The sequence below is a fragment of the Eublepharis macularius genome, chromosome 12 (assembly GCF_028583425.1).
Source record: "Eublepharis macularius isolate TG4126 chromosome 12, MPM_Emac_v1.0, whole genome shotgun sequence".
Classification (NCBI taxonomy): domain Eukaryota; kingdom Metazoa; phylum Chordata; class Lepidosauria; order Squamata; family Eublepharidae; genus Eublepharis; species Eublepharis macularius.
Genome location: NC_072801.1, coordinates 51647464 through 51719339, shown reverse-complemented (window position 1 = coordinate 51719339; position 71876 = coordinate 51647464). Strand labels below are relative to the sequence as shown.

At 45.4% G+C, this 71876-nt stretch overlaps 5 protein-coding genes and 1 pseudogene across 5 annotated transcripts in view; 3 read left to right on the top strand and 3 right to left on the bottom strand.

The window, feature by feature from the left end:
* The window catches only part of LOC129339278 (olfactory receptor 6F1-like), a 4788-nt gene extending 3723 nt beyond the window's left edge, over nt 1-1065 (top strand). The window contains exon 3 of the mRNA XM_054993868.1: nt 967-1065. Within this exon, the coding sequence (XP_054849843.1) occupies nt 967-1065 (99 nt within the window). The remainder of the gene's footprint in view (nt 1-966) is intronic.
* A 30-nt stretch (nt 1066-1095) lies between these two features.
* LOC129339277 (olfactory receptor 11L1-like) lies at nt 1096-2390 on the top strand (annotated as a pseudogene).
* A 26644-nt stretch (nt 2391-29034) lies between these two features.
* On the bottom strand, nt 29035-29976 carry LOC129339276 (olfactory receptor 6F1-like). Its single transcript, XM_054993867.1, has one exon. It carries the CDS (start codon nt 29974-29976, stop codon nt 29035-29037), a length of 942 nt encoding a protein of 313 aa, XP_054849842.1.
* Nucleotides 29977-38719: 8743 nt separating this feature from the next.
* On the bottom strand, nt 38720-39781 carry LOC129339275 (olfactory receptor 6F1-like). The gene has a single exon (XM_054993866.1). The coding sequence runs from the start codon at nt 39779-39781 to the stop codon at nt 38720-38722; it is 1062 nt and encodes a 353-aa protein (XP_054849841.1).
* Nucleotides 39782-54074: 14293 nt separating this feature from the next.
* Nucleotides 54075-55025, bottom strand: LOC129339274 (olfactory receptor 6F1-like). Its single transcript, XM_054993865.1, has one exon. It carries the CDS (start codon nt 55023-55025, stop codon nt 54075-54077), a length of 951 nt encoding a protein of 316 aa, XP_054849840.1.
* Nucleotides 55026-60695: 5670 nt separating this feature from the next.
* LOC129339273 (putative olfactory receptor 14L1) lies at nt 60696-61706 on the top strand. Its single transcript, XM_054993863.1, has one exon. It carries the CDS (start codon nt 60696-60698, stop codon nt 61704-61706), a length of 1011 nt encoding a protein of 336 aa, XP_054849838.1.
* Nucleotides 61707-71876: the final 10170 nt, after the last annotated feature.

Genomic DNA, 71876 nt, shown 5'->3' with positions numbered 1-71876 from the left:
TTTTGGAAGACTGCCTGCTTGCTTTTAAAATCGGGTGGGGAGGATTCTATCCCTGTTTTTTTTTTAAAAGCTGGCTGAAACTTGTTGACTGGTCTCTCTCTCTCTATTTGAAGGCAGGGACGGGTTAAAAACTTTCCCCCCTCTGCTCTAAGTGTGTGCGTGTGTGTGTGTGTGTGAGAAAACATCCCCTCCCTGAGGGGAGGCGGCTCGTCGCCGGGTTAAAAACTGCCCCCCTCTGCTCTAAGTGTGTGTGTGTGTGGAAACGTCCCCTCCTTGAGGGGAGGCGGCTCATCGCTGAGTTAAAAACTTTCCCTCCCCCTCTGCTCTAAGTGTGTGTGGGGAGGCACCCCTCTGCTTTGGCCTCCCCGATTCCAGATGGGAAATGGGACTTAATCAGAGTGAATCGGAGATCTGGGGTCATCACCAGTGCAGATCCACGATTAGCTTGATCGGTATTTTTTTTTTGGATCGTGCCCATGTCTAGCCAGTACCTTTCTAAAGCTTCCTATCCTCCTGCCAGAGGAGTTCTGAGTAATTCTGTCTGACTCAGGCAAACTTAGTATAACTGGTATTAACTTAAAAACAACTGTAATGGCTTGTTACAAAAGGTATATTGATTTCTCTTCACAGTTAAATCTGATCTTCAGACTACTGAGATCAATTGCCCTGGAACTAATGGTGGGTGGACTCTGGCATTATTCCCCACTGAATTCCCTTCACAATCTCTAAGTATTTTTATATAGAATTTGGGGCAATTCCTAGAGCATTATGCAAACTAGTGACATCACTTCTAGACTCTCCTCCCCATGTTCTACCAACCTCTATTGCTTTGCCAGATAGTTGCCAATCTATTGACCTTGCTGCAGGATTATAGAAATTTTATAGAAGTATATTATTGTTTGTTATCCAAATTTCAAATGTGTTTAATCTGTCTCTATTTGACTTTTAAATTCATTCGCATTCCAGTTGATCATTATAGCAGACAATGATCAAATCACCATCTCAGAATTTATTCTCCTGGGTTTTGGGAATCTCCATAGTCTGGCAGTATCCTCATCTCGATAGCTTATCAGTGAACAGAAGCCTTTGTCCCCTATGTATTTCTTCCTGGGAAATTTCTCTTCCTTGAAGATCTGGTACACAACTTCCATTGCACCTATGAACTTTCTTACCAAGCATGAAGCCATCCCCTTCTCTAGATGCATTGCCCACATCCATTTTTATTTCTTTGGCTCCAAGGCAGTCATTGAGTGCAACCTCTTAGCTATGATGTTCTATGTGTCAGATACGCCTTCAGAATTTCTGTCATGTGCTATGGATTCCTTGCTGCAGTGTGAAGTATACCTGTGAGAACATGCAGAGGGAACCTGTTTTGCTGACTGGTTGCTAGCTGCTTATCTTGACGTGTTTTTGGTACAATTTCCTGGCAGGCCTGAGAATGTGACCTTGAAGTTCCAGCAGAGACTGCACCAACCTCCTAAGAGACTGAGCAGAGCTCATCCTTTCTCTCCTCTCCTCTTCCCTGACTCCCTAGCTCAGCATGCCAAAATCCTAACAGACTTTTTCCCACTGGGGGGCATGGACTTTGTCCTATAATTAACCTTGCTTTGCTACCATGAGTCACTTCAGCCAATCCTGTCTGACCATCTTGATTCTGGTATTCTTCTTTAATAAAGTGACTTTAACTCATACACCTAAGTGATACAGTGAAGTGCTTGGGGCGGGGGAGAGGAGAATACCTGGCAAGACCTGACACTATGGCCGATATATAGTCATCTGCAATCTACTTCACTACACAGCCATCATGAATATCAAAGTCTGCCTTCAAATGACAGTTGGTACCTGGATCAGTGGATATCTGACTCCTATAGCCACTATGGTGCTGACATCAGGTTACCATTCTGTGCCACAAATGAAATTGACCATTTTTTCTGTCTTAAGCCCTATAGTAAAGTTCACCTGTGGTGACTCCCATGTGGCAGAGATTACCACATTCACATTGACATCCTTAGTGACAATGGCACTATTTCTACTCACTCTGGCTTCATATGCCAATATCCTTTCTACAATTCTTAGAATCCCATCAGCTATGCAGAAGCAGAAAGTTTTCTCCACATGTTCCTCTCACCTAATTGTTCTCACTTTTCTATGGCACTCTTGATAGTGTTTATGCAGTTCCCTCAGTGAAATAGTCTCCAGTTCTTAATAAACTCTTCTAGTTGCTGTACATTGTAATCACCCCCATAGTCAACCCTATCACCTATAGTGTGAAAAACAAAGAGTTCAAAGAGGCCCAAAGGAAACTCCTCTGTAGAAAGCATTGTTGCCTCTGCATGTCCACAGCTGGAGACAGGAAAAAACATTTAAGGAAACCTCAAGAGAAGTCCTAGCTCTCCCCAGTGTACCTCCGCTGGTGGCTGTTGGGCCTGGTGTCCTGGCCATGTTGGGGCTGGAGGGCTCTGTTGCCCTAGGAGTTGCTCTTGCTGCACCGAGGTAGGGAGCTCTATCATCCCAGCCCTCACTCTGGAGGGCTCTATTGACCCAGTCATGAGTCTGGCCGTGCCGGGCCTCCACATGGGTGTTGTCTAGGTCTACAGGGGTGGGCTGCGGGGAGTCCAAGGTGAGTGGAAGGGCCAGTCCTGGACATTAGTGTACTGTTTTTATGTCTTCAGTTTTTACCACTGATTTGGAGCAACTTTCAATGATAATATCTCTTATTTTATAGGTGATAGTGGAGGGAAAGTTATTTGAGGTAGGTAGGTAGATTGGTTGGTTGATTGGTTGGTTGATTGGTTGGTTGGCAGGTATCTGCCATCAAGTCACAACTAACTTATGACAACCCCAGCAAGGCGCTTTCAAAGCAAGTGAAAAAAAGAGATGATTTGCCATTGTCTTCCTCTTCAGTGTCTTCCTTGGTGGTCCCCCATCCAAGTAGCAACCCAGCTTAGATTCCAAGATTTATTGTTGGCTGTGTTAAATATGAGATGTGGAATGATATAAATTATCTAGATGTTGCCAAAAAGTCTGCTACAAGGACATTTTAAAGTTGATACAAGACAGAGAAATGAATTAGTAATAGAATATTTGGCATCATACTATAGAGAGCAGAGACTAAGGACAAAAAGGGGACTAAGGGGTGCCCATGGGACCAGATAAGACATGTGATTTGTTTCCATGGGGTGTGAGCAGTATGAAGAAACCAAGGGAATCTTTATTTGGGAACTTGTAGTGGCTCTTGGCAGCCTTGTTTGGCCTCACAGAGTTTGGACTTGGATGCAATAAAGTGATATGAAATGTTTCCTACAGTTCCAGTACAGTACATAAGGAAGAAATGGGGTTGACGTCTTTTCCTTTATGTCATCGTGTTGACTAGCTCAGTGTTTCCAGACTTGTGGGTTGTAACCCAAAAGTGGGTTGCAAATTCTCTGAAAGTGAGTTGCAGTCCAACCAGACCTTTACACCCTTCTCTTTCTCTCCTCTTCTTCCTTGTCAGGTTCTCCCATTCTTGGCTCTCCCTCCCCCTTTGCAATAATAATCAGGAGGGAGAAGCTCTCTGGCAACTAGTAACTGGAATAGTAACTGGAAGAAGGGTGGAACCTGGAGAGTAGGTGGGAGCTGTTCAGCTCATGTAAAGATGAGAGGAGGAGAGAGTTTGTGAGCATAGGCTGTTCTGTCATATTATAAAATTACTAGAACAAAGCCCATTGTGGGAAAAAAATACAATGGGCTCAAGAAAGGGGAGAGTAGGCAGGTGGGCATTCCTTCCTCCTCCATCACTGATCCTGGCTGGATAAAGACAGGGGTGGGTATTGCCACCTGCTCCACTCCTGATCATGGCCAGGTGACTGGGCAGGCCTTGCTGCATGCAGCATGCTCTGCATCTGATCTCAGCTAGGTGAAGAAGGGATGGGTGTTGCCTCTTAATTTGTGCTTAATTCCAGCTGGGTGAAGGGGGGGGGGCATTACTGTCTGCTCCGTGTCTGATTCTGGCAGGTTGAACGGGGGGTGGGCATTGCCTCCTGCTCCACGCCTGATCCCAGCTGGGTGAATGCAGGGCATGGATGTTGCCACCTGTTCCCCTTCTGATCCCAGCCAGGTGAAGGGCAGGTGGGCATTGCCACCTACTCTGCTCCTGATCCTAGCTGGGTGATGGCGGGGGGTGAGTGGACATTGCCACCTACTCCACTCCTGATTAGAGATGGGCACAATCCACATTACAATCGAAAAAACCCCACGATAATGGCGACCGCGCCCCGGCGGATTGTGCTTGGGCATGGCCAATGATCCAGTGGTCAGGGGGCGGGGCTGGATCAGGGCTTGATCGGGGCGATCGTGCTCGGATCGGGAAGCCAGACACTCAGGCGCCAGCAATCTATTCCCCTGGCAATGGAGCCAGGGGAATGCCTGAGCTGTGTTTACCCTCCTTCTGTCGCCCTGGAAACCCGAATGGAAGCCTAGCTTGCCTTGATCAGCAGGGCTTCCTTCTAACCATGGAGCAGCAAAGCAGTCACCAGCTGGGAGAAAACACCCAAGGAAGGGAGGGGGGAGGGGTGTTCTGTAGCCATGGGCACTCCAATTTCATCCCTGCAAACCCTGATAGGCAGCTCTGACAGCCAAACACAGACAGCCAAACACAAACACAGATGCCGCTGGCATCAGCCACCGTTCCTGTATCGCTGGGAACAGCGGGGTGCCCCTTCACTTTTGCCTCCACGATCTACGATCCACGATCCATGGATCAGAAATGGGAGATGACCAGCATGGATCGTTAATTCGAGATCTTCGCCGGCGTTGATCCACGATCAGCCTGATCGGTATTTTTTTTTGGATCATGCCCACCTCTACTCCTGATCCCAGCTGGGTGAAGGCAAAGGGTACATATTGCCCCCTGATCCACCCTTAATCCCAGCTGGGTCAAGGGTGGGTGAGCATTGCCACCAGCTCTGCACCTGATCCCAGCTGGGTGAAGGCAGCGGGCTGGCAATTGTCACCTACTCTGCTCCTGATCCCAGCTGGGTGAATGGGGGGGGGGCATTGCTGCCTGCTGTGCACCTGATTTTGGCCTGTGTATGTTTAAGCAGTTCTGAGAGAAATATTGAGTCAGGGCAAGAGAGGTGACCTGAGTGCAGCCTAAATGTCATATATGTCTGTCTACATATCTGCCATGAGTGCTCTCTATGCTCTGTATTATGTGCTAAACCTCTGAGAGTATTTTGGGGCCTGTCAGGCTGAGGGCTGCTTATCTGACAGGTCCCTGCTGCGATGTCTACTTTCGTTTTCACAGCCTCTTGAGAATGTCCTCTTGAGAATGGTTCTTGCTGGGAACCAAAAATAACTTAATCTCTCCTACAGTTCTTCTTGCTTCCTGTCTCAACCCCCTTCCCCATTTCTGGCTCCTTCACACCAGAAACCTAACTGTCCATATTAGTGTTCTGGCAACACCAAGGAGGGATGCGGAGAACCCACCCAGAGGGAGCCCTGAGAGAGAAAAGGCTTCTGAAAACACGGTCCCTGGAGACGGAGAAGGCCATCTGTATGAGAAGGGGGCTTTTGTCTTCAATATGGGGGAACCAGCCACTTTGCCACCAACTGCCCCAGGGGAAGAGAGAACCCCTGGAGAAACCTACAGCCATGCAGAAGGCTGGAGCATCAACGAGCAAGGCCTCCCGTAAAACCTCTAAAAGACAGGGCGAAGAAATGGATGGTGCTGAAAAACTATAAGCTTTTGGCTTTAGAAGGATATAACAAGCTTTTTGGATGGCATGCTTATTTATGGTATGATGTGAAAGCAGATGCCATGTTTTTTCATCATTTTGTAAGATGAAATTTATTTATGGTATGGACAAAATATAAGAAATACCTGGAAGAGAAAACACCAGTGTGGATTATACCTGCAGAAGCTGTAAATCCAAAGACAGAATATGCTGGGGAGGAGTGGTTGATGTATAAAGAAATTTTAGAATTTAATCAGAATGTATATACTCTTAAAAATAATGAAGAATTGCCATTTCAGTATGGTTGGTTTCAGTATAGACAAATAAAAGATTTGTATGATGTAGATCGTAGAAAAGTAGGTTTTAGGATGGTAAATTCGGAATTAGAAGAATGTTTACTCCAAGGGGGGGGGATGATATCTAAAGTATATAAGATTTTGTTGAAATGGTTTACAGAAGAGGAAGTTGTTAAAGTTCAAATGGTAAAATGGGCAATAAACTGTAACAAAGATATACCAATGGAAGCTTGGGAGAAGTTCAAGTCAAGTTAGCCTTTATTGGCATATAGCAGCAATTCAAGTTATCCACTTACAAAAGGAAAGAACAAAGTTAAAAGATTGCTGTATTACAAATACAAAAATACATTTAGAGCTTAACTCCGTGATATCCTTTGACGCAACTTCAAGGCAGAAGTCGCATTGTATCTATTTTCAATATAATGCGACTTGGTCCACCCACCGCAAGTCTGCAGCGAAGACAGCTGACATTAGTACTTCAGCTATAGCACGTTTTTTTTTCACCAGAGGTAATCAATTTGTACCAGCTGCTTCCAAAATTTTTAAGTCCAAAGTGATTCCACAACTATTGTATGGCATTCCGATTTGGATTAGGGCCTTTGACCGGGTCATTGAACGTGTCCAATCTAAATTTCTGAGAAAAATCCTGGGCCTACCGAAGTGTGTTCCATATGCAGTCATTTGCTTGGAAACTGGCTTAATTTTAGTGGAAACGAGGGCATGGCTTATGACATTTAAATACTGGCTACAGTTACATTATAATTCTGACCCTGGGAGCTTTACATATCAAATGCTTTCAGAGTCCAATGTGTCAAACTGGTCAGCGTATATCATGGAAAAAATGGAAGGCGTGGGTATATCTGTGGACTCACTGCCTATGTTAACATCAAATGCGGCATTTCATCAAATTAAGAGTAGGTTGCTAGATATCGAGCGCCAGAAGTTATATAGCTTGGCTACTAAAACCTGCTCTCCCCTGAGCTTTGAAGTTCCCCTCACTGTAGGGAGGATGGCTCCATATTTATCCTCCCTGCAGGTGCCCCAACTTCGTAGAGCTTGGGAGAAGTTGTGGAAAAATACAATTAAAATTTCAGCATGTACCACTGTAAGGCCGTTTCCACACACGTTGAATAATGCACTTTCATTGTCCTTTAGTTATCCTTTAGAAGTGGATTTTTTGTTCCACACATGGAAAATCAGTTACAAATGTGCACTAAAGCGTATTGAAAGTGGATTATTCAACGTGTGTGGAAACGGCCTAAGACAGAATGTCTATAAAATGATGCATAGATGGCATTTAACACCAAAGAAGCTAGCCAACGGTAATAGTCAAATGTCAGATAAATGTTGGAAATGTAAGAAACATGAAGGTTCATTTTACCATATGTGGTGGACATGTGAGAAAGCTAAACAGTTCTGGGGAGAAATAATAGAAGTTATGTCAGATATTTTACAAAAAATTGTGAATAAATCCCCAGAATTGATGCTATTGTGTATGAACCTAGAAGAATTTGATAAAATGGACAGAATAATGGTGTTTTATATGATTACTGCGGCTAGAATGTGTTATGCACAACTATGGAAGACTCAAGAAATACCATCAGTGGAAGACTGGGTTTTGAAAGTAATGAATATGGCAGAAACGGACAAGTTAACAAGGAAGTTAAAAGAACAAGATACTTTGGACTATGCTATGAATTGGGAGAAATTTAGGAATTATGTGGGGAAAAAAGTGGGACATAAGTGACATGAAAGGAAAAATGTGATCTTTGGATAATTGTTAGAAGGGGAGAATAGATCTTTACTGGTTTGCAATTAGTGATGGAAATAGGATAGTACATGTTAAGAAGAATATAGTAATATTGAAATAAGTATTAGAAATATATTTGGAATATGATAGAGATGAGTATATTATGGTTATATTATATTAGAGGTTAGGTTAGGTTATATTATATAGTATATATTATAATGTAGAAATACTTAAGTTTATATTGTAGGAGATAGTGATTTAGTATAAATGAAGGGAATGGAAAACTGTTGGAAGTCAACTGAAAAGGGGGGGGAATGGGTGGGAATAATATAATGTGATGGTTGTTAAAAAGTATGTATGGTGATTTATATATATTGACCCATCCAATAAAAATTCTTAAAAAAAAAAAAAGACAGGACGAAGCAGCAACTGCCCTGGACGTGGGAGGAAATTTGGAACCCTCAAGTGGAGAGCCTTCTGAGGAGGAAGAAACCCCCCTGCACTGGTGGGAAATGCCACCAACTATTGTGAGGAGGCCCTGCCAGCAGGTCGCAGAGGAACCAGCACCCACTGAGGTGAGGCCAAAAGGGGCTTTGCTTTACATGTAAATGACTCTAGTTAATCCCCAGAGAGGGACTCACATTCAAACGCACACTCTGACTCTGGGTGCACTCAAGACTTGATTGCCCCTGCACTAGTTACATGGTTGGAGCTAAATGTTTGTAACTTAGCCCACCCCTTAATTTTCAAACAAATAGATGGGTCACGAATGAAAGGGGTGTCCCCCAGCTATGAGACTGAATTAAACCCTATGGGAATGAGGAGTCATTGGGAAGCCAGGAACTTTATAGTTAGCGAAACCACCGAATTTCCCATGGTGCTGGGGATACGATGGCTATGGGACCATGACCCATACATAAGGTGGAAGACGAGTGAACTGTTTTTTGCGGGAAGGGGCTGCTAAGACCATGTGTGTAATAAAAAGTATGGGCTGGCTGCCCCTGATCTCCCAGAGGTGGCGTTGTTAAGTCGGGAGGAGCAAGGGCAAATCCCTCCAGAAGACCGAGATTTGAGGCAAGCGTTCGATGAAAAAGAGGTGGATGAACTTCCCCCTCATAGGGCTACGGACTGTGCCATTGAACTCATCCTGGGGCAAAAACTGCCCAAAGAGAAACTGTAGTCTATGAGCTCTATCAAGCGGGAGGAGCTACGGAAGTTCATTGACAAGAATTTAGCTAGAGGCTTTATCCGTCCCACTAGTTCCCTGCATGCCACCTCTGTACTATTCCGAAAGAAAGAGGATGGGGGGTTGAGACTTTATACCAATTATAGGGGGATCAATGCAGTGTTGATGTCCAATGCCTACCCCCTTCCCCTCATCAAGGATCTTCTGAGTGTGGTTGCTCAAAGGAGGATCTTCGCTAAATTGGACTTAAGGGATGCCTATTTTCGAGTAAGAATCAAAGAGGAGGATGAATGGAAAACTGCCTTCAATACCCTGTTGGAACAGTTCAAATACCAGGTCATGCCTTTCAGAATACAAGGGGCACTGGGTTTTTTAATGAATTTAATTAACGAGGTTTTGCATAAATACCTGTACAAAGGTGTGGTGGTGGTTTATCTTGATGATGTGTTGATCTATTCACAAGATTATGAATCCCATGTCAGAATGGTGTGAAAGGTACTGAAAGCCCTATTGGATAATAATTTACCTGCAAAGCTATCCAAATGTGAATTTCACAAAGAGGAACTGGATTTCATGGGGTATAGAACATCATGGCAGGGGCTGAAAATGGACCCCACTAAAATACAAATGGTAGTGGGATGGGAACCCCCCAAAACAAGAAGACAACTACAATAGTTCTTGGGCTTTGCTAACTTTTACTGACCATTTATAAGAAACTTCGCCCAGGTTTTTCTGCCCCTGACAGGCTTGCTGAAAACTAACGGGAACTGGACGCTGCTAAGCTGAACTGGACACAAGGCTGTCAGGATGCATTTGAGCACCTGAAAACCTTATTTACGTCTGATCCTGCCCTACAGCGCCCCGATGAAAATCATAAGTTCATTGTGCAAGTAGACGCTAGGGATGTAGCCACGGAGAGGGGTCTTATTACAAGAAGATGATGAAGGCAAATTACACCCCTGTGCTTATGTCTCAAAAAATTCTCAGAGCCTGAACACCACTGGGCCGTGTGGGATAAAGAGGCCTCAGCTGTTAAATAAGCCCTAAGTACCTGGAGACACTGGGTGGAAGCAGCTAAGGAGTCGTTTGAAGTATGGACAGATCATAAAAATTTAGAAGCGCTGCGGACACCGCGTAGACTGAATGCCAAACAGTTGCGCTGGGCAGAGTTCTTCTCCAATTTCAATTTTGTGTTAAAGCACCTCCCTGGAAAATGTAATTTTCTAGCAGATGCCCTTTCTCACATGCCCTAACATGATGGCATGAGGGAGGAAAGAGTGGACACCATGTTCTCACCAGTACAGTTGGAGGGAGCGGTGACTACTCGGAGCCAGGAAAAATCCACAAAACGTAATACTGATTAGAAGGGTTGGGAGGAAAAGGTAAAAAGAGAAACAGAAAAAGAGGGGGAAGAACTGACAAAAAATGAACTGGAAAAAGGTGAAAATGGCAGCTGGTACAGACATGGTAAAATGTACATCCCAGCTAGACTTAGGGGGAAGTTTTGAAGAACTGTCATGACTCCAAGCTAGCTGGACATTTTGGGTATGTGAAAACATTGCACTTAGTACAGAGTAGGGGTGTGCAAGGAAAAAACTTTCGGCTTTCTTGTTTCGGGATTACCCGAAACAAGATTCTCTACCGGCATTAGCCGAAAGCCGAAACAAGAATCTCTTTCGGGATTCGGGATTCGGCATTATTTCGGCATTCTTTCGGGATTCTTTCGGGTTTTTTTGCTGGGAAAATGCCTCCGTCTTTCAGGACGCCTGGAGGAGGCATTTTCCCACCAAATAAGCCCAAAATTGGTGGGGACCTTCCTCTAACCCTTCTCTAACACCCACCCAAGTTTCAGACAGATTGGACTTTGGGGGGCCATGTTATGGCCCCCCAAAGCAGGTCCCCCCATCCTCCCATAAAGGAGCATCTTCTTCATTATTTCCTATGGGGAAAAAATGAAGAAGCAGGCTTCCTTTGCCAGGGGTGGCATTTTGCATGCAAAATGCCCCCCAGCCCTCAGGGGCCCTTCTCCCACCCCTCCTCCCACCCCCCACCAAGGCTCAGCCTGCTCCCACTTGGGGGGGCCATTTCATGGCCTCCCCAAGTAGGTGCTCTCAGCCCCTAAAGTCCACCCTTCACAGCCCCACACAAACCCAATTCCCCCCCAGCTGCCACACACAGACCCAAATCCCCCCAGTAGCCCCTCACAGACCCAAATCAACCCCCACCTGCCCCACACCCACCATAACCCCAGGAACAGGCTGGCCTGCCCTCCCCTTTTGGGAACCCCTAAACTCTCTTTCCCAGGGCAGTTCTGCACAGACAAGGGGTGCCACAATGGTGGCAGTGCCAAATCGTCCCTGGGAAAGAGCACCTGCCCTGGCACACAGACAACCACCCCCCTGACCCCCCCACCACCCGCAGAGAAGGCTGGCCAGCCTGCCCCATTGTTCCCTATGCTGGGAACCAACCTCCCATCAAAGAAGGGAACACAGACACACAATCATTAAGTTTAAAAAACCTTTATTTTCTCATTTTCAAATTACAAGTGGTCAACAAATCACAACATATTACACTTATTGTCCCTCATAGCACAACACAACACAATTAACTACACATCAGAGAATCTTAAACACAATTTTTTTTTTGAAATGGACAAACAGTAAAGTTTTGAACATTACAACAGGTCACATAGTGAGCGGGCACAACAGGGCATGGAAACAGAAGATGATCATAATAACTACCAGCCTAATACAACTCTCCCTCCATAACATGACTTAATGGGGGGGAACCACTGCAACAAAATCCCCCCCCAACCCTCTGGGGCCCTTCTCCCACCCTTCCTCCCATCCCCCCACCAAGGCTCAGCCTGCTCCCACTTGGGGGGGCCATTTCATGGCCTCCCCAAGTGGGTGCTCTGCTCTCATCTCTACCACTGACAGCTGGGAGAGGCTTGTCTTGCCAGGGGTGGCATTTTGCATGCCAAATGCCACCCTCACCCTCAGGGGCCCTTCTCCCACCCTTCCCCCCACCCCCCACCACATGCATTCCTTGACAATCAAGAAATCTGGAGTTAAATATAATGTGCATGTAAGTCCCTCAAAGACAGAAGCAATATGACCCATTTGATTTCCACAACCTCAGACACAATTAGGGATCCGTTTCCCCTTGGTGGGGGATCCCCCACTCTCACCTATCACCCCGAAGGGGGAAAGTCAGTGAATGAGCCTTCAAGGTACGCTCCAGGGGCTGCTGCCGTGATGTCACTGATGTCATCTGGCTGCCCTGAGAGTATGCCTGTGCTTTGCAGTGGGCTGATTTGGGCCCTGCAGGCCAAAGCAGGATCCCTTGTGGCCCAAATCTGCCTGCTGTGAATTGTGCGTGCTCCCCAGCCTTGTGTGATGATCACATCACTTCCTAGAACAGACATCATCATGCCAGAGCATTGCCATTAAATGATCATGCGTGTGTGAACAGACCCTAAGTATCCTGTAGGCTTCAGTGATGGTATAGTAATGTTTTCACTCACATTATAGAGAGAGAGAGAGAGAGAGAGAAGGGGGGGAGGCACTGAAGCTAGATTATTTCTTCTATTTTACTGTCCCCTTCCAAAGCCAGGGTGGCATTGGCACAATGCCCCCCTCCCCCCGGCCAGAGCCTTAGTACCAGTATGCATTGACAGGCCCATGCATCATAGTCCTTTTTGAGACCCAGCCAAGTTGTGTGCCTTTTGGAGAAAAATGTTCAAGTTGCTGGTGGGGGTATGAACAATTTTTAGATATCCACTGTAGTGCAATGGCTAGAGAGTTGGTCTAGAATCTGGCAGACTCTGATTCTGTGCCTTGTAGGCTTGATGGATGTTCTTGGCTCAGCCTAAGTAAACAATTGTGTTGTGTTTTCCAGAGGCAGTCTAGGTGATTTTGGGGCCCTGGACAAATGTTCTTGACGGGGCCCCAGAACCAGTGCCGCCCCACCACTGGCTCCTTGCCAAGGCCAAGCAATTTGGTAACCTAGGCCCCAGATAGAGTGGGCAGGAGTGCGTTGTTTCCTTCCTCCCCCCCCCCTCCACCCCCTCATACAACTAAGAAGGCCATCGGTGGAGTCACTCCAATGTGAGGCATGGAGCAGCTGTCTATTGTTAGCCTGGTTGTGATGAGGGTGAAACAAATCAAGGGAGAACAGCAATGTGTAAACCACTCTAGGTTCCCATGGGGGAGAAAACCGGGGCATAAGATAAACCTTTAATTTGGTGGGGAGGGGGTATATACATTTTATGTGTATGTGTCTGTATGTTTTATGCATTCAAATCACTTGTGGTGTACTTTAGAATTATATTGAGCTCCACAGTATCCCAAAAACCTTGTCCATGTATTGCAAACCGAAGTCAATCTACCACATCTAGGGTATTCTTCTTTTCCCTACTGCCTTCAATTTTTCTTAGCATTATTGTCTTTTCTAGTGAACCTTGTCTTCTCATGATGTGACATAAGCACTATCATCAATTGATATCTTCAAGGGAGAAAGCAGGCCTGATTTGGTCTGGACATGTCTTTTTCGGAGTCCATGGTACATGTAAATTGAAACTTTCTTCCCACTTCACAGTGTGAATGCTTTTTCCTCCTATGAGCTTTGTCTAAATTTTACTGTACTGATACTGCTCATTTGGCCAAAAGGCCTGCCCTTGATCAATGCCACATTAAATACTTCATAATAAAAATATGTTTTTAGAACCATTTAAAAGTGTCCTTAAGTGCCATACGCCGATTTAAAAAACCATAAGCTAAATGTTTGGGAACACAACCAGATATGTGAATGACTGAAATGCAGCCCAATCCCACTGCTACTTAAAATCCATTTTTGATGGAGGTCTGGATTGTCTTACATTGGTGTCATTGGGCTTGGAATCAGGAACCTGGAAGCGTTCCATGGGGGCTACAACTTTCATGCCAAGGCTAAGAGGGTGGGAACGGGATCTCTCTGGGGTGGCAAACTCTGGCCTTGGAAGTTACTGGCAATTTGGGGGTGGGACTTGTGCAAAGGAAAATCTGAGTAGGGATCTCCCCCAGAATCCATGGTCCGCATTTGCCCTCTAAAGAGATTGCCCTTGGAAGCAGCCAGTTTATCTGTAGGGAACTACTCTCTCTAACCTGAACTCAAGCCCAACCAGGAGTTTGGCAGCCCTAGGAAAATTTCTGAAAAAGATGGCAAAGGAGGGCCAGCAACTGATAGAGGCATGGAAGCCCACACCAGGACAGTAGCAGGGGCCTACTTGGGCAAAAGGGACGACCAGTGCTCTCATCCCCCATAGTCCACTCCTTACAGCCCCACACAAACCCAGTTCCCCCACCCCAGCTGCCACACACAGACCCAAATCCTCCACTCAGCCCCTCTCAGAACCAAAACCACCCTCAGCTGCCCCACACCGAGTACCCCAGGAACAGGCTGGCCAGCCTGCCCCATTGTTCCCTATGCTGGGAACCAACCTCCCATCAAAGAAGGGAACACAGACACACAATCATTAAGTTTAAAAAACCTTTATTTTCTCATTTTCAAATTACAAGTGGTCAACAAATCACAACATATTACACTTATTGTCCCTCATAGCACAACACAACACAATTAACTACACATCAGAGAATCTTAAACACAATTTTTTTTTTGAAATGGACAAACAGTAAAGTTTTGAACATTACAACAGGTTACATAGTGAGCGGGCACAACAGGGCATGGAAACAGAAGATGATCATAATAACTACCAGCCTAATACAACTCTCCCTCCATAAAACGACTTAATGGGGGGGAACCACTGCAACAGGGTCCAGCAGAACCTATGTCATTTCCTGTGGCTGTGCTTTCAGTTCAGACACACAAAGCTGAACTGGGCACTTCCAAGGCACTGGACAATGGTATTTCTGGAGCAGTTCTGCAGAGGTCTCCCCCCACCCCCACACCAGCCTCAGAATTTACCTGGGAACATCTGTGAGAGATCATCATTGGCCGGTGCCCATCCACCACTCTTCCCGCATCCCCCAACCATGCAAACCCAACATTAACATCAAATTTTTTTTTTTAAACATGAACATTCAATCAACTTTTAAAAAACATAATCACAACATTTTTTTTTGGGTTTTTTTCCTTTTTTTTACATGAACAGAACATCAACTTTTAAAAAACATAATCACAACATTTTTTTGGGTTTTTTTTCCTTTTTTTTACATGAACAGAACATCAACTTTTAAAAAACATAATCACAACATTTTTTTTTGGTTTTTTTTCCTTTTTTTTACATGAACAGAACATCAACTTTCAAAAAACAGTACAACAATTCTTCTACAATTTTTTTTACAATGATTTCATCTGATAAAAACACCTAAGCAATCCCTATCTAACCTGTTTCTCCCTCCAGTAGCAATCCATGTTTCTGGGGCATTATTTTTCATAATAAATTTGGTCCCACAGGGTATGTCTCAGTGATGGGAGATGTTTTGAATACCCTGGGGGGGGGGGCTTTCAAATTGCTGGGTGTTTTCCCTTTGCCACTGGTTCCTAACCACCCTCCCTCTACTGGCCGGTTTTAACTGTATATACAGGGTTTTATACAGGGGAGAGCGCGATTCCAAAGGATTGGACTCATAGAGGATGCAGGCCACAAGTTGGGCTCACCTCAGTCACTCTGGAAGTCCAGTCCTGAGAAATCGAAGAGGCGAGAGTTGACCTTCAGGAAGGTCAACTGCTCGACTCTCCATGGGAGAAGGCGAGTGCGATGTGGGCCGACAATGTCGCCCGCATGTGAAAAGACGCGCTCGCTCTCCACGCTCGTCGGAGGGCATGAGAGCAGCCGCTGCGCCTCGAGGGAGAGGTCCGGCCAGACCGACTCCTTCCTGGCCCAGTAGCTGAGCGGATCGGTGGAGAGCGACTCGCAGGGCTCCGCGAGGTAGTCCCTGACCATCGCCTCCGCCGGATCCTCTCTCACGGTCCTCACGACCCCAGAGGGGACGAGGGCCCACCGGAGCATCTCCATCTCCATCGGCACTCCGGTGGTGGCCTCGGGGGGGGCCTGCGCAGAGGGGGCGTCAGAGGGACCCGCACGGCAGGGCCCCTCTTGCGTCCCCCCTGTCGACAGGCGTCCCCTCTTGGCCTGCCTGCGCCTCACCCAAGAGCAGAGCCCGTCTCTGGCTTGGGTGAGGTTCCCGTCCCGCTCGGCGAAAGTGCCCTTTATGCGCGGGTCACACATGGTCGCCAACATGTATGACTCTTCCTTAGTGAGAGGAGTTAGCCTGGCAGCTATGCCCTGCTGCAGCCTTCTCACTAATGCGCGCACCGCTGGAACAAGGTCAGCACGGGGCGCGACCCGGTCTGCAAGGGTGGCCAGATTCCTCTGGAGCGTGTGCACCAGGGGAATGACCAGACCGAGGGTCGCCGTGTCTGACGAGACCGCCACAGTGAAGTCCTTGAAGGGCTTCAGGACCTCCACTGTCTGGGTGATGGTGAGCCAATCCTCCCGGTTGAACTCACCCACCTGACTCGCACCGCGGTGCTCGGAGAGCCACGCGTGGAGTGCGGCCTGCTGCTCCACCAAGCGCTCAAGCATGGCGCAGGTGGAGTTCCAGCGAGTGCTGACGTCAGTGATCAGAGCGTGCTCTGGCACACCTGTCCTGACCTGTGTCTGGCGCAGTTCGTGCGTGGCCTTCACGCTGCGCGAGAAGTGACCCGTGAGCCTCCGACATTTCTGGACAAGTAACTGGAGTTCACGGGTCCGGGTATCCACGGGTTCCTTCGAGGAGCCCAACCCCAGCGCATCTCTCACCACTAGGTGAAGCTTGTGAGCGGCACAGTAGACGCTCTCTCGGCTCACTAGATGCGCCGCTGCCCTCATGTTCTTGCCACCGTCCGTCACCATGCATCCCACGGTGGCGGGTCCCTGGCCTATCCACTCGTCCAACTGTCTCCTTAAGGTGGCAGCGATGTTCTCCGCCGTGTGGGACACGTCGAGCACCTCGGCGTGAAGCAAGGCCTTGCAGTAGCCGGCCTGGCGGTCTCGCATCCTTCCCTGTCTAGCTGTGCTAGGCACCTCCCCCCGGCCCCCACCCAGAACCGACTCGGGTTCCCACCAGTGAGCAGTAAGCGAGAGGTACGCTTGCTGCACACTTGGGCAGGTCCAGATGTCCGATGTGAAGTGCACAGTTCTCCCGGCAACCCGGGACAGCTGTGCCTTCACATGATCCCTGGCAGCCCTGTAAAACGAGGGCACCACCGATCTGCTCAACGACGTGCGAGCAGGGACGGCGTACCAGGGAAAGCAATCTTGGAGCAGCCCTGAGAAGCCGAAGTCTTCAACTACGGAATACGGTTGCCCATCCACTGCTATCATGTTGACGATGTGGCGCGTGATGCGCCTGCTCGCCCTCCGGATCCCCTCTCTGGGCACACTAGCGCCCTGCATACCAAGCATCTCCGGGAGAGAGGCTTGGCGTCCCTTTCCTGCAGGTACCCTTGGGGGGAGAGCACCAGAGGAGCCTGCCTCCTTCTGGCTAGCTGGCGGCCGTGCGGCGCCACTCGAACCCTCCTCCCGAAGAAGCACCGCCTGGTGGTGCCTCTTCATATGGTACCTCATCCCAGACGTGGAGAGATGCCACACATCTTTGCCACGGCTGACGCGCTGCCTACAATGCAGGCACAGGGCTGCTCGGGGATCCTCCGTTGTCTGGAAGTGCTTCCAGATTTCGGAGGAAAAGGGCATCCCACGCTTCCCAGGAGAAGCGCGTTCGGGACCACCCTGCGGCACCTCCTGTGAGGTGCTCTGGCCGGACACACCGTGTCCCACTCTCGGCCGGGCAGGTGGGGATGGACGAGGCTGAAGGGGCAGAGATGTGGGCTCTTCCACCACAGTCTCTGCCTCTTCCTCCCGCGTCCTCTCCTCCTGCACAGCCGCGAGAGGCCTGCTGCTGGCCTCAGAGGAAACTGGGGTGGACCGCCCCAGGGGGGGTCTCACGGGCAGTTCCTCCAACATCCTCCGGGTTCCTGGGGTGAGCGGGAGCGCAGGGAAAGTCATGTGCTCCGCGCCCATCCCAGGAGACACCACATGCTGCCCCTCCTCCAGCAGCTGGCTCGCAACCACTGGAGGAGGAGGAGCCTCAGCAGCAGGCCCCTGCCCAGTGCCAGCCCCTGCCTCACGCACCCGGGTTGGGGGTGGCCCTCCAGCAGCTGCCTCAGGAAAGAGAGTCTTGCGAACCCTCTTCCTGTCACCAGAAGCCAGGCTGGTGAACGGCAGCAGCGCAGGGGAGGGCCTCCTCCGCTCAGATGGAGGGGCTGCCGCAGCAGTCCCCCTCCCCCTCCCCTCCTCCCCTCTAGATTTCTCCCTAGCCTTTCCCCCGGGTCCCCTCTCTGCTTTCCTCTCTGACATACTTTCCCCTCCCAAATTCAACCCTAACTAATCAGAAAAGATTTAGAAAACAAAGGTCAACTTTGTTTTCAAGACCTAACTAACCTGCTATAAATCTGTGTTTCTAGTGGCTCTGTGACTTGGAGATGAACAATCAAGTGCCTTTTTAAGCAACCCTATTTATGTCAGGGAACCTGAGCCTGCCAATCAGCTGAATTCCTCTGGAATTGAGCTGGCCCTAAACCCCAATAACAGGTGACAAAGCCTTAAACACTCACACACTAGTATGCCCGGGCCGGCCTGGCACCACCACGTGTGCCAGAGATGGGCAGTGGAACCCTAGTTATGGGGGCACTAATGGGAAGCCTATTGACAGCTATTACAAATTTTTATATATATATATATATATATATAGAATTCAAACCTAACACTCACTCACTAATGCTTTCCCTGCTGAGTCCCTATTTAGTTTTTTAAAAAAAACTAGGCTCGGTTTCCCTAATAATTATGTTGAGGGCAATTATCCACTGATCACCTACCAACTGGCCTACCTACCTAAGAGACACTATTTAGCGGGACCGATGTATCTGTGGTATGTCGGTGTGGGGTGTGGATGTGGTGTTTTGAAGATGAGCCTCCCCCCTCCCAAGCTAGCAAGAACCCACCCCCAAGGCCACCCAAATGTGAACCCGGACTCGCTCACACTAACACCAGTCCTGCAGTCCAGCGATGTTCAGGCGGTCTTGCAGCTGGTCCTCCTCTCCTCCACGATGCTGTCAAGAAAATTGGAAATGTTAGCAGAGTCAACACCACACGCTGCACACGCAACCCCAAAATTCAAGGCCCCGTTGCACAAGCCAAGTCAGCCCCCCCCCTTAAAGGCTAGGGCCAACCAGCAGCAAAACAAAACACATCCACCCAGCAGAGCTTCTGGCCTGTGCAGGCCAGAAGCTGGCACACTCATTTTTTAGTCCTGTGAAACAGCAGTTCATGCCCACCCCACACTCAAACTTGAAAAATGAAACATGAAAGAAAGCAGGCACTGCGATCAATGCTGGCCCCCCTAACCCCCAAACAATATCCTCTTGCCCAACCAGAAAATGCCCCCCCCCCCCGGCCCAAGCCATAAAGACAGAGCCAAAGCATATGCTCGCAGGTAGGCACAGCAGCAGACATAAGCTCAAAAACCAAATTTAACAACAACCCTACCAGTCCACCAGTGCAGATGTCCAGCAATGTTGATCCTCCACGCAGAGATCTGCAGGCCGATGTCCACCAAGTGCAGTCCAGTCCAGAAGAGGTCCACCAACGATAAACAACCTGAATGTGAAGCAAAACAGTGAGTGCCAGGCCAGCAAACGGGAAGGGTTACCAAAGCCGGAGCAGCAGGCCTGTGTGTGGGCCGAAGGCTGGCACAGTTGATCAGGACGGAGCCTGTTGGGAATCCTTGCAAGCAGGGGACCAGACACAGAAACGCAAGCCACACCATTCCAGATTGTGGAGCACAACTGTGAGTGCCAGGCCAGCAACCAAAAAGGGTTACCTTGGCCAAAGCAGCATACCTGTGTGTGGCCCACAGGCTGGCACAGTTGATCAGGACGGAGCCTGTTGGGAATCCTTGCTAGCAGGGGACCAGACACAGAACAGCAAGCCACACCATTCCAGATTGTGAAGCACAACTGTGAGAGCCAGCCAGAAGAAAGGCTTCTGGCCTGTGTAGGCCCAAAGCTGGCACACTCTGGTTTTAATCTTAAAACAGTGGATCAAGCTTAAAGAAGGCAAGCACAACAACCAATGCTGAACCCCCCCCCCCCCCCACCATCAAAGATTGTCTGCCCAACCTGTCCCCCAGGCCATACCTGTGTGTGGCCCACAGGCTGGCACAGTTGATCAGGACGGAGCCTGTTGGGAATCCTTGCTAGCAGGGGACCAGACACAGAAAAGCAAGCCACACCATTCCAGATTGTGAAGCACAACTGTGAGAGCCAGCCAGAAGAAAGGCTTCTGGCCTGTGTAGGCCCGAAGCTGGCACACTCTGGTTTTAATCTTAAAACAGTGGATCAAGCTTAAAGAAGGCAAGCACAACAACCAATGCTGAACCCCCCCCCCCACCATCAAAGATTGTCTGCCCAACCTGTCCCCCAGGCCATACCTGTGTGTGGCCCACAGGCTGGCACAGTTGATCAGGACGGAGCCTGTTGGGAATCCTTGCTAGCAGGGGACCAGACACAGAAAGGCAAGCCACACCATTCCAGATTGTGAAGCACAACTGTGAGAGCCAGCCAGAAGAAAGGCTTCTGGCCTGTGTAGGCCCAAAGCTGGCACACTCTGGTTTTAATCTTCAAACAGTGGATCAAGCTTAAAGAAGGCAAGCACAACAACCAATGCTGAACCCCCCCCCCACCATCAAAGATTGTCTGCCCAACCTGTCCCCCAGGCCATACCTGTGTGTGGCCCACAGGCTGGCACAGTTGATCAGGACGGAGCCTGTTGGGAATCCTTGCTAGCAGGGGACCAGACACAGAAAGGCAAGCCACACCATTCCAGATTGTGAAGCACAACTGTGAGAGCCAGCCAGAAGAAAGGCTTCTGGCCTGTGTAGGCCCGAAGCTGGCACACTCTGGTTTTAATCTTCAAACAGTGGATCAAGCTTAAAGAAGGCAAGCACAACAACCAATGCTGAAACCCCCCCCCCCCCACCATCAAACATTGTCTGCCCAACCTGTCCCCCAGGCCATACCTGTGTGTGGCCCACAGGCTGGCACAGTTGATCAGGACGGAGCCTGTTGGGAATCCTTGCTAGCAGGGGACCAGACACAGAAAGGCAAGCCACACCATTCCAGATTGTGAGGCACAACTGTGAGAGCCAGCCAGAAGAAAGGCTTCTGGCCTGTGTAGGCCCAAAGCTGGCACACTCTGGTTTTAATCTTCAAACAGTGGATCAAGCTTAAAGAAGGCAAGCACAACAACCAATGCTGAAACCCCCCCCCCCCACCATCAAACATTGTCTGCCCAACCTGTCCCCCAGGCCATACCTGTGTGTGGCCCACAGGCTGGCACAGTTGATCAGGACGGAGCCTGTTGGGAATCCTTGCAAGCAGGGGACCAGACACAGAAAGGCAAGCCACACCATTCCAGATTGTGAAGCACAACTGTGAGAGCCAGCCAGAAGAAAGGCTTCTGGCCTGTGTAGGCCCAAAGCTGGCACACTCTGGTTTTAATCTTCAAACAGTGGATCAAGCTTAAAGAAGGCAAGCACAACAACCAATGCTGAACCCCCCCCCCCCACCATCAAAGATTGTCTGCCCAACCTGTCCCCCAGGCCATACCTGTGTGTGGCCCACAGGCTGGCACAGTTGATCAGGACGGAGCCTGTTGGGAATCCTTGCTAGCAGGGGACCAGACACAGAAAGGCAAGCCACACCATTCCAGATTGTGAAGCACAACTGTGAGAGCCAGCCAGAAGAAAGGCTTCTGGCCTGTGTAGGCCCAAAGCTGGCACACTCTGGTTTTAATCTTCAAACAGTGGATCAAGCTTAAAGAAGGCAAGCACAACAACCAATGCTGAACCCCCCCCCCCACCATCAAAGATTGTCTGCCCAACCTGTCCCCCAGGCCATACCTGTGTGTGGCCCACAGGCTGGCACAGTTGATCAGGACGGAGCCTGTTGGGAATCCTTGCTAGCAGGGGACCAGACACAGAAAGGCAAGCCACACCATTCCAGATTGTGAAGCACAACTGTGAGAGCCAGCCAGAAGAAAGGCTTCTGGCCTGTGTAGGCCCGAAGCTGGCACACTCTGGTTTTAATCTTAAAACAGTGGATCAAGCTTAAAGAAGGCAAGCACAACAACCAATGCTGAACCCCCCCCCCCCACCATCAAAGATTGTCTGCCCAACCTGTCCCCCAGGCCATACCTGTGTGTGGCCCACAGGCTGGCACAGTTGATCAGGACGGAGCCTGTTGGGAATCCTTGCTAGCAGGGGACCAGACACAGAAAGGCAAGCCACACCATTCCAGATTGTGAAGCACAACTGTGAGAGCCAGCCAGAAGAAAGGCTTCTGGCCTGTGTAGGCCCAAAGCTGGCACACTCTGGTTTTAATCTTCAAACAGTGGATCAAGCTTAAAGAAGGCAAGCACAACAACCAATGCTGAACCCCCCCCCCCCACCATCAAAGATTGTCTGCCCAACCTGTCCCCCAGGCCATACCTGTGTGTGGCCCACAGGCTGGCACAGTTGATCAGGACGGAGCCTGTTGGGAATCCTTGCTAGCAGGGGACCAGACACAGAAAGGCAAGCCACACCATTCCAGATTGTGAAGCACAACTGTGAGAGCCAGCCAGAAGAAAGGCTTCTGGCCTGTGTAGGCCCAAAGCTGGCACACTCTGGTTTTAATCTTCAAACAGTGGATCAAGCTTAAAGAAGGCAAGCACAACAACCAATGCTGAACCCCCCCCCCCCCCACCATCAAAGATTGTCTGCCCAACCTGTCCCCCAGGCCATACCTGTGTGTGGCCCACAGGCTGGCACAGTTGATCAGGACGGAGCCTGTTGGGAATCCTTGCTAGCAGGGGACCAGACACAGAAAGGCAAGCCACACCATTCCAGATTGTGAAGCACAACTGTGAGAGCCAGCCAGAAGAAAGGCTTCTGGCCTGTGTAGGCCCGAAGCTGGCACACTCTGGTTTTAATCTTCAAACAGTGGATCAAGCTTAAAGAAGGCAAGCACAACAACCAATGCTGAAACCCCCCCCCCACCATCAAACATTGTCTGCCCAACCTGTCCCCCAGGCCATACCTGTGTGTGGCCCACAGGCTGGCACAGTTGATCAGGACGGAGCCTGTTGGGAATCCTTGCTAGCAGGGGACCAGACACAGAAAGGCAAGCCACACCATTCCAGATTGTGAGGCACAACTGTGAGAGCCAGCCAGAAGAAAGGCTTCTGGCCTGTGTAGGCCCAAAGCTGGCACACTCTGGTTTTAATCTTCAAACAGTGGATCAAGCTTAAAGAAGGCAAGCACAACAACCAATGCTGAAACCCCCCCCCCCCACCATCAAACATTGTCTGCCCAACCTGTCCCCCAGGCCATACCTGTGTGTGGCCCACAGGCTGGCACAGTTGATCAGGACGGAGCCTGTTGGGAATCCTTGCAAGCAGGGGACCAGACACAGAAAGGCAAGCCACACCATTCCAGATTGTGAAGCACAACTGTGAGAGCCAGCCAGAAGAAAGGCTTCTGGCCTGTGTAGGCCCAAAGCTGGCACACTCTTGTTTTAATCTTAAAACAGTGGATCAAGCTTAAAGAAGGCAAGCACAACAACCAATGCTGAAACCCCCCCCCCCCCCACCATCAAACATTGTCTGCCCAACCTGTCCCCCAGGCCATACCTGTGTGTGGCCCACAGGCTGGCACAGTTGATCAGGACGGAGCCTGTTGGGAATCCTTGCAAGCAGGGGACCAGACACAGAAAAGCAAGCCACACCATTCCAGATTGTGGAGCACAACTGTGAGAGCCAGCCAGAAGAAAGGCTTCTGGCCTGTGTAGGCCCAAAGCTGGCACACTCTTGTTTTAATCTTAAAACAGTGGATCAAGCTTTAAGAAGGCAAGCACAACAACCAATGCTGAAACCCCCACCCCACCATCAAACATTGTCTGCCCAACCTGTCCCCCAGGCCATGCCAAGAATAAACTGCAACACCTTTTTGCAGAGGCAGGCCACAGCAGCACATTGCCCGGCATCAAAAAAATTTACAAAAATTTTAAAAAGGCCTACCAGGTGTCCTCTCAGGATGTCCAGCACAGTTGATCCTCCAGGCAGATGTCCTCCAGGCTCCAGGTGCAGTCTCTCTTCTTCTCCTCTCTCGGTCACAGCTCAGCAGCAGCAGCAACAGAAGTGTTCCAGACAGTCTTGCTCCAAATTTAAATCCCCTGCTGCAGCCTCAGCCAAAGATTTAAATCTATTGGCTGGCATGAGAATGCAGCAGTGGGATTGGTGACTCCTAAAGTCCCCAGTCCCCTGCCTTTCCCCACCCACACTCCAAGAGCCACCCTCCTCCTGCTCCCCCTCCCCTACCTGTTAGTTTTGGCGGGAATCTCTGCTGCTTTGCAAATGCAAAGTGCAATGCAATGCTTGCACCTTGCATTTGCAAGGCAAAGCAGGATTCCCTATCCTCCTTTGCAAGAGGGGTGGGGGGTGACAGAAGGAGTGAGTGATTCACTCCTTCTCCCCCCCTCCCCTCTTCTAAGAGCCTGCAGGAAGCCTTTGCTTCCAGCAGGATTTTGCTAGCCGCTTGCTAAGGCAAACGGCTAGCAAAATCAAAATGGCGATTCTCGAATGCCGAAAGAATGCCGAAAGAATCCCGAAACGTTTCGGGTTTTTCTTTCGGCAATCCCGAAACGTTTCGGCATTCCCCGAAACGTTTCGGGATTCTTGAAGAATGCCGAAACACTTTTGTTTCGGCATTCTTTCGGCATTCAGAATGCCGAAACGCACATCCCTAGTACAGAGACAGTTCTGGTGGCCCAATATGAAATGGGGCATTTCTCAATATGTATCCTCTTGTCAAGCTTGCTTGATGGGGAAAATAAGAGGAGGAAAACCACCCGGACTACTACAACCCTTGGAAACTCCCTCCCAACTGTGGGCAATGGTATCAATGGATTTTATTACTGATCTTCCCCCTTCTATGGGGAAAACTGTGATTCTGGTGGTGGTGGATCTATTTTCCAAGCAAGCCCATTTCATTCCATTCTCCAAAATCCCAACTGCCCCAAAACTGGCCACCCTCTTCATACAGCACATAGTCAGGCTGCACTCATTTCCGGAAAAAGTAATTTCTGACCATAGAGTACAGTTCGTTGTCAACTTTTGGCAGGAGCTAATGAAAGTGGCAGGGATTGAACAGGGACTTAGCTCCGTCCATCATCTCGAGACCGATGGCCAAACCGAAAGGGTTAATCAAGTGCTGGAACAATTCTTATGTTGCTATATCAATTACCAACAGGATAACTGGACAGATTTTTTTAGTTTTTGCAGGATATTGTTAGAATAATTCAGTGCATATCTCAACAGGGGCTTCTCCTTTCATGATCACTCGGGGCTATGAGGGCACCACAATGCCATTTGTCAAGAAACCCCCTAATACAAAACCTGGAGATTTTTCAAACTAGCAAACCAATGGGGGTAATAAAGGAAACTCTGGATAAAGCTAAAGAGGACTATAAAAAACAGGCAGACAAAAAGAGGTCTAATCCATGGACTTTGCAAGTAGGAAACTATGTGTATATCTCCACAAAGAATCTGAGAGGAGAGCAACAGAGTAAAAAACTGGGGTGGAAATTCTTGGGGCCTTTCCCAATAAAGCGAGTAATTAAAATGAGGTAACTGTAGAGGTACAATTACCAAAGAACCTGAGAAAAGTTCACACTGTATTTAATTTCAGCCTCCTGAAGAAAGCTCCCCCGTGATGAATGGCACCCAAACCACAGAGTCCTCCAAACCTCTCCTGGTGGATGGACAGCCACATTATGAAGTTGAAGATATTTTGGACTGTAAATTGAAATGTGGGGAACTATTTTACTTGATTCAATGGGTTCACTTTGATAAAAGTAATGTGGAAAGGGTAAAAGCCTCTGATGTCAAAGCCCCCAAGCTTGTACGCAGATTTCATAGAACGTATCCGGAGAAGCCCGGCCCCTCCAGGTAGGGAGTCATCTTCGGGCGGGGGGGGAGGAGTGTGTCATATAAGTCTGTCTACATATCTTCCATGAGTATTCTCTGTGCTCTGTATTATGTGCTAAACCTCTGAGAGTATGGGAAATGGCATTTTGGGGCCTGTCTGGCTGAGGGATGCTTATCTCACAGGTGCCCACTGTGATGTCTACTTTCGTTTCACAGCCTCTTGAGAATGTCCTTGAGTGCCCACTTCTCCCTGGGAACCAAAAATAACTTAATTTCTCCTACAGTTCTCACCTCCTTTCTCAACCCCCCCCCCTTTTCTGGCTCCTTCACACCAGAAGCCTAACTGTTCATATTCTAAAGGCGAGAACTTTTCCCAATAACCCCCCCCCCCAACCTTATACACATCACTTCTGCCAATAAGCTTGTCTGTGTAAGCTGATACTGATGGATCTCTAATAAAGTAACTTTAACTCATACACTAAAGTGTGTGCAGTGGAGTACTATGGGGATCTAACTGCCAGAACCTGACATGTATTTTTGAAAGAAAGACAACTTGTGTGGAAGCCTGAACTGTGTGTGTCTGTGGGTGAAGCTACAAATGACGAATGACACTTGAATGGCAAGTGTATTTCTCCCTGTTCACTTGCACTCCACTCAATCCACTTGCCGTTCAAGTGTCATTCGTCACTTGTAGCTTGGCCCTCAGAGACTATATTTTCATTCTATTTGAAGCAGGCAAACTGTGTGTGTGCCTGAGGGCGAAGCTACAAGTGACGAAAGACACTTGAATGGCAAGTGTATTTCTCCCTGTTCACTTGCGCTCCACTCAATCCACTTGCCATTCAAGTGTCATTCGTCACTTGTAGCTTGGCCCTGAGAGAGAAAGTCTATGTGTATTTGAGTGAGAGGTTGATATCTGAAGCAGGTAAACTGTGTGTGAAGCCTGAGAGAGGATCTGTGTGTTTATGAAAAGAAACTTTAATACTCTTGAAGCCATCAAGCTTAAGAAATAATATGAAACCGATACGCTTCTTATAAAAATAAAAGATTATTTTTTTAACTCTTTGCACTTCTGAATCAGAGCCTTCTTTTCATACCCAGAAACTCTGCCATTTTCTCTTTTAATTGCATTTCCTTCTACAATTGTACTAAACTTCACCAGATTATATTCTCTCTCATAAATCCTACTAGATTTTCTGTGTCTCTTTCCAATAGTTCAATATTCCTCATAGAATTTAACTGAACACTCTGTCTCTTTGACTATCTGTCCCTTCAGAATGCCTTTCTCTCAGAATGTTCCTTCCTTCCAGGATATTATATCCCACTTAAAATATTTTATCCTCTCTGGATGTTTGATGTTCCCTGAGTCCATGACCCTTTCTTTCTCCTGGGTAGATTTTGCCTTTAATCTTTCTCTTCCATCCTCTGGGTAGATTGCTGCCATCAGGAATTATATTCCAAGATATTTTATTTCAATTTCCCCTTTAGTAACATGCCCAAGCATCAGGCTCCTTCTTGGTACTATGTGGCCCTGAGGATAGGAATGGGATATAGGAATGACAGATACTCTGGGATATTAAAAAAAAAACACTTTTATTTTTATAAGAAGCATATCGGTTTCATATTATTTCTTAAACTTGATTTTATATATATATATATTCCTGGGTTAAACAGGAAAATCCACTTGCAAATGATAATTAAAGTGCTCTAAAAATGCATTAACCAACACATGTGGAAGCAGTCTTTTTCTTTTTCTTATTTTTCTTTGATCTACAAATGCTACCCTGGGATTTTTACATGAGTCTTTGCAGTTAGATTCATATGTTATCTCATTCAGACTGACTCATTGTGGGATAATAATAACACTAACTTATTCACCACTCTGGGTGAGGCACTGATCTGTCTAGAAGAGCAGTATATAAGTACAGTTATCATCATCATCATCATCATCATCATCATCATCATATTTTATAATCTTCCTTGCGTTCCAGAGATATAGACTATAAATGAGAAATAATAATATAAATCTGTGGTTCCTTTAGAGGTCTGTATTTGCTTACATGGGAAGGCATCTCTGTTCTGTTTCTTTTTCTTCCCCCCTATATTTTATTTTCAATTTAGATCACATTTGTCTCCCAATTTGGGACTCAAAGTGGCTTATCACATTGTTTTCCCCTCCACTACCACATCTTCACAACAACAACCTTGTGAAAGACTGTGGTGGGCCCAAGGTAACCCAGCAAGCTTCAATGGCATAGTGAGAATTTGAACCCAGTTGTCCAAAATCCTAGGCCAACACTGTAACCACTATGACACACCATCTCTCTGATGTTATGTTCTTCACATTTTAATATAAGGCAGAAAAAAAGTATGATTCGGAATCAGGACCCCTCCAGCTGCTACATCAGTTCTCCACATTCCTTCTCTTTCACACTGTAAGCTTGGAAGATTATTACTTTTGTGCTTTTCTTCACTCATGTTTGCTTTTTCTCTATTATTTTAAGATGATTTCCAGCAAGAAGCTTCCAAAATTCTTCCAGTATATCCAAGCCAAGATTGTTGCAGAGACATCCATTGTTAAGGGAGTACAATTTCCTGTCATTTAAAATCTGACCCCTGATAACAGTCATTAAATGGATACTTCAGAGATAGAACAGAGAGGAAAGATTTTAAAAAGCCACTGTCAGATGTGTACAATACAATGGTAGACAGTATGGGAAAAAAGAAACAAGCCAGATTTTGTAAACAATACTTGTGCTCACACACAATAGTCAGAAGAAGGTTGAAATGTAATTAAAAGGACCACATCCTGAATGCTCATCAGTTTCCAAAAAATTAATATCAGCATATTTAGTCCTAAATTTCTGTCTTTCAAATATGCCCTTGGTCAGAAAGTCTACAACAGAGGTTTGTGAAACTGACACTGAAAACTCACAAATGTCCAGCCAAAATCTCTATAGTTTATGCAGATTTTTAGTACATAACCCTGCATAAAAATCCAGATTATGTAATACACTATTGGTTCATCTCCAGTACAAGCAATTTCTCAATGCTTCCTTCACATCTTTGTTTCTTAGTGTGTAGATGAAAGGATTCAACAATGGAGTCACAATAGTATTCAGGATGTTCACGATTTTGGTCATTTCTAAAGATGTCCGTTTTGAAGGCTTGACAAAAAGAAAAATGGTGGATCCGTACCAAATGATCACAACAGCAAGATGGGACGAGCACGTTGAAAAAGCCTTTTGCTGTCCTTTGGTGGAAGGGATGCGCAGAATGGTGGAAATGATGTATATGTAGGAAAGTAAAGTTGTCAAGCATGAGCCCAAGATGACAATGATTGATATTACAAAAGCAGCCGTCTCAATGGCATATGTGTCTGTACAAGACAGAACTATCCAGGAATCAATGCTGCAGTAGAAGTGGTTAATCACATTGGGACCACAGAAGGACAGTCTTGTGATTAGAAAAGCTGGTATGGAAATAACGAGGAAACCACACAGCCAAGAGCCAAATGCCAATTTAGCGGAGAGGCTGATGTCCATTATGGTATAATACTGCAGAGGAAAACAAATGGCCAAATATCGGTCATAAGCCATTGCAGATAGTAGGAAATATTCTGTGCACCCAAAGGCAAAAACAAAGTACATCTGTAGAATGCAGCCAGTGAAAGAGACGCTTCTGCTCCTCCCCAGAATGATGGCAAGGGTCTTGGGAACAGAGGCTGTTGTGTACCATATTTCCAGAAAGGAGAGATTGCAAAGGAAGAAATACATGGGAATGTGGAGGCGACGGTTTGTTACCACTAGAATAAAGATAGTCACATTTCCCAATATTGTCAGGATATACATAGTGGAGAAGAGTATGAAGATGATTATATGTAAATATGGAGATCCAGGGAAGCCAAGAAGGATAAAATCCAACACACGTGTTTCATTCTGTCTGCCTTGGCTGTGCTCCCACATTTGTCCTTTTTGACCTGAGGAAACAAAATACTGAATTAACATATAGAAACCAATAAAACACAGTTTTGTTTCTGAAACCGGAGTAAAGCATTATCTGCCTTACTTTACTCTCATAACTTTATCAATAGTCTGTTCTAACCAAATTTTAAAATACAAGGTTATGCTGAATTGCCTCTAAGTGGACTAACATGGTCTAACACCAAAATGTAACATCTGCTGAGAGCAGATAAATTTGAATGGGACACTGATGGACCAAGTGAATTGATAGAGGATTCTCAGAGGTGATCAAAAGGTTCCCCCCATCATGTGAATCCTGTCATCTCATGGTAAGTTCTTTGAGTTCAGATGCAACTTGAACTCAGATTCTCTTCACGAATTAACACCAACCTGTGGCAAACTTTCCCATACTTGCCAGAAGTTTCAGGGGGGCAGGGGATCACTTGATAAGGATATCCAGCTTTGTGTTGTGACTCTACTATACTTTTCATATGAAAGGTGTGCAACTGTCACACGTGGATATGATTTGGGCAGCATTCCTTCAGAGAGACTGCTGAATTTTCAACTGATAACGAAGCTCAAGACAATGCATTCACCTGGAATGAATGACTGACAGTTTTTTAATCTAAGTTGTATGATGGTAGAAAAGAACAAGAGTCTAGTACCACTCTAGTACTCATACTTGGTACCACATGGACTCTAGTACCAAGGGCTGCAACAAACCAAGATGCCAACTTTGCTCTCATATAGATCTGAGCAACACTATCAGTGGACCCAACAACATCAACCATACCATCATGGGCTCATATTCCTGCTCATACTCCAAGGTGATTTACCTCATCACGTGTCAGCAATGCCCTTCCATCCTCTACATTGGACAAACTGGACAGTCCCTTCGACAAAGAATTAAAGGACATAAGTCTGACATCAGAAACCAAAAAATGTGAAAACTATGGGGAAACATTTTAACCTTCCAGGACATTCAGTTGCTGACCTAAAAGTAGTAGTCATCCTGCAGAGGAATTTCAAAGGGAGATTAGAAAGAGAGACTGCTGAATTTTCAACTGATAACGAAGCTCAAGACAATGCAGTCACCTGGAATGAATCAAGACAGAGGCTTCCTGTCTCATTATCAATGCTAATTTCTCCACACCCACTACCCCTCTGCATACCCCACCCTGTTCAATCATGCCTGCCATTGTCCTTCACTGGCTATTATCATTTGGCTTTGGTAATCACTCCACTCTCCAAGATAGAAGGACAGATGGACTCACATTCTAACTGTATCTGAAGAAGTGAGTTATGGCTCACGAAAGTTCATACCCTACCACAAATGTTGTTAGTCTTATAGGTGCTACTGGACTCTTGCTCTTTTCTACTGCTACAGACTGACTAACACGTCTACCCATCTTGATCTAGCTCAGTGTGTGACAGTGTTTGACTGGCCGAAAATCACCGAGGAAACTTCTGTGGTAGAGGCGGTAGTCAACTATTACACCACACTGCCTCCATTTTTAAGCTCGCAACAACTCTGTGAGATAAGTAAGACTGAAAGAGCTGAAGTTACAAAAGGGCACATAGACCATTGCCATGTGGTATAAACAGAAACTGCACTATCACATGGTAAAAAAATCCAAAAAGGTCAAAGGTAAATGAAAGAGAAATCAAAGAGAATTCCTATTTTGAAAGAGGAAAAGACAATAAGAGGAACCAATTACCATATGTAAAAAAGAAAATTCTACTCCATAACAACCCTACTATAGATCCAGAAAGACTTTTGATCCCCACAGCCATTTCTCAGGAAACAGAACAGACTCCCACCCATGCAGTTTTCATGATTTAACTGAATATTGTCATGATAACTATACCATACACATGATATAGAAAAGGACATAAAAATCAGAAGTTTTCATCAGGCTTATGAAGGTAGACTTTTTAAAAAATATGTTACAATTTAAAAGGGTTTTATATAGCGAATTGGTTGCAGAGGTGGAAATTCAGTTTGAGAAATGATCAGATTTATATTATGCTGGGTTACATGTTCTTTCTCAGTAATATTTTATTAGGCTAAGGTAGGGTAGGCAAAGTGAATTCTTCCATTTTCCAAGTGCTGATTGCATAATGTTCCCATAAATTTTAAACTCTGGACTTAATGATCTTGTGCCTTTTCCTTTAGATGGTAATGCCTGCTGGGTTACTGCTGGGTAATGAGGGATCCCATTGAACTTGTGTGTTTCTCTCTGGATTTTTGCCCCCAAAATCTGGTCCTGATGGCATTACTGGTAATGTCTGAAACTTCTCAGAGTTTGTAGTCAGACAGAGCAATAAAACAGAGAGACTTACCAAGTATATGCTCATTCATTCCCTTGAATCAATATGTCAACAGTAAAATTTTGGTTAAATGTTCATAAAGTTCCACTGTTCCATCCACCCAGTGTTTAACACATACATCCTCCTAATCACCTTTTCTCTAAGTATTTTTGCAATGATTGCATTGGTAATTTCTTCTTACCTAGTCTAAACCATGAGCAAGAAGGTCCTCTGACATAGTGGTTTCTAATCAGTCAAGGCACTTTATATTATCATAAACAAACACTCCCTTGAGAAGTCATCAATTTGTGAAAGTTTTTCTAACAGTTCTTGCACAATTATGAAAAGTAAAATTTCTCAGAAAGCAATGAAGTCTTCTGGGCTCCATTCTCTCTATGGATTTCTATTTAAGCAATAGAAACAAACAAAGAGAATGTCCATGAGAACTGAATGGTAAGTGAACAATCTGAAGCAAAGTATAATCAATCTGTTAACAAGCATGTGCGGCTCATAATTGCTGGTGTACTTTTCCCTCATTAAAAGCTATTACTTTTAAGTTGGATGTGAATTGTATTTAATTTGCCAGTCTATCATACTTGATTCATTATTTCCCATAATTTGTAAATTGTGTTCCTCTTGATAGTTAAAAAAAAAGCCATCAAAGTTAAAATGCTACCTCTTATCCTAGGCATAGTTCAGATGCCACAGTTTAAGTTACTAAGATTACTGCTTTAGCTACAGTTAATAGTTCCCTATCTCAGAGTACATATTGCCATCGAAGCTTCCTGCCACATTCAGCGTGGAAGCATTGTTGACCAAATTATCAAGATGCCATGCCGTCGCTTGGCGATAAACTGCAAGCCAGCCACTGCCTGCAAAAAGAGGGCCTTACCCTTTACCAGGTTGAGATCATTACCACTGAGCTGGATGACTAGAATGTCTGGCTGTGGACCACTCCTCCCTTTGAAGAGCAGCAGCAGGAGGCCTGGCCACCTCAGGCCCACCGACTCTGCCATTCAGCCGTGGCCCACCTGCTGAGGCCAAGCTGAGAACCGATCAGCATCTTCTTCGCCTGACGGGCTGCCTAAAAGACCATGCTGTGGCCACATATAAGGACACTCATTTTCCCGCTGTGAGCCACAGCACCTGAAAATGAAATCAAAAAGTGCTTGCAAAACCATCCAAGGGACATACATATGACCGGAAGGCAGCAGACCACCAACACTCTGCTTTCTGTATGAGTGGCCCTGGGTAACCCATCGCAGCTGCCATAGAGGCAGCACCGATCTGAAGGAATGGGTTCGAAATTTCATGCCAGCCAATCCCAACTCAGCAAGTACCTTTCCTGTAATTGCTCAAAATAGATACTTTGTCAGTGCTGATCAGTCCACAAGGCAGAAAAGTAGCCCATCACCCTCCCCCCACATGGCTATGTAGCACTGCAGGGCACTAACCGGGCACCAACCCCTGTTTCACGCATGGACCAACTGAATCAAAGTCCCTATTCCTCTCTGATCAGTCTTCAACCACCACACCTTGAGAGTAACCATATCACTCTCAAATCTGAGATCCTGCGCCATTAAGATGTGTCCGGACCTATCAGAAAGGGACTGCATGACTAATTCATTGACTCTTAAAGCCCCAAAGAAGGTGGTGAGGGCTGCTGCATGAAACAGAGTAGACTCAGACTTCAAGTGACACACCCTCGTCCACGTAGACCCAAGGCCCTGGAGAACCGCTGGGGAGATGGGTTGCCTATCATCCCGCTGTATGCCCCCTTCTTGGGACCAACCCTCTAGCATCTTCCTCAGCCAAAAATCACCCATGGTCTCAACCATTTCCTTAACTTTACTGGCAAACGCCAAGGCAGCCAGCTGTCCCTTAATAGATTTCACCCCCAAGTCTTTACCTTTCTATGCCATCCAAAAATGCATAAGGTGCTCTACCAGGATAGGCCATATCTGTTGTAGTCCTGCATCCCTTCTATAGCCTGCAGACTGCTGCACTGCCTGATCATAAGACCATTGTGTGCTGGTGGCAATTGCTAACTGTATGGCCCTTTATGCCTCTAGCTTCCAAGCCTCCACAGCTCCTGGGGCATCATGACAGGCGAGACGTTGGCCCCCAGGGGCAAGCTCTATAGAAAGTTGCCATAGAGATGGCCCTAACAGACCATGGGTGCTTAGCCCTTCTTGAGGCATCAGAAGCATCCCTTCTTGCCAAACAGTCCAGAATCTCCTGCCTGCTCCATGCTTCATCCTCATCCTCTGATGAGGACAAAACAGGAGCTGGCTTTTTAGGCCAGTGGCACTTCGCCAGCCATTTTCCCTTAGAGTGCCCTTTACCTTTACCAGACATGGTGCCCACTAATAACTGATAATTAAAATGGTTGCCCAAGATCGATATCCCACTCAGAGCAGTGAACAGAGAGGCTCATCCAAGGCCACCAACTGAGCTCACAAATTAGTGGAAACCAAACCCGCAGAGTGCTGATTCGCAGCACAACCACTTAACCACTGCTGCACCCCTGTGCTTTGCTGGACGACCAGCTAAGGCTCACAAAATAATGAGAATCACCAGCCGAGTGCTGATTTGTAGCACAACCACATAACCAAATGGCCACTCCACAGAAAATGGCTGTCCTCTGCAGTAGGTTGAGCCCAATATATAGCCCTGGATTCCCAAAGGCTGTATCACCCCAAAATGGCAACCAGAGGGGGTATAAGAAGAACCTAAAGGGGCAGAGGGGATTAACAATAAATTGCAACCAATGGAGAAATTCTCCAACTGCCTTCTGAAGCCTCAAAGAATGCAAGACCCCAAAGGTTCCTATGGGGTGAAGGGGAAGCCCAACTGCACCCCCTCCTTGGAACTAAGGCTGTGCAGGAATGGCCATGCTCCTTTGTATCAGAAGGCCCCAGCAGACACCCAATGAGCGGCCAATGCCCCAGCCTAACCTAATCCCTCCTCCACAGAGATGCGGAATAAAGAGAGGTGCTGCAGCAGCCACGAGGAACCCTATTACCCTACCCCACCACCGCTACTGCAAAGTGGGCAATTGCTGCCCAAAAAGGGGGGCGGGTTGCATGTGTGGAGCCAAGGAGGAAGGGGGGCAGCCAGAGTGCTGGCTCTAAGGCCACGCAAAACTGGGCAAATGCCTGACCAGGCCTCCACAGGCCAAGGCCAAGCAGAACCAGGCAAAAGCCCCACAGGCCCCTAAGGCCGAAACGGCCAGCCTGCTCCAAAAGCGGCATGGCACAGCTACAGCCTGCTCTCCCCGCTGCTGCCACTTTTCACTGCTGCTGTCACCGCCTAGAAGTCACTGCCAACGCTTTGCCACTCCAGCAGCAACTGCCGCCTCCCCACGCTCTCCTGGGGGGAGTAACTGGAAAGCGCTCCTCTCAGCCCGAAACAACTGAATGCCGGAGGGGCGGAGCTGGCTTATAAGCCCTTGGCTCCACCCCCCAGCCAATGCCTGGATGCCCAGGAAGAGGCTGGCTGCCTTTTCCTCTTCCGAGTCAGCGAACCCAGCCCCCAGCCTGAGCAGCCTGGCCTGCTGTCCAGAAAGGCAGCATTCCATTCAGTATCAAGTACTTGCCACCTTCCATCCCATTTGAAGTAGATGGGGAGTATTTTAGAGATAAATGGCAGCTGTTATCATTACCATTCATGACAATTTGATAACCTTGTAATAGGAGTCAGGAAATTACAAATTTCACCAATGTCACTAATTCTATGTATAGGAGAATGTGTGGTAAAATGTCTAGACAAGACATCTTACATTGGGAAACTGAAGTGACTTACTTTCTGTGTGGTCTTATATTCAAGTGTTCTCGGTCTCCCTAGTGCTGCATGTGTATCCACAATGGGAGAACAAGTGAAAGATCTTTCACTTGATCCTACTTGGGTAAGATGTCTTGTGTAGAGAGACTCTATATCCATCTACATAGGTACTATAAAATGGATGAGAGACTGTATACACTAATTGATGTTGTACATTCGTATCAGTCTCCATGGAGGGAAGACCCTGCTTCAAGTTGTAGATTGGATTCTGCTAGTAGTAAAACTTTCAAAGCAAATGGTCTGCAGTTCTGTTATGACTTATTTCAGGTTGCTTATTTGGCATAATATCCCCTGATATCCCACAGACAGGAAAATACTCTTCTTTTTCATCTTATATAAGAGTTGGACCAGTTATTTTGTTCTGCTTTTTCTGTTTTGATTGCCATTTATTTGTTGATTCATTGGATTGTATGCTTTATTCTATTGAATTCTGTTGTTTTAAGCTATGCTGTGTATCTGTAATTTTTTAGATAGCTGAGGTTCACCATTTGAAAACATACATTAAACGTATAAATTTGGAAAAGAAATGAATGAATTATAGGACTTTACACTCTCCTTAAAGTCATCTTGTTTGGCTCTCAAAGGCTGTTGGGGGTCTGTACTTTCCCTTGACTTGTTCACCTCTACAGTAATATGTAAGCTAAACTAGAAAGACATAACTCCAGCTGTACAAACATGTAACCTGATAGAAACCTGTAACAGCGAAAGTGGCAGAGAAGTTTGTGCTTAGGATATAAGACAAAGGCATAAGGATTGGAACACACCCAAGAGCCATCTAGCCCAGAATGCTATTTCCAACACTGACCAGACAAGTGGCTCTAGATGCAAGCAAGTAGGATTTAAAGATATCAGACATCTTTTTTTCTTTGTATTCTGGCTTCTAGTATTCAGTAGTACACTGTGTCTGAACATAGGTGTTCCATTTAGCTATATAGATAACAGTTGTTGACATATCACAGACTATATTAAAAAAAAAACCAATGACCTCCAACATGAATTTGGAGATTCTGTAAATTATGCACTGTATGAAGAACCATCCAAAGATATATTGTAAAAAGTGATCTTATTTGATTCTCATTAATGTTAAAGAAAACCATGTATGTCCACTCAGTATTATTCAGGAACATACTAGATTTAATCCTTTGCATCATAAATGACTCAGAAAATTCTTGCTACTACTATTATTTAAAACATCAAGTCCATAGAATATGAATGATTCTACTATCTATTGCAGCTCCAGGAAGGGATTATTGATGGAGAATGAGATGGACTGGAGGTGGCTGCCAGTGCAATCCTAAGAACACTTTCCTGGGAGTAAGGTCCATTGAACAGACTTGATTAGGATTCTGCGTAGATCTGTTTAGAATCTCTCTCTACCAAATTTAAATTTCACTCCAGTGAGTGGTTCCTTTTCAGCATAGTAAGAGGCAACAAAGTGGCCAATTTCATAACATTAGATTGTAGTGAAAATTTTGAAATGTGCTGATAGTGTAATAGGCAGATCTGTAAAAAAAAAATCACAAAACACTCAAAATAACATTGCATCTCTTACTGTTTCAGTTATTTATTTATGTCATTTATAGTCTACCTTTCTCACTGAGACTCAAGGCGGATTACACAATATAAGATTAGTACAATCAGTATCACATTCATTTCAATACAGTATCAAGGACATTTCCATAAACGACATAGGGTAAATAGATACAAGTTTAAAAGACATAGTATTAGCAAGAATCCAATATTTAGTAGAAAAAATACTGAAACAGAACATAATCAACTCTAGGACTGACATTAAACAACATGGAGCATTGGTGCTACATAGGAGCACATATTTAAAGCACCAGATAATATGTAAGGCAATATAGTGATGAAGTCTATGGTCCCCAACTCATTAGCAAAGCATCTGAGACCCCATCTCTACAATACAGCCCTCATTATTCATATTTGGCAAACAGAATTCCAGCAAAGCGATGATACTAGGCTTATATATTAATAAAATACAGTTCTTAATGCATTTTAAAACACTGACTCATTGTCAATTTCTTTATACTGATTTTAGAGCTAGTACTCCCTGGATATTGTAATTTCTAGTTTCTAAGTCTGGAGCCTGATGATAGTCTGTCTGTCTGTCTGTCTGTCTGTCTGTCTGTCTGTCTGTCTGTCTGTCTGTCTTTCTTTCACAGTTCAATATGTTTGCAAGGAGAATCCCTCATCACTCATCCTACTCTGCCAGTTGTAAACATGTTAAAGCATTTTTTTACTGTTTCAAAATCCACAAACCCTGTTTAACAAGAAATAACTGTGTGAGCATATGAGTGTGTACCATGGCTTTTTGGGGTGGCAGCACTTACACTGCAGAATAAAGCACTATGGTAATGATAAGAAGGAATCCACCGTCTGGGCATGGCTGAGTTATTTAACTAGGACTTTAAACAAGGCTGTTGCTGAGGGCAGCAATAGTCAGCTGGTCAACTATCTGTGTTAAAGTATTGATTTTATATGTTGTAATTTCTCATTGTTATCTGCTTTGATCCCTGATGGGAGAGGCCAATTAAAAATGACTTTGATTAGACTTGAGGAAGACAAGAGCCTATCAAAGCACTTTCAGTTGTCCTAAACATTGGAGTATCTGCAGCCTAAGTCTGTATAATCTATCTCCATTTTTATGTGATGATTTCTCTCTCTTTTCTATCCATACTGTATGAGTTTTGTAACATCCCCAGTGCAATAAATTTCTCAACGCACCCTTGACTTCTTTGTTTCTCAGTGTGTAGATGAAAGGATTCAGCAAAGGAACCACAATGAGGCTGAGGATGTTCACTACTTTGGTAATTTCGAAGGATGCCTGCTTAGAAGGTTTAACAAAAAGAAAAATGGTAGAGCCATACCAGATAATCAAAATGGCAAGATGCGAGGAGCATGTGGAAAAGGCCTTTTGCCGTCCTTTGGCAGAAGGAATGTGTAAGATGGTGGAGATAATGTATATGTACGACAGAAAAGTTATCAGACACGAACCAATTATGACAATGACGGCTGTGACAAAAGACACTATCTCGATGGCATAGGTGTCTGTACAGGACAAAACTATCCAGGAATCAATACTGCAGTAAAAGTTGTTTATCACATTGGACTCACAGAAGGACAACCTTGAGATTAGGAGGGCAGGTATAACAACAACAAGGAATCCACAAAGCCAAGAGCCACACGCCAGCTTGCCAGAAAAGCTGATATCCATGATGGTGGTGTAATGCAGTGGGTGACATATGGCCAAATATCGGTCATAAGCCATGATGGAAAGCAGGAATTGTTCAGTGCTCCCAAATGAAAAAACAAAGTAGAGCTGCAGAATACAGCCTGTGAAAGAGATGCTTCTGCTCTTCCCCAGGAAGATGGCAAGGATCTTAGGGATTGAGGCAGTTGTGTACCATACTTCCAGGAAAGCAAGATTACAAAGGAAGAAGTACATAGGAGTATGGAGCTGACGACTGGTTTTCACTAAAATTATGATGGACAAATTTCCAAAAACTGTCAAGATGTACATAATAAGAAAGAAGATGAACATGACTGTTTGCAGATAATGAGACCCAGGGAAGCCAAGAAGGATGAATTCTTTCACTGTTGTTCCATTTTTTCCTCCTGGAATGTACACTCCCATCTGTCTTATTTTTTCCTTCTGAAGCAAAAGGTTGACTTAATACCTAACAGATGACACCAAGAATTAAACATTTGGTGGGACCCAACCAGTTTTTCTGCTTATCTCACCCAAACTTGTTCCTTACTAACACCCCCATCCCACAAAGATTTTAGGTATGCAGGTCCCAGAAGGTGGTCAGAGGGGAACACTTCCTTTCTACCAGCAGAAAAACTTGTTTAATCCAACCCATCCTTGCAAACTGAAAATAAAGCAGATTGTCCTTTTACCATTGTGATATTCAAGTATGGCACCACTGTGTTATCCAAGACAAAAAAAAAATGACACTTGCAACTTTCACTTTTTTTTTGTTAATATTGTCGAACACCCCCCCCCCCAAATGTTGTGCTAGGAGTTTTAAAGAACACAGAATTAATGCTATCCCCATAAAATGATGTAGTTTAAATGAGATGACTGTAATAAATAAGGAGAAGAGGAGCTAATCAAGTAATGCAAGTTGGAGTGTACCAGGAAAGGCTAGTATTAGATAGCAAAAATAAATAATGAACTTGCTTTTGCAGAATAAAGGGTTGAAAGGAAGAAGAAGGAAAGAGAGGTTGCCAAATGGAAATGAGTGGAGCTAAAATGGCACCTCCCCAGTGACACCTCATGACACATCCACCCAGAAGTATCATAGAGTTTTTTGAGATTGCCAGAATGTAGTCCCATGCTTTTATACCACAACTGGTTTTGGGGTGAATATCGCATTACACATCACTGGACATCATTTCCAACCATTGATTGCCTCTAAATGCTTTGGGGAGGCTAGCTGAGTAGGGTCTGAGACAAAGACCAATTTATGAGGCAGAGGAGGAAAAATAGCCACAAATTAATTCCACAAGTATAATAAATCATAGGGAAGAATGAAACAAAGGAAAAAGGAACTCAAAACCATAAGAAGGACTAAACAGGAATAGATTGTACATTATGAAAAAGAGGGAAAGGAGGACTACTAGGCATTAGCAGTTAGAAAACCATAGCTAAGATGCCCAAGTTTAGGAAGCAACAATTGTTAGAGAAGAAATTGCAAGACCTTTAGGACCAATGAAGGCTAAGAATCCAGGGTGGTGTAGTGCAGCTTTGGAGATCTGGGTTCAAATCCCAGCCACACAGTATTATGTCTGTCCCTGGGTCTGATTGAAAGCTGTGGTCTTGGGCTTCCATACTTCTTGGGTGCATGCAGATAGAGACTCAATTCCGATCAAGACCATGTGATCGGGGGGGGGGGTTATGCTCATCCACATGCCATTTTCATGATGTGAAATGGCCCTGGAAAGTGCTATTTCTCCATCATGTCTGTTGACCACACCTAGGCACAGACCCACAGTATATTCTACTGATGACTGTAGGAGAGCCTGCAAAAGACTCCCCGAGAATATGGGCTCTCTAAGTGCCACGGGGGCCATTCCGCGCCCAATGAACTGCGAACCGTGATCCGGTTCGGCAACAGAAAATGTTTGTTGCCGTTCACGATCTCGGGATCGTCGTCGGCACCAAACCGCGAACCACTGGTTTGTTAATTTTTTTTTGGTTCACGCCCATGTCTACTTACTACAGTCAACCCAGATTAGTTTCTGGTATCTGACAAGATCAGGCTTGTTAGGGCTATTCAAGTCAGGCTATTAATGTTTCTAAAGCTAATAAAAACATATTTTAATATTAAACATGCTCCAAGGCATGGAATGCTGAAATCTAGTGAGAGTCATATAAAGGAGAAAGGAGCAGACAGGAAATATTGGCCTTCTCAAGCTCCAGAAAGCTTACAGAATCATGGGAAGGGGGTGGATTTTATGGGAAGTTGATAATATTTCTAAATTGTTTCCCCTCATCAGTCATTAATCATGGACCTCTAATTTACACCATCCCAAATTTCAGATTTAATGGCATTTATTATCACCGTGAAACATTCAGTCTTAAATGTTCTGCAAATTAATGGAATTTTATATAGATATTTATAACTATTTTATAGTTATCTTATCCACATCATTATTCTTACATCACTTCTGAGGAGAAAAAAATGTAATTATCCCTACATACAGTTAAGCTGCCCCAATACCACTGAGGTGTAAATCAGTGAATTTAGGGAAGTGAATAACGTACAGGATAGCTACCTGAAACTCCACATTTCATTCATGCATACATTTATGTATTTTTCCCCAGTGGGCTCAGGATGGCATACATGGATGGAATTATCCCATTTCTTTATTATAACAGCCCTTTGAGATAAAAGTACAAGGTCCTCAAGTGAGTTTTATGGCCCAGATGCAAATTGAAACCCAGTTCCCTGGTTCAGCACTTTAGCCCATACTGTTTCCCATATCTAAAGCTTCTGCGTCATAATAACTCATGTTCAACTCAGAGTCAAGTCATGAAGACCTAATCTAGTCTGTTGGTGATATAAAACTTTCCTTTTGTTTAAACATAAAATGCTAAAATACATAGATTTGTGATCAATTTTTCATTTTCTATCAATAAATATACAACCTCATGTAATCAAAATGTTATTGTTGTGGCCTAATTTTAAAAATAAAGAGGTCTGTTATTGGCTGAGCTGTGTTAGGGCTGTACCCAGCCAATTATGGATCTATGGATCTTAGGATCCATGGGCAAAAACTATTCGTAACGGAGACTATCATAAGCAGGGTCAGTAGTTGAGACTGAATAAAACAGCTGTTCATATATGCATACATGAACACACACACACACACACACACATATTTCATGGTTTGTATTCTTTCAATGAAAACATGTAAGGCTGAAACCTTTAAGCGTGTATTCAGTTTTAGAAAAAGAAAATAGAGCCTCTTACCAACTGTTTGTTCCTTCATTACCTTGAATCAATATGCCAGCTGTATCACTTTCATTAAATCTGCATCCATCCACCCATCCAATATTTCATAAATAGACACATATTCACTTTCTATTTTAACTGTTTTATATTGATTAGGGGTTTTACAATTTCTGCCAATATAAAACACAAATATGAAGGCCTTCCAACATACTTGTTGATGACTGAAACATGGATGATTTAGAAAAAGGACCTTTATATTATCATAATAGCAACATCTCCCTTGAGATTTCATCTCCAAAGTATTCATCAATTTAAAATGCTTCAGTTATGAAGAAAGAAAACTTCTGAAGGACATCTACATTTTCTTCATTCCATTTCTTTGTGGATTTGTAATGCTGTCGTAGCTCAAATCCTTTGACACTAAGTTTCTAATAGGAAAGTGCATTCAGAGAATAATACATGTTTAAAAATGAATTGAGTATTCACTGCTCGTTTTCCTCAGAGTTGTAAATAGAGTTGCCAGCCTCCATGTGGTAACTAGCGATCTCCAAAAATTACAACCGATTTCTAGGCCAAAGAGATCAGTTTCCCTGGAGAAAAAGGCTGCTTTGAAGGATGAACTCTATGGCATTATACCCCACTGAGGGCCCTCCCCTTTCCAAATCCTGCCCTCACCAGGCTCCACCCCCCAAATCTTCAGGAAGTTACCAACCTGGACCTCGCAACCCTATATGTAACCCCCCCAAAATTTCCTCTAGTTTTGAAGTCTAAACGGAGTCACCCAGTTCTGTCTAGTTCTATCAGACTCATGATTAGAGATGGGCACGAACAGAAAAAAAACCCGAACGTGATGTTTGTTGTTCATTGTCATCCACAAACAGGGACTCATGAACAACCACGAACATGGCCTTGTTCACGAACATGTTCATAGTTGGCTGTTTGTGGGGGCCAGCAGGCTCTCCTCCAGCCATCATCCAAGTCAAGATCCCTACTGCACCACTCCCAGAAACCTGACCTGAGCAGGCACCATGAAAGGTACCAATAATAAATAATAGCTTGGCCCAGAGCCTGGCAGCAGCCCTGGAACTTGGAGGGGTAGATCCCTATCCCAGCACACACAAAGAAAATTCAAGCTCCAATGCACTCTATCAAAATGCCAGCAGCAACTCTCTCTCCACTGTCTGCAAAGTCAGAGCTGGGAGCCCCCTCCCCCCTGGTCTTTGCTCCCTTGTAACAAATTTGGAGCTCCACACTTGAAAGGCAGACCTGCCGATCAAGCTAAATTGGGCAGGCGTTCAGACAGAGTTCAGACAATCCCTGCCTAAGTTGCCAAGGGAATTGATTGCAGGTGCCAGACTGTCTGGCTTGACAAACAGCAATGAACAGCAACAAATGAGGCTTGCAAACACCACCTGTTCGTTTAGAATGGGGCCTCACAAACAGCTTGTTTGCAAACAGCAGATTGGGCTGAATGAATGAATGAATTTATTTTCAGTCAGAGACCATAACAATGACAATACATCCTTATCAGTCAATAAAATAATTAAATCCAGCATAAAAATGTAAAGGACATAAAAAATACATTTAGCATTTAAAATCTTATCTTAAAATGTATATAGTTCTCTGGGAACCGCAGGAATTCTAATATTTAAAGCATTGACATTAAAATAGTTAAAATCGTAAAAAGAGCAGGAGACTATGTATGGCTAGTCTTTTTATTGTGGAATTTAAACAAATAGAGACAGAATTTGGCTATTTGCCTGGAGATAGTTGAATTTTCATCAATTAGGTATTTCTCCAGGCAGGCCTTATTTGCCTCTGCAATTGGTGTGTCTAAGAGTGGGGAAATAAACTTGTCCCTATAGACTTGATGGAAAGGACAATGAAAGAAGATATGAATAAGTGATTCCACTTTACCAATGGAGCAAGAGCAGCATCTGTCCTCCAGCATCTGTCCTCCAGCATATGGGATCTTTCTATATTTCCCTTCAATGACCATTAAAGGGATAACTTCACATTGGGCCAGGGTGAAAGCTCTTCTATAAGATAGGACATTCAAATGAGAGATATTTGGCAATACCTATAAAATATCTAGATTCCCTAGGGGGCATAAAATGAGGAGATTGAGCTAAATCTCGTTGGTGCTCTATGTCTCTCACCCTTTGTTTAACAATACTTTTTTGCCTGGTCACTGCCCTGAATCAGTAGGTCGGCAGGCGAAAGTCCCAATCTTTCTAGGTTGCTCTTAACCATCCGCTTCCACCTAGGCTGATAAGGATCTTGGTTTGGGCTGTTTGTGGCTTTTTTTTGTTCGTATTGCTGTTCATGCCCATCTCTACTCATGATATCTACAGCAGCCTGTGGCTTTCACTTTCTGTTTTCCATCTTAACTGTGAGGTTGCAAGGGGAGAACATGTAGTCGCAAAGGTAGAGAGTGGTGAAGCAATTATGTGCTTGACAGACATGTCTGTTAACCAGAACACTATAACTCACATTCACATTAAACAGCAAGGAAGCCAGGGTTAGTGTGCAACAATGAAGCCATTGTAATAATAATTTCCTCAGCCACGGTCTTTCCTCAAGGAGCAAGACTGGGACACATGAATTCAAGATAAATGTGAACTCATGGAGGATATTTGAAACTGTAGAATGTGTTACTGCTTAGATGGTACAGTAGTAATTAAATGGGAAAACTTAAGATATAATTTTCAAAGAATTTGAATTATGAATAAGTTTGTTTTAAATGGAAAGGTTTTTTAACATATTTAAAATGTAAAATATATGTAATTAATACCTGAATATTTCATTGATAATTGATATTTATCTTTTTTTTTAAAGTATCTTCTTCAGATCAAGAAGCTATCTAAACCAGATTACTCTAAATTTCAAGAAGGTTTAAGATTGCCACCCCAGACGGAAAGAAGAGACAGACACAGGTGTTGGGAATGAATGGGCCATGTTTATTTGGCAACAACATATCATTGAACATACATACATGGCAAGGGCCTATCTAGCAGTACAGGTCAGGCCCTGGAGTCACCCTGGACCTCTGCCCTGACCTGTCTGGGTGAGCCCCACTGCCCTGGGCATTAGCCATCCACATGTATGGCTGGGAACCAGCCGGCCAGGCAAATCATTCCCCACTCCAAGCCTATAGCACCTCGCCATATAGCAGGAGGGCCATACTTGTCTAGGGGATCCACATGGCAGTCTGCCCTCTCAGCTGGCAGTTGTAAAGCTGTACCAATGATCCTGACAGACCCCAATTCCCTCCCAAATGGGGATATGCCGAGGGTGCTCACTGGCCCTCTCATGTCTCCCCCTCCTAACCCTGCTACCGCTAGGACCCAGCTGCTGTTTAGGCCCTTGCGCTCCACAGGTGGCCTACTGCCAACCAAAGCCCTTGCCACAGGTTATCTAAGTGGATGTTGTTGCCCGTCACTGATAGGTGAACCCCATCCCCTCTGTAGAGGTCAGCAAATTTGTCCCTTATTTGCAGGTGGGGCAGATAAATCCCTAGCCCACCCTCTAATGCCTTAAATAGGGTTCTACTGGCCTCATGCTTAGCCCTTTGAATCATTACACCAGGCCACCACTTGCCCATCATTGCAAGTCTAAGTACACCTGCAAAGACTAGAACCAAGGTCATTACCACCCAGGGGAATGATCACACATGAGACAGAGGACTGGACCTCCCCTCAGCCATCAGGCCACTACTTGCCTGGGTGGTGCAAGCCTGTATGAGCCTGTAAGGAAAGGGCCATGCCCTGTGAGTCAAGGTCATTACCATGCAGTGAATGACCAACTTGAGGCAGAGGTCCGTACCGACCCTCAAACCATCAGGCCTGGGTGGTGCAAGCCTGTGTGAGCCTGTAAGGAAAGGGCCGTGCCCATGAGCCACAGTCATTACCATGCAGTGAATGACCAGAACATGAGGCGGAGGTCCTCCCCTCCCCTCAAACCATCAGGCCACTACTTGCCTGTGCAGTGCAAACCTGTGTGAACCTGTAAGGAAAGGGCCATGTCCTGTGAGCCTCGGTCATTACCATGTGGTGAATGACCAAAATGTGAGGCAGAGGACCTCACCTACCCTCAAGCCATTAGGCAACTAATTGCCTGGCCACTGCAAGCCTGTATGAGCCTGTAAAGAAAGGGCCATGCCCTGTGAGATGAGGTCCTACCACCCAGTTGAATGACCTGAACATGAGGCAGAGGCCGCTCCTCACCTCCAGCTCACAAGGCCACCTTGCCTATGTGTACAAGCCTGCATGAGCCTATATCAGAAGGGCCATGCCCTGGATCCAAGGTCATTACAGCACAAGTAAATGACCAGAATATGAGGCAGTGGACCACTCCTCCCCTCAAGCACACTCCCCTCAAGCACACCTTGCCTGTGCATGCATGTCATTGGGGCCTGTAATGGAAGGGCCATGCCCTGGAGAAGCCCAGGTGAATTACCAGAAGTGAGACAAAGGACCCCACCTCCTACCAAACAGTAGCAGCAGCCTGACCATCACCAACCCAGTGGCTAAGCACAGCCAGACCCTTCCTTAAAGGCTTAAGCCATCGCTGTGCTAACCCTCAGGATCTAACTCCCATGCCGACCATTAACATTGTGTAACCCCAGAAATCACCTGGGCTTACATCAAACTGAGAGGTTTACTGGCAAACCTAAAGGTGCCTAAGCCACCTGATAGCTGCCACTGGATATGAGGCCAGCCCCTTAACATTACGTTCACCATAACTGAGGGAAAGATGCACCAGCTCAGCCATAAATCCTACAGTCCAACTTGCACCCTAGGCAGAAACTGCTGGCCAGTTGGTCATCAGTTTACTACATGCTGGGGGCAATGATGCCCGGTTTCCAAGCAACCACAGCCTTCCCCGCAAGCATAGCTCAGAGGAAATCCAAGGGACAAGCTTCACCATTCCATCTGCAGGCAAGACCAAGCGTTGCCTTGAAACATAAACATCAGGACCAGTCTCCAGGACCCGTCTCAAAATCCTTTTCCACTTGCCACGAGGATTGGAAAATTCCAAATATATATGGTCTGTGGTAAGACCCACATTCTGACTAGTCAATAGGCCACTTCTCAGCCCACCAGTTCCCCTGAACTAAACTGAGAAGACATTGGGCCCCAAGGTAGTGGAAACTCTAAGGAAACTCCACTTCCAGGTGCCAACATGCTGTAGACAAGGCTCGGTGCCCCATCAACTGCTGTAGCTCCCATAAAGGAGTCCATCTAGCAGATGCCTGGCCCAGGTGAAGTAAACCTTCTTAAGTCTCATTTACTTGTCTCACTCCTCAGGTCTGCCTAACCTTTCTCCTCCCCTTCCTGAAGAAGAGGGTTAACCCCCAGCATGCTGCTCCCTTTATGACTCTGTCCCTGGGGGCCAAGTTAAGTAATAGCCCAGTGGCCAAACTGCAAAACCCAAAGGCAAACCTCAAGATTATATAACCCAGGAGTTGAATCATGGGAGCCCGGAGACTGTCACATGCCCCCCCAGAGCCCCCACAGCCAGGCATGAGGGGCCAGTGGACTTGCCTACCTTGTCAATTAGGTCCACTGTCACCTCAACATGACTGGATTACTGCAGCCTAGGCCAGATCCGCTACCGGCCATCAATTGTGCTAATCTGGTAGAAAGATCAGATCACATGTTAGACTTCTGTGCCCTGAGTGACAGCTTTGCAGAGTTCAGCAGATGCAATAACACAGCATGCCATTAGGTGGCCTGAGTGACAAAAACAGCTCTTTAGGCCCACAAATCTGCAAAATTGAGCAGGGAAAAGGGAAAGGGATTTAACCAGCTACCACCCTGGGACTGTAGATCCTTGCTAAGCCAGTAGAAACTATGTGTGGAGCAAACCTCCCTTCAGATGACTGCAAGCCCCCCCTCCCCCACCCCGACCCAGCCTCAGCCAGGCCTTCACTGCTGCTGCTGTTGTAAGTACTCTCTCCAAATGAAGTGAAACAATGAGGGAGGCCTAGATAGGCAGAAGGCCTGCAGGGGCTGGGTCTAAACTTGGTTCAGCCCTCCTGACTGATGGACACTGATAGCCCAGTATTTCCCTCCTCCCCTTGGCTACTTCATCACCCTCAAAGGATGAGTCTGCATGGCTGCATTGCAGGAGGTCTATTAGCCGGCTGCTTGCCCTTTGCAAGGCTACTGTCCTTTTTGGGGTGGCAAGATGGAAATGTACAGTAATGTAATGTAATGAAATACACTGTAAAATGACTGCTTTTTGAGCTTCAAAGCTCAATAGGAATAAAGCACCCCCAAAACTGCAGCCAAAATGCTGTGTAGGCTGCAGAGGCCTCTATAAGATGGCCACCAGTGCCAGGAGGCTAAGCAGGCCACCGTGTGACACACTGAAAATGGCCACTCTCGGCACAGGATAAGCTGCAAAGCCCTACCAAAATGGCCACTACTACCAGTAAGCAGGAGGCAAATCAAGCCACACAAAGCCTACACTCAAAATGGCCACCACTAGAGCTGTGCATATTGTAGATGTCTTCACAACATGGCTGCCATTGCCAGGAAGCTAAGCAGACCACTGGGTACCACTCTCAAAATGGCCACCCTCAGCACAGGATAAATAGCAAAAGCCCCACCAAAATGGTTGCTACTGCCAGTAAACAGGAGGCCAATCAGGCCACATAAATGCCACACTCAAAATGGCCACTCTTGGAGCTGAACATATTGTAAATGCCTCCACAACATGGCCCCCAGTGCCAGGGGCTAAGTAGGCCACTGCGTGCCACTCTCAAAATGGCCACACCCAACTGAATAAAATGCCAAGCCCTCCCACAAAATGGCCCCTGCTGCCTGAAGGTCTTAGGCCAAGCTATTGCTGCTGTAAATACTCCCTCCCAACTAAGTGTAAATGGAGGAGGGGGGAGGGAAAAGTCTAAACAGGGAAGAAGGAGCCTGCCAGCATCCACCCTGCTAGGTCAGTAGCAATAATGTATGAAGTAATCCTCACCTCAGATGGCTGCAATTCATCCCTATTGCCTATAGCAAAGTCCTTGCTGATGCTGCTGGAAGTTCTCCCTCCCAACAAAGTGAAATTTGGGGGTAGGGCTAGGTAGGCCAGAGGCCTATAGGGGTTGGGCCTCACCCTGTTTTAGCCCTTCTGACTGATAGACAGCAGGCCCCAAATGTAAATAAGAAAAAAAGTCTCTGCCAAACCACTGAGCCTGGCACTGGGCCCTGGCTCCAATCTTAGAGTTCAAAGGTAGCAAGCAGGGGAATAGCACAGCTTCTCCAAGGTAGCTATTGCTGCCTAGACCTGAGGGCCTTCAATAAAACCAGCCTCAGAGAAGCTGGGCTTGAAGCATGCTCTGCTCAGGCCAAGCTCAAGGCAACTGCAGGGGAGCAGGGGGCAGAGCCACCTTATAAGGCTCTTGGCTCTACCCCCTTCTTAATCCCCAATTGGCTGAGAAGTTGTCTGTCAGCTCTTCTTCCTGCGGGGAGGCAAAAGGCGGCCCCCAGCCTTAAGCAGCCACACTGCTGGCTGGGCCGAAACCTCACCTGTTGAGCAATTGAAATTCCGGTAGGAGTCCTCCCCTCTGTTTGTACTTAATGCATTTCAAGTTATGTGTGTGCAGATGGACTACCATAACTCCATTTTGTTAAAAAAAATGTAAAAGTAATGATTACAAAAAACATACAGTTGAGCACAGATTATCTAACAACTATCAAGCAGTGGGAAACTAAAATGATAAATAAATTGAATCACTTCTCACTATCCTTCCTAAAGGTAACTTGAAACTGAATTTAGAAGTAAGCAGGACCTTCAGGCAATTTTTGGTTCAGAGTCCAAGGTGGGACATAAGGAGTGGGAAGGGGAGGTGCTCCCTCCTTTTCTCCGGTGCTTCTCCTTGCTGCTCAGCAGCATACAAAGAGCCACCAGATGGGCTTCTCTGTTGCATCTCATACTGCTTCTGTAGTTTAGATTAGTGCATCTCATGTTGCTGCTGTAGATTAGTGTAGTTACAGCTTGAGGACAGGCTCCCAGACTGAGGCTGACCCAATCACAGGTGGCTCCAATGACCCAGGACAGGGTGGGGTCATCTGGAAGGACCAGATGGCAGAAGTTTCCCCTGTGGTCTGCCCTGCTCCTTCATAGCCATGCACACTGCGAAGCTGAGCTCAGTCTGCTCGGGCTTGTGCAGTGGTGGTGAAGAAAAACCAGCTCAGTGTGATATCAGCAGCTGCAGTGGCTGCAGCTGTGGTGACTGTGGCAGAAGCCTTATAAAGCAGTGACTGCGGGCAAGGAGTTGGACTAGATATGTTCCTGTAAGACAGCAGGTGGAATTGTGAGTCAGCATCTCAACATTTCTGCAGGCTAGGGATCTGTTTAGGGACAATTGTTCTTCTTATGGAGGGGGGGCATCCAGCTCAATGGGTTGTTGGGTTCCTACCTACCTCTGGTTGCAGCTGTAGGAGTTTGGCAGGAGCCAGGTGGTTCTCCTCTCTAGACTTTCGTGTTGGTTTGGGGGATTGGTCCAGATCTATGGGGGCAGAGTGCCTGCATGCCATCTCCCCCCATTTATAAGAATGTTCTTAAGGGATCTTGAGGGGAAGTCATCTGAGGATGTGCCCAGCTCAGGGGCTATTGTCTGGCTTTATTCCCTGATAGCAGGGGAACCATACAGTTGCTTGAGCCCATACAGTTGCTTGACAATACAAGCACTTGTTTTCAAGCAAGTGGGCTTGGAATGGTGCTATTGCATAGCAGGCAGATTGCCCAGTGCATGGATCCATGCCTTATTCTGTGCCAATGCTCCAGTAGCTGTAATTAATAAACTTGTGGCCGTGTTTTACTTCTCTGTTGTGTGATATTGCATTTGTTCTCCTTTGTCTGCTGCCCCCTTCTCACTTTTGCCTCTGGTTAGAACAGTCTAAACTTTACCAGATTCTATGACATCCCCTTCTCACATGAGCACGCAGGTAGGTTGCAGAAAGTCTGCTAAAGGGAGCCAACATCATCTTAGATAGTCAATCCATAGCCACTTATCCCCTGGCTGTGAGCAGAGTTCTGGGTATGATCCTGTTAAAAGGGTAAGATAGTAAGCAATGTGAAAGACCTTGGGTCACAAAGGACCCTCTTCCTGGAAACGTACTCTCTGCCCCGACTTGGCTAAATTTTCCTTGGCAGCCATTTTAAGAACTAGCAATGCCTCACTTTGAAGAAGATGAGGTCATGACTCCTCTTAGTCTGGCTATATTTAATGAATAGCCATTCTCTTGTGCAGGAGACTGATTCTCTAATAGGAAATCTACATGCCTGTCCATTGCTGTGAGAGCTCACAAATCCAGGCACTCACCTCAGAATCAACATAATTTCATAAGCAAATGCATCTCGTCCTGAGAGTGAAATCTAATCAGTATCTGCTACCAGGTGGGTTTGATTAATTTTACTGAGCTTGCCTGAATTTCTCCTACCAACCTGCCTCAGACATAAGTCAAAATTCTCCTTTCAGCCCTTTTTTCCTCCCAGGATATTCCTCTATATTAATACAATCACCTTTTGTTGCCTTTTTCTGTCCTTTCTCTTTCTGTCACACATTTTCTTCTACCCTCTTCCTTTGTTTTCTTTTCATAACTAGTAGTTACCAAAAGAGAAGGTGTCCTTATGAGTTGGGGAGAATTAGCAACAAGAAGAAGGTAGTGAGAGTGGTTAACTGGGGGATCTCCACCAATGTATACAAGGATTGTCTCAGCTAGAGAATTCATTCAATTACCAGACAGATGTTTCAACCAAAAGGGGATATTTATTGAAAATAACAAAGACTAACAGCACACAAAACAGATGCAACACACATTCAGAGCTAACTAGAAAGCAGTGGCAAACCTTGCATATTTAGGGATTGAGTTATATTTATCATCCACAAGAGGGCATCCAAAGAGAAAGTGTGTTGAGCAATTTGTGCTTCAAGGTGGAAGGGCTTGGATGGAGTTTAAGGGGGGATGCTAGATCCAAGAGCATGCACACAACTATGATGGAGGGACAGTCCAGTTATACTGTGTATCCTACCCAGGGGCAAGATTGCATCTTCTGCCCCAAACAAAGACTTGAGTGGCAGTTCCTGGGGTGGGACAAAGAATTAGGAAGATTTGATTGGGTTTTCCCGAGTAGCACTATAGTTATCAATTATCATTGATGATCCATGGGGTGGACAGATGAGGCTATCAACTTTCTGAATCACCTAATAATAGGGAACTGGTCAAGGGGAGATCAGTTCAGGAATTCTGGGAAGACCCTATTTTATCAGGATCCTTAGCATGCCTCTGGAGTGTGAAAGTGGGTGAGCTCAGCTGCCCTCAGCTGTCCTTTCTCATACCTGGTCAGGATCTGGCTTTCATATTTCTGCCTGCTCGGGAAGTAGTTTTAGTGCTGGACATGACATCAGAGAAGAGGCTTATGGTATAACTACATTCATAAGCCTTCTTAATATAGTGGGGGCAAGTCTGACCATTAACAAGGTTGCATGGTACAAGTAAGGCAAATATCTTTTTTCTCTCCCCCCAACCTTTCAGGTATCAATCATTCACAATTGATGAGTATAATGATTTCAGGCAATGAAACTGGGAGCTTCAGAGATGTGCAAACAAAGGAAGCCCTGGGTTCTGCAAGTCCAAAGTATTTCAATGAAATTCACTTTTAGTGAGGCAAAAAAAAAATTAACAGTTTTCTATTTCTTGTGAAAAATGACATCAGTCTCTAGTAAAAGAATAAACACTTTCATACAAGGGGAAAAATAAATTCTGCCCTCAAGTTATAGTTGACTTATGGCAACCCCTGGTGGGAAAAGTTTAAAAAAATTTAAAAGTGCAACTAATTAGTGCAATGGTAGGCAAGAAAGTGGAAAAAAATGAACACCTGAAGCTGCCTTATACTATACTGAGGTTATTATCGTCTACTCAGACTGTCAGTGTCTCTCCATGGATTCAGGCAGAGGTCTTTCACATCACCTACTATCTCATTCTTTAAACTGGGCACTCCAGTGACTGAACCTGGGGCCTTCTGCATGAAAACCAGATGTTCTACCAGTGAGGGCCAAGCTACACATGATGAATGACACTTGAACAGCAAGTGTATTTCTCCCTGTTCACTTGCCCTCCAGTCAATCCACTTGCCAGGCAAGTGTCTTTCGTCATGTGTAGCTTGGCCCTGAGCCACAGTCCCTCCCCATTCAAATGGAAGACTTCTGTTTACAGGTATAAAAAAAAAAATGGGAAGGTTTTAATGCATTTAAAAGTCCAGCTGCCTGAAAAGGCACCAATTGAATTCAGTTCTGTTTTTTAAACATGAGCAGCACAACTGAGGACAAAAAGCACTTTATATCACATATGTATGAGCAACATTAAAAATTAGTTTCTCTCCACTTTGAATGTATATTGCTGATAAAGAGTTTTACAGCATGGGGTCTGTGCTCATTAAGATCACATGTAAGTCTTATTTCTTCGTTCTCCAGTGCAAGGAATTTTTCAAAGCCTCTTTCACCTCTTTATTTCTTAGTGTGTAGATGAAAGGATTCAACAGTGGTGTCACAATATTGTTCAGGATGCTGACTATCTTGGTCATTTCCAAAGATGTCCGTTTAGAAGGCTTGACAAACAGAAAGATGGTGGAGCCATACCAAATAATTACAACTGCAAGATGGGAAGAGCACGTTGAAAAAGCCTTTTGCTGTCCTTTCCAGGATGGGATGCGCAATATGGTGGATATTATATATATGTAAGAGAGAAGGGTTATTGCACAAGATCCCAGGATGACAATGACTGATATGACAAAGGCTGCCATCTCTATTACATATGTGTCAGTGCAAGAGAGAACTATCCAGGCATCAATATTGCATACGAAATGATTAATCACATTGGGTCCACAGAAGGACAATCTTGAAATCAAAAATGCTGGTATGGTAATAGCAAGGAATCCACACAGCCAAGAGATTACTGCTAGCTTGGCAGAGAGGCTAATGTTCATGATGGTGCTGTAGTGCAGAGGAAAACAGATGGCCAAATATCGGTCATAAGCCATGACAGACAGCAAGAAGTACTCCGTGCATCCAAAAGCAAAAACAAAGTACATCTGAAGGATGCAGCCGGTGAAAGAGATGCTTCTGCTCTTCCCAAGAAAGAGAGAAAGTGTCTTAGGGATAGCTGTTGTTGTGTACCATATCTCCAGAAAAGAGAGATTGCAAAGGAAGAAATACATGGGGGTATGCAGTCGCCGGTTTGTTATCACTAGAATGATGATGGCCACATTTCCCAAAATGGTCAGGATGTACATTATAAGAAAGAGCATAAAAAAGAGAATCTGTAAATATGGGGAACCAGGGAAACCTTTGAGAATAAATTCCATCATCCTTGTACTGTTACGTCCTCCTTCTTCATACTCCCCCATCAGACCACTTATTTTCTTCTGAAACAAAACATTCAATTAACAATTGACACATCTGGTTTCTAGAAATTCACATCAATGTAGTATCATCTTTCAAATAAATCAATATAAATATCTCCTCACTACAGCAAACAAAGTGAAATTGGCCTGTCCCCTTCCAGTCTCCATCAAGGTTTAATATTTATTTTCATATATCACACAATAGTTTGTAATACTTGAGCAAGGCTGTCAATTGTAGGGAGTTTGGGAGGTCATTCATTCCTAGGGTTGCCATGAGACTGAAGCAACTTGACAGCACATAACGTACTCACGATATGTGGTGATAATATTTGGTCATTAAGATAATATTTGCCTAAGATAATATTTTCAGTAAAAATAGTATCACTTTGACACTGTAGAGCTAATATCCATCCATCCGTCCATCCATCTATCCATCATTACATGTACTTTAAGTTTCTCACTTTTCAAATATTTTGTATAGATTATGTCTTATCTTTCTGCTTACCCAGTTTAATACTACATTAATAAGAACATCCCTCTCACACAGTGTTTTCTATGGAGATAATGATGGTTGCGTTGAGGCTCTTTATAACATCAGGAAAAAAATCCTCCTTGGAATTTCCTCTCCAAAGGATACATCGGGCTTTGCATTGCTAAGCAACCTCATATCTCCCTCAACATCAGGTGGCCTGTAGATGGCACAAAGAATGCCAGGGGAACTGAAGAGCAAATGGGTATCTGGAGTAATGCTAAACCATAAGTTAACAAAAGTGTAATCCACAAGTGCTGAAACCCCCACCAAGCTCCTGATGTTCATTAAGGAGAGAATTTCATATAATTTTAAAATGAACCATTACTGAACACTAGCAACAAAGTTCATTGTGGGGAAAAATAAAACGGGATCTAGAATGGGAAGGGCGGGCATTCCCTCCTCTTCTGTCACTGACCCCGGCCAGATGAAGGTGAGGAGGCAGGCATGGCCGCCGCCTCTGCACCTGATCCCAGCCGGGTGAAGGGGGGGCATTGCCACCTGGTCTACTACTGATCCCAGCTGGGTGAAGAAAAGACGGGCATTGCCTCTTACTCTGTCCCTGATTCTAGCTGGGTGAATTGTGTGGTGTGTGTGTGTGTGTGGGGGGGTCATTGCTGCCTACTCTTTGCCTGATTACAGCAGGTTGAATGGGGGTGGGACGGGCATTGCCTCCTGCTCTATGCCTGATCCTATCTGGGTGAAGGGGGCAGGCATTGTCACTTTCTTATTGCCAGATCCCAACCGGGTGAAGGGCGTGGGCATTGCCACCTGCTCCACTCCTGATCCCTTCCAGGTGAAGTTGGAGGTGGGCATCACCTCCTGCTCTGCACCTGATTTCTGCCAGGTGAAAGGGGCAGGCATTGTCACCTGCTCCTCACCTGATCCTGGCAGGCTGAAGGGAGGTAAGTATTGCCACCTGCTCCACTTCTGATCCTGGCTGGGTGAAGGGGGGCAGGCATTTCCTCCTGCTCTGTGGCTGATCCCAGTCAGGTGAAGGGGAGTGGGTATTACCCCCTGCTCTGCTCCTGATACCAGCTAGGTGAATGCGGAGGTGAGCATTGCCACCTACTCCGCACCTGATCCCAGTTAGGTGAAGGTGGGGGTGGGCATTGCCACCTGCTCTGCTCCTGATCCCACCTGGGTGATGGCAGGGTGCAGGCATTGTCCCTGTTCCACTCCTGATCTTGGCTGGGTGAAGGGGGAGCAAGCATTGCCACCTGCTTTGCTCTTGATCCGAGCTGGGTGAAGAGGGGATTGGCATTTCCTCCTGCTCTCCTTGTCATCCCAACTGGGTGATGATGGGGGGAGCACATTGCTACTTACTCCACTCCTGATCCCAGCTGAGTGAAGGCAGATGGCAGGTATTGCCCCCCACTCCACTCCTGATCCCAGCTGGGTAAAGGGTGGGCAGGCGTTGCTACCTGCTCTGTGCCTGATCCAAGCTGCATGGAAGCAGTGGGCAGGCATTGCCACCTGATCAGCTCCTGATCCCACCTGGGTGAAGGGCAGCCAAGTATTGCCACCTGCTCCACTTCTGATCCCAGCTGGGTTAAAGGGCATTGCTACCTGCTCTGCTCCTGATCCCAGCTGGTTGAAGGCAGGGTAGGCATTGCCAACTGCTCCATTCGTGATCCCAGCTGGGTGAAGGCAAGGAATAAGCATTGCCACCTTATCTGCCCCAAATCCCAGCTGGGTGAAGATGGGATATGAGCACTACCACCTGCTCTTCCCCAAATTCCAGCTGGGTGAAGGCTGGGGATAGACATTGCCACCTTCTCTACTCCTGATCCCAGCTGTGTGAAGGTAGAGGATGAGCATTGCTAACTGCTTCGCTCCTGATCCCAGCTGGGTGAAGGTGAAGAGCGGGCATTACCACTTGCTCCACTCCTGATCCCAGCTGGGTGAAGGCAGGGGAAGAGCATTGCCACCTTCTCCACTCCTGATTGCAGCTGGGTGAAGGCGAGGAATAGTCATTGCCACCTGCTCTGTCCCAAATCCCTGCTGGGTGAAGACGGGGAATGAGCATTGCTACCTGTTCCACTCCTGATCCCAGATGGGTGAAGGCATTGCTGCCTGCTCCACATCTGATCCTGGCCTGGGCTTCCCACCATGGCACACTCTGTGGAATCTTGCTGCCTCATCTGGGCTTCCCTCCACTGCAGCGTCCCCAAGAGGTGCACCAGGGTAGTAAGTGAGTTGCCTTGAATATGCTTAGCCTTTTATATAGTAGGATTGTTTGTGTTTTCTTTCACATCAATTAAAAAGAGTACCACTTCCTAGACATGCATCAGCTGTGGGCAACAAGGCACAATAATAGTAGGTAATACCAATTTATGTTTTCTAGTTTTTGTCTGCTCCATCTTGCTACTCTTCATTAACAGAATTCCATGATTTAAGGTGATAGAATATAAGGGTGACAGAGATGATAAAAAGTATATATTGGAGTAGAACTAGCTCCTTGCTTAACTGAATTCTATATAATGTATTAACACCACCACTGTAGTATCCTATTAATGGCATGGAAATCTCCAGTACTGATTACCAATGCCTAATTAGACATGGTCACATATGAAGTTCAGTTCCTCAGCCTTTTTGAGTGAAGGAAATCTGTTTGGCTAGGTTTAAAACGCACCAGCAAAACACTTATAGAATTGAATGCATCCAGGGTTTTGTGTTGTCAGCATGAAGGGAGAAAGCTAAGGTGGAGGAAGAAGATCCGAAGACCAAGTGTGGAGGTATAAAAGGTCACAACTTTATTGCTTACAGCTTTAACAGAGCATTGGCAGAGTATAGGGTGCTGGTCCCCCTGACCTGCCTTTCAGCTGATCACCCTCTCAGGAACCAGCTCAGGGGAGGCATCATGGAATGACAGCAAGTGGAAACATATGTAGGCATATGCCTCTGAGTGGGAAGAGGGAACACTGTTATGAAACTTTGTTATGAAACTTTGATTGCCCATTTACTTCTTGACAAACTGTATACTACCTTTATCTAGAACTGGAATATTTTTGCCCAGTTTGTTGTAACAAACCATCCCAACTTGCTGTTTCCAGCTGAAAGTACTCAGTTATGTAAAGAATATTGTTAGAATTGGTGAAGAATATATAGAACAGCCACCTAGTCCTGATGAGCATGCCATATTTTTTTTAACTTGGAAAGGGCTACTCGGAGGACCAAATCTAGTTCATTAGATACCCTACTGACAAAGTAAAGAAACAATAGAACATACTCTATTCCACTGCCCTCTCCATGAATTAAACCATTTAAAGTATATATTCCCCTTACTTGAAAGTATTCCTAGCCACTCAAGCCAAGCTTATGTAAAAATGCTGTTTATTGGAGAAACAGAGCATGTAACAACAGTAACCATAAAATTTTGTGCAGCTGTTTGTAAAGTTCGGCAAATATCTGAGATATAAAATGAACCAGTGGCTGATTTATATCAAGCCACTGTTCATGGGGGATACAAATTGAACATTAAAAAAAAATTCTTGCTATTGTGAGGGGGGAAAGTATTTAGGAATTCCCTGCATTTGCAGGGGTTTGGAATAGATGACCCTAGAGGTAACTTCCAACCCTGTGATTCTGTGATTCTATTTTGTTACATTTACTTGTTTTTAATTCATCCTTATGTAAATAAATAAATGTAATATGTAATAAATAGGTTTTACCCTGTTGGTGGCAGATTTTATCCACTGATGGCAAGTGAATCGCCTGTTTTTATGTTATGCTGATCAAATGATCGTAATAAATTGATTGACACAGTAAAGAGAACATGCAATTCAAACCTATACCACAGGCTCTACTGTCCTATCCCCAAGCCTTTGAAAAAAATGTTGTTGGTTCAGAACCAAATTCCCTGTTTGATAAAACTTCAGAGAGTCAAAAAGTAACAACATTAATTGGTTCCAGTGTGTCTATTTCTGAGCCATAATGTATTCTAGGGAACAGGCCTTTAAATTCAGCTGGAATGGCTAAAGCTCTCCCACATTGCCCCATCTTATTTCCAGGAAGAACGATTTAACAGGAACAGGTGAGCAATCATGTAACACTCTTCTGTGACCAACAGGACTGTTCTATTTGAAGACTATGCAGCAAAACTTCAGTAAAAGAGGGTTAGAAGGAATTAGAGATGTATGGAATTAGACAGCAATGAAAAAGGTGAACAGCCAGGAAGGGGTGTGCATGCCTGAATTCCTGGGCTGAAATTATACACATACACAAAAATATGTTTGGGGGGGGGGCTGTTATTGAGATTTTCCAGAACCGTTACAAAAATCTGGGATTCTTAGGCATTATGATATCTCACACACATGCAATTTTTTGTGTTCAGGTGTTTGGTCAGTGGTTTAGAGCACAGGACTCTAATCTGGAGAATCGGGTTTGATTCCTCAGCCCTTCACTTGTAGCCAGCTGGGTGACCTTGGGCTAGTCACAGTTCTCTGGAGCTCTCTCAGCCCCACCCACCTCACAGGGTGTTTGTTGTTGTGGGGATAATAATGACATACTTTGTAAACCACTCTGAGTGGGTGTACTGTTAAGTCATCCTGAAGGGCAGTATATAAATCTAATGTTGTTGTTGTTATTGTTGTTGTTGTTACCATCAGCAACAGCAAGCATCTTGTTTTTCTTTGATCCTCTGAATTTTGCAGGCAGTTATATGACACTCTTTATCCAAAATATTCAGCTCATGTTTGAAACTCACAAAAAATGTTTTTCTGTACCATTTCACAAACAGACATTGACAAAGAAGTCACTAACATAGCTAGTTAGCAATTTTGCTTGTTGGTGATCCTTCTCTAAGAGGCCAAATTGAAATACTTAAACTGAAGTCAGAAGAACACTTTCAGAATACTGCTCTTAATGCTGAGACAAGCAGATGAGGTAGATATTTTTTATATTACAAGTGCAGTGTGATACATATGTGTGCAGAATGAGTTATGGAACAATACTGAAATATGCTACAGTAAATGTTATGAATCATAATATAATCAGTGCAATTGTGTGGAGAGTTTACACCCTTCTGAGACTAGTGAGTTCAACAGGGTCTAATGCTGCATAGGATTGCAATGAATATTATTTAATGTACACTGTACACATGCAACGAGACAGTAATGCTTCTGGAAAAAATATTTTATAGTATGAATGACTTTCCTTCTCTCCACAGAATATTTCAAATAAATCAAATGAAAAATCAATCTACAGTGACAGAGTTCTTTCTGATGGGATTTGCTGGTGCCCATGAGGAACAAATTTTTCATTTTGTGATATTTTTTTCAATTTACATTGTAGCCCTAATTGGCAACATTCTCATAATCATAACAGTGTCCCTCAACCACCAGCTTCACACTCCCATGTACTTTTTTTTGGTAAACTTATCTTTGTCAGACATATGTTTTATTTCCATCACTGTCCCCAAATCCATGGCCACTTCCTTAACAAACCACAAACTGATCTCTTTCTATGGATGTGTGTGTCAGGTTTTCTTCATCAACGCTTTTGTGGGCATTGAGCTAACCGTTCTCACCATCATGGCTTACGACCGCTATGTAGCAATCTGCCATCCTCTGCGGTACAGATTAATCATGAATTGGGGTGCCTGTGCTCAGATGACAGCTGCTTCCTGGATCAGCAGTGTGACGAATGCAGTGTTACAAACGAATCTCACATTTAAGTTAAGCTTCTGTGGATCCAATGTTATTGAGCAGTTTTTCTGTGATATCCCTCACCTACAAAAGATTTCTTGTACTGACCCCAAAGTCAATCAAATTCTGATCCTTGCTCTTGGACTCGTTGTGGTTTCCTTTTGTATCTTGTTCATCTTTGTGTCCTATGGCTACATCTTCTCTGCTGTGCTAAAGATTTCATCTGTTCAGGGCAGGTATAAAGCCTTCTCTACCTGCACTCCCCACTTGATGGTCTTTTCTTTATTTATGCTTATGTGCACATTTTCATACATGAAACCGAAAGAACTTTCTTCTCCAACTGTGGACTTGGTCTCTGCTGTTCTGTATGCTGTTTTACCGCCTGTGCTTAATCCTATCATTTATAGCCTCAGGAATAAAGATATCCAAGAAGCTGTGTGCAAAATGTCAAAAAAATTAAAACTCTTATTGCATGATTTTTTAGGTCTCTCTAGTAAAGAAAAATAAAGGAAGATAAAAGCACATGTGCAAACTCTGAATGGAATCTAAATAAATAATAGTAAAAATTATCTATAATTTCCTTCCCGTTTTACAAAATAGTGACATTGGAGTTAGCCAGTCACTTTGGAGCTGGGTTTTTTTTTTTGTTCTTTTCCCAAGTTGGTTAAAAAAGACGCATCTTTGGGGGTCTGCTTGTCCACATTGCTGAAGAAGAAATGCAAAGAAATCTAAGGGTAGTAAAACAAGCAGCTGATTGGGTGCTCCTTAAGGGTTAGTAAATGTGATGAGTTTGGGTGAATAAAAATATTGGAGAAGTACCATTTGTTTTTTTGCAACAACCACTTTCATCTTTCTCTCATCAACCAACAGCTGCACAGATTGGTGAAATATATTTATTTTGATGTATTTGGATTGAGGGCCCAGTGTTAAAGTGATGGGTAGTGGAAAGAACAAGGCGACAAACAAGACCCACAGACAGAAATTGTTGTAAAATGGCCACAGCTTCATTGGTTGATAGTTTATGGAGCCTTGGTACAGCATAGGGCTCAGATCCAAGCATTGGTTGATCATCCTGCTGACCCCCTTCACACACACACACACACACCAGCCTGCTTGCTGGGGGAACCACAGGATGGCAGGATGTAGAATTCCACATGGGTGAGAAACTCAGAGTGCATCTCCCTGCATGCTCCAACAGCGCCGGAACTGGTCTTGGCCCTACAATGCCTCACCCTTAAGGAGATCACAAGTATAGGGAAGCTGGGCTCTCAATGCTGCCCAGACACAAAAGTATATCCTTACTAATTCACTTGGACACCATGGGAGGAGGAAAGGGGCTGACCTCCCATCAAATAAAAAAATAACAAGTGTCTTGGCCCTTTGGTAGATGTCCTGCCCCCCTTGCCTGCCCCTATTGGCCAGGCTGTCATTCAATGAGGTTACAAGAGGGAAGGTATGCTGTGACAGGGTGTTGGGGGAAGAGCAAGATCTTGGCCGTGATGTGTTTTTTGACAGGGAAAGCATGGGGATTTTTTTTTACAGGGGACTTGTGATTTTGAATCAGTGGGTAGAGAGAGAAAAATAGAGTCTTTCTATACTTTTACAGAGAAAGTTTAGGCAAACTATTGACATAAGAGTAGAGATGAATCACTTGATTTACTTTATTTCTTGATTTCAGATCATGAACTTGTTTATCAGACCTAACTGTCAATTTGATTTTTCAGTAACTTAACATTTCTTGGACTTTGAAACCCTGGGTCCTTATTAGGAAAGAAAATGGATTAAAGTATCACCCTCCCCAATTCTTTCTCTCCCTCACTGTATCCGATGTAATAAGTAATCATTAAATTAACAAAAAATGAAAATGGCAAAAAACTGCTCCTGTAGTGTGGGCTGGGTGTACAAATGCATGCTGTGGGGGTGATGTTGGGTGCCCTGCCTTCTCAGAGAGGTCAGGGGAGACTTGGGAAACATTTTTGGGATGGTGATAAGGCAAAGTAATTTAAAAGGAACAATACACTGGGAGTTCCAAGGGAACTCCTGAATCTTAAAGACCAATATAGGAAAACGATACACAGGAAAAAGAGGGGAAACATATAGGACAATGGGGCCTCCTGATTTCCACAATAAAAAACAAGGATTCCAGTCTTTTTTGGTCATTAATTTCTAGAAATTTGGATAGAAGACCATCCCTCTTGTTCTGTATCTCTGCTTCTGAATTGGTGGTATTTTATAAGGAAATATTCTCCTCTGAAAATACTGCACCATGCAACTTGACCCTTATTGACCTCCCCTCCTGTCCGCTATCACCAAGATGTAAGTTATCTATATGATTAAATGTTTACGCACATGGAAATCTCCAGATCTGGCTTAATGCCTAACAACTTGTTCAAAGCTAATCCAGCATGATGGGCTAAGATTCTAGCTCCAATTTTCTTTGGTAAGGTTGAGATCAACCTTACAGGGAAGATTCTCCCAACTTGGAAACATTCTATCTTCAAGAAACGTTCTAAGTCAGATCCAGCAAACTATCTCCCTATTAGACTTCTCCCATTAGTGGCAAAGCTGTATACCTCATATTTATACCTCAAATTAGAGGAATGAATAATGTCAAATAATATCCTTGGGTGGGAACATATTGGCTTCAGGAAGGGTTTTGTACCTCATGATCACTGTTTGATCTTGGCCCTTTTAATTGAAAAATACAACTCCTCACCTAGAAGTAAAGTATATGTCTCTCATGTTTATAGATCTTAAGAAAGCTTTTGACACCATACCTAGGAGTAGACTGACTGTGGGGAAAATTGGTGTGTACCTCAATCAACAAAAGATTGCTCTGGCTAATAAAAAATCTCTATTCTTCTTGAATGGTTCAAGTTCATTGTGGAGAAAAGGGATAATTCACAGAGTGTTTTCACCTTGATAGAGGAGTGAAGCAAGGCTGCCTCTTAGCACCTCTACTTTTCAATTTGTATCTGAATGACCTTGCAACTGCCTTCTCTTAAGCAGAATTTCACCCTCTGTATTTATCCTCAAAGGCAGTAACCTTACTTCTCTGCACAGATGATGCTATCCTTATGCCCTACACTCAGGTTGGACTGAGAAGTCTCCTAAGCCATTTTTCAAAATACTGTAAACATGAAGAATTTAAGATTAACTAGTCAAATCGAAGGTTATGATTTTCTCCAAATTCAAGAGAATTACTCCATTGATCTGGAGAACTGACCATGTTCAATTAGAACAAGTCTTTAAATTTCCATACCTGGATGTGGTCTTTGGTCTTCATCTTAATGAGCAATCTCATTTGAAATTTGCAATAATAAAATCAAATGATTTTATCAGCAATTGACCTTCTCCTCTTCTAAGTGAGGCAAATATATCCCAGTGGGTCTGCATTTGTTCAATATGAAAATCATTCCACAGCTCCTTTATGGTGCTTCAAGACAGATTCTCTGAGTGAATGAGAACCTAGATCACCCACTTTACCATTTTCTAAGACGTACTATGGGAATTCCAAAATGTATTGCTAAGATAACCTTAAAATTAGAATTGGACCAGGGCTCTACTGAAGCTGAAGCACGGTTGCATGTATTTAAATATAGGCTAAAGGTCCTTTTCTCCTCTAAGAAGAAAAGTCTGCTTTATGATGCAAGAAATAGACAAGAAACTATCTAGTCTCTACCTACTAAGGGATGATATACTGAGACTTGGGGAAAGCAAATCTTTACTAATTATCAAGAAATACATAAAAGGTCTGGATTACTCTCAGTTATATGAGCTCGAAGAGTATGCTCCACCCAGTTCTTTGGTATCCTTCCACCTTCAACCATTCCAGCCTACACTACACACCTAATGGTTCCTCGCTACTGTAGAGCATTTATACCCACATACCTGAACACTATATGGGAGATACTGTAATTTACCTTACTTGGATAGATTCTGCCAATGCATTTTGAAAAAGGTTGACTACCTATTCCATATGGTATTGGAATGCCCTTATCATAAATTTTATCACGAATTATGGATTACCCCTATTTTAACTAAAATTATCTTCCACTGTATCAAAAGATAATATAGTCCCCTATCTATTGGTTGATTAGAGATCCAAGGACTACATTGTCTGTGGCCAAGTATTTCTCCACCATATTTTCCTTAAAGAAATAAAGACCCCTCCTCTGTTGCTCAAGATCATTGGATCAAAGGAGTTTGAAAGAAAAGGAAGGACCTTGGTACAATATTAGGAATTCTGGCAATAAAAGAATGAGATACAGAAACACTGCAATTAGTAGGATTGAGCTTGAGTGGGTTTTTGAGTGCTAGTGTCAGATAGTTTCTTGGTTGTGTGTATTACACTGCTCTCACTAGTTGTAATCTGCCTCAATGGGAAAGGAGAAATATAAATGTCTCTGTGTTACCAACAACTCACTGTGCCTGTGCTAGGATAAAAAGTGAGTCATCAGTAACATGGCTTGCCTTTCATCTATTAGAGATGATAATAATAACAACAACATTCAATTTATATACCAGTGCTGACTGAGAGGCACAAAGGGGCTCTGGAGTGCTCCTGTGCTCTGCAGCAGCCTGATTCAGCCTAAATTTGGCCCAAATCAGGCCACTGTGGATCCCAGGAGCACTGTCAGGGTGGTGCAAGGGGTTCTGGAGAACTCCTGCACTCTGCAGTGGCCTTTGGTCCCAATTTGGTGGCCTTGTTGCTGGTTGCGAAGGCTCCCCCACAGAAGTGCCTGTCAGGTATGTCTTGCACATGTTGGAACCACCAATGACAATGATCTTCAAGATGGTGTCTTCACCAACTGTTCTGGTGAGAGTGTTTCCAGATTTTTTTAAATAATCAGTTTTATGAACTAATATAAGTAAACATGGGGGACTTGCAAGGAACATATAGGGAGGGAGCATCCCATCCTCAATGCTTTTCTTTCTTCTCCTCTCCCCAGTCCTCCTTCTATCAATCATGTTCATAGCTCTCCTGTCTGCCATCCAAACTCAAGCAGCGGCTTCTCACATGGGGCTTAGTGGGCCAGCTAAATACTGCCCAGTCCGCCTGACTAAATTGCCTCTGCCTGCTTTCCTCCCCTCACAGATTCCCACATACTCAACAGTCTCGAGTGGAGAAGGCAGCAGTGTGTTCTCTCTCATCTGTCTTGGTGGGCTGGCTACTTGCCAGCCAGCCCTCCCAACTGCATCACTACTGCTTACCTTCTTCCCACTGCAGTTCCCCTATTACCAGAATTCATCTCCTTGTGAGTAAGAGAATTTGTGGGGGGGGGGGGGATTAGCAAGCAAGGAAGACAGCTGTACAAGAGGCTGGTGACCGTGGGGATCTATCATCAATTTCTATGGGGTCCCTTGCAATATAACAAACGAGGCTGGTGCTTGACATCAAACAACAGCTTTTATTAAAGAACAAAACTGCATGCACATACACTCAGAATTATGGGGTAAAAATAATTACACATGCACACAGAGTCCTAGGAAGCTTAGCCAGAAATTGGGAATAGATGGAGGGAATAAGTATATCTACCTATCCTACCTGGCGTTCTCAGCCAGGAGACTCCAATCCCTGGAGTAATGGGCATGCAAAGCTGCCGTCTGGCTGGAGTTTTCATCTGTGCCACAAACTACCTCTCCTCCCCCCCCCATGTCCAGAGTGACTGAGTATTTTCCCATCTGGGAGACCTGCTCTGTGCCCACCACTCACCACTCACGCCTGGACCCCACCCTGGTGCCTCCGGAGCAACAAGAGGGGAATGAGATCTAAGTTCTCATGGATTGCCTCTGTCTTTTCCTGTCCAAGAATATGCTGTCTCCCCAAAGAACATCATCTTCCCCCAAGATTATCTCCTCTCATAGATTTTCTCTGTCCTTCTCTCCTTTAAAAATATTCCTGTGTCCCTAAGAACATCTTCTTGACTGTTCCCTCAAAGAGTACTTCAGTCCGTATTCCAGACCCAAAGTAGTCTAACTGGTCTCAAGGACCGCCATTCCCCTCTGGGGCCCGTCATTCCATTTTCAGAGGAAGATTCTCTAACTCTATCCCGCAAGTTTTTGGCACTGCCTACAATGTATTCCAATGGAGCCAATGAATGTCAATTGACATTCAATGGAACTTTCCTGGGTGCACCCAATTTAAGGGTCTATAACTTGAACATGCAAAATACAATCTTTACAAAACTTGGAGGGTGGCTGGAGGAGAGTGTGCTGAAGAGTCTCTGCAAGTTTGGCATCTCTGACTGTGAAGGGGGCTGTTCTAGGCCTCTGGAAGTGATGAACCACAAACAGAACAAATCGGTTCATGAACCAGGGCATGTGTCAGACTACGGAATCCCAGTTATCTTGAGTGCATCTCCCACCCCTTCTGCAAGAAGCACAGGGTCTCTTGGTTCAAAAGGTTTATTGAAAGACTATGCTCAGGATACAGGTGTCCATATTCCAAGGGCTGGAGAGGCCCTGGGCTGAACGAAAGCTTTGTTGAGAATGGCATGTAAAACGAAAGTGGCAATACATCAAACACCCATCCCCAGCCTCCCCCCTTAGTCCTGTCTGTGAAGGCCTGAGAAGACGAGGACATCAAGGTCGTTGGCTAGACTGGATAGATAAGACTCTTCGCTCCCATGGGTATGACTGGACTGGACAACATCTGGGCCTAGAGGGAGGAAAACTGGAAAACTACTGATTATAACAAAAGTTAACATGGCGTTACTCTGGCTAGAGAACTGACATTCTGACAGCATGCTCTTGAAAGTTTGTGGTTTGTGGTTTGTTAACCACGACAAACCATAAACTACACGAACTGCCATTTTTCTGGTTCATGCCCATCTCTGATTGGGATACATTCTCATAACAAAGATCATGGGGAATTCATCATATTAATTCTCTGGTTGCAAATATGAAAGCCACTTTACATATTTTCCTTGTGGTCACCCTGGACACTGAAGGGTTTTTTTTGGAATGTACAAGCTAGTTTAGAGTTTATGGTTACTGGATTGCAAAGTTTTGCATTTATAAAACTCATCAGCCACTTCGGGTCCCTCCAGGGAGAAAAGTTCGATGTAATGTTTAAATAATTTTTAATAAATACATAAAACAGGGACTAAGGCATAAGATTCACATGGAGCTTCAGTGGTGCAATGCTGATGTGGTAGCACAGATTGTCCCACTTCAGTATGAGGAAGGCTCACATTTTAGAATTTTGCCTGAATGATGAAAGCTCCCAGCAAGCAGAAAACTGGTTTAGCTTTTTTCTGTCCTCTTTGCTTGCTCTTTACTTTTGTATCAGTATTAGGGATGTGCGTTTCGGCATTCAGAATGCCGAAAGAATGCCGAAACAAAAGTGTTTCGGCTTCTTTCGGGGAATGCCGAAACGTTTCGGGGAATGCCGAAACGTTTCGGGTAGCCGAAAGAAAAAAGCCGAAACGTTTCGGGATTCTTTCGGCTTTCTTTCGGCTTTTCTATGGGAAAATGCCTCCGTCTTCCAGGACGTCTGGAGGAGGCATTTTCCCACCGAATAAGCCCAAAATTGGTGGGGACCTTCCTCTAACCGTTCTCTAACAACCACCCAAGTTTCAGACAGATTGGACTTTGGGGGGCCATGTTATGGCCCCCCAAAGCAGGTCCCCCCATCCTCCCATAAGAAAGCGAAGGAGCAGCATATTGTTAGCATGCTGCTGCTGATCTTTCTTCATTATTTCCTATGGGGAAAAAATGAAGAGGCAGGCTTCCTTTGCCAGGGGTGGCATTTTGCATGCAAAATGCCCCCCAGCCCTCAGGGGCCCTTCTCCCACCCCTCCTCCCACCCCCCACCAAGGCTCAGCCTGCTCCCACTTGGGGGGGCCATTTCATGGCCTCCCCAAGTAGGTGCTCTAATCTCTACCACTGACAGCTGGGGGAGGCTTGTGTTGCCAGGGGTGGCATTTTGCATGCAAAATGCCCCCCAGCCCTCTGGGGCCCTTCTCCCACCCTTCCTCCCACCCCCCACCAAGGCTCAGACTGCTCCCACTTGGGGGGGCCATTTCATGACCTCCCCAAGTAGGTCCTCTCAGCCCCTAAAGTCCACCCCTTACAGCCCCACACAAACCCAATTCCCCCCCAGCTGCCACACACAGACCCAAATCCCCACATTAGCCCCTCACAGACCCAAATCCACCCCCACCTGCCCCACACCCATAACCCCAGGAACAGGCTGGCAAAGGCCAGCCCTCTCCCTTTGTTCCCTATGCTGGGAACTTCTAAACTCTCTTTCCCTAGGCAATTCTGCACAGCCCAGGGGTGCCACAATGGTGGGCACACTTCTGAGTGCCAGCTGGTCCCTGTGAAAGAGCACCTGAACCACAGACACCCTCCCTCAAATTCCCCCACCACCTACAGAGATGGCTGGCCAGCCAGCTCCATTGTTCCCTATGATGGGAACCAACTGCACAACAAAGAATAAAACAAGAACAACACAAAATAAAGTTTTTAAAAAATTATATTCTCCCTTCCAAAGTACAAGTAGGCAAAGCATTATGACACATTACACCAGCAGTCCCCCACACAGAAAAATTAAAACAAAACTCACTTAACATCAGAGAATCACAAAGCATGATTCCTGTCAAAAACACTTTATTTCTTGAACAGTTTTAGGTTACACAGCAGGGGGGAACACCAAAGGGCATGGCAGCACTATCTTACACAAAAATAACACAACTCACTTCACATCAGAGAATCACAAAGCACAATTCCTGTTAAAAACACTTTATTTCTTGAACAGCTTTAGGTTACACAGCAGGGGGGAACACCAAAGGGCATGGCAGCACTATCTTACACAAAAATAACACAACTCACTTAACATCAGAGAATCACAAAAACACAATTCCTGGCAAAAACACTTTATTTCTTGAACAGCTTTAGGTTACACAGTAGGAGGGCACAACAGGGCATGATAGCAATGTACTGCAAAAAATAATACAACCCACTTCACCGTTTTTGACAGCAATTGTGTTTGTGTGATTCTCTGATGTGAAGTGAGTTGTGTTATTTTTGTGTAGTACACTGCTTTCCTGCTCTGTGGTGCCTTCCTAAAGCAGTTACAGAAATAAAGTGCTTTTGACAGCAATTTTTTGGGGTGATTCTTTAATGTGAAGCGAGTTGTGTTATTTTTGTGTAAGATAGTGCTGCCATGCCCTTTGGTGTTCCCCCCTGCTGTGTAACCTAAAGCTGTTCAAGAAATAAAGTGTTTTTGACAGGAATCATGCTTTGTGATTCTCTGATGTTAAGTGAGTTTTGTTTTAATTTTTCTGTGTGGGGGACTGCTGGTGTAATGTGTCATAATGCTTTGCCTACTTGTACTTTGGAAGGGAGAATATAATTTTTTTAAAACTTTATTTTGTGTTGTTCTTGTTTTATTCTTTGTTGTGCAGTTGGTTCCCATCATAGGGAACAATGGGGCTGGCTGGCCAGCCATCTCTGTAGGTGGTGGGGGAATTTGAGGGAGGGTGTCTGTGGTTCAGGTGCTCTTTCACAGGGACCAGCTGGCACTCAGAAGTGTGCCCACCATTGTGGCACCCCTGGGCTGTGCAGAATTGCCCAGGGAAAGAGAGTTTAGAAGTTCCCAGCATAGGGAACAAAGGGAGAGGGCTGGCCTTTGCCAGCCTGTTCCTGGGGTTATGGGTGTAGGGCAGGTGGGGGTGGATTTGGGTCTGTGAGGGGCTAATGTGGGGATTTGGGTCTGTGTGTGGCAGCTGGGGGGGGAATTGGGTTTGTGTGGGGCTGTAAGGGGTGGACTTTAGGGGCTGAGAGGACCTACTTGGGGAGGCCATGAAATGGCCCCCCCAAGTGGGAGCAGTCTGAGCCTTGGTGGGGGGTGGGAGGAAGGGTGGGAGAAGGGCCCCAGAGGGCTGGGGGGCATTTTGCATGCAAAATGCCACCCCTGGCAACACAAGCCTCCCCCAGCTGTCAGTGGTAGAGATGAGAGCAGAGCATCTACTTGGGGAGGCCATGAAATGCCCCCCCAAGTGGGAGCAGGCTGAGCCTTGGTGGGGGGTGGGAGGAGGGGTGGGAGAAGGGCCCCAGAGGGTTGGGGGGCATTTTGCATGCAAAATGCCACCCCTGGCAACACAAGCCTCCCCCAGCTGTCAGTGGTAGAGATTAGAGCACCTACTTGGGGAGGCCATGAAATGCCCCCCCCAAGTGGGAGCAGGCTGAGCCTTGGTGGGGGGTGGGAGGAGGGGTGGGAGAAGGGCCCCTGAGGGCTGGGGGGCATTTTGCATGCAAAATGCCACCCCTGGCAAAGGAAGCCTGCTTCTTCATTTTTCCCCATAGGAAATAATGAAGAAGATGAGCAGCAGCATGCTAACAATATGCTGCTCCTTCGCTTTCTTATGGGAGGATGGGGGGACCTGCTTTGGGGGGCCATAACATGGCCCCCCAAAGTCCAATCTGTCTGAAACTTGGGTGGTTGTTAGAGAAGGGTTAGAGGAAGGTCCCCACCAATTTTGGGTTTATTCGGTGGGAAAATGCCTCCCCCAGACGTCCTGAAAGACGGAGGCATTTTCCCCCAAAAAAAACCCCGAAAGAATGCCGAAAGAATGCCGAAAGAATCCCGAATCCCGAATCCCGAATCCCGAAAGAGATTCTTGTTTCGGCTTTCGGCTTTAACGGTAGAGAATCTTGTTTCGGGTAATC

Excerpts from the sequence above, each read along its gene's own strand:
- LOC129339274 (XM_054993865.1), bottom strand. The coding sequence starts at position 55,025 with ATGGGGGAGTATGAAGAAGGAGGACGTAACAGTACAAGGATGATGGAA.
- LOC129339273 (XM_054993863.1), top strand. The coding sequence starts at position 60,696 with ATGAATGACTTTCCTTCTCTCCACAGAATATTTCAAATAAATCAAATG.
- LOC129339275 (XM_054993866.1), bottom strand. The coding sequence starts at position 39,781 with ATGGGAGTGTACATTCCAGGAGGAAAAAATGGAACAACAGTGAAAGAA.
- LOC129339276 (XM_054993867.1), bottom strand. The coding sequence starts at position 29,976 with ATGTGGGAGCACAGCCAAGGCAGACAGAATGAAACACGTGTGTTGGAT.